This window comes from Cyprinodon tularosa, unplaced genomic scaffold, assembly GCF_016077235.1.
Source record: "Cyprinodon tularosa strain WSP-4 unplaced genomic scaffold, ASM1607723v1 ctg540, whole genome shotgun sequence".
Classification (NCBI taxonomy): domain Eukaryota; kingdom Metazoa; phylum Chordata; class Actinopteri; order Cyprinodontiformes; family Cyprinodontidae; genus Cyprinodon; species Cyprinodon tularosa.
In genome coordinates, this window is record NW_024039275.1 from 18,301 (window position 1) to 79,248 (window position 60,948).

Genomic DNA, 60,948 nt, shown 5'->3' on the forward strand with positions numbered 1-60,948 from the left:
TGGAAATGTAAATAACCAAGGTTCATTTACATTCATCTGGAATGTTCCTGCGTGTAAATTATCTTTCAGCTGGGGACTATAATTTTTTTTATCATTTGACAAATACTCTGATTTTACTTTTTAAACAAACTTTCATATACTATAAATGCTTTCATCAGCTCAAAAATTGGTTACCCTAATGTTCTTAATGCCAGGGTCTCTCAATCGTCCACTCAACATGCTTCAATTGGTCCACAATGTTTTTTTTCCTGACACCTCCATATAAGAGCAATCAAAGTATTCCTGTAACTGTCAATGAGATTTCTGCTCCTCTCAGCAGGTATTTTGGTCCACTCTTCATCAGCAAACTGCTCTAATTGTCTCGGGTTTAAAAGCAGCTTTTTCCAGTCAGCATGTTTTAGCTCCTCCCAAAGATGCTCAATAGGATTTAGGTCACGACTTACAGAAGGCCGCTTCAGGATAGTCCAATATTTTACTCTTAGCCATTCTTGGGTGTCTTTAGCTGTGTGTTTTGGGTCATTATTCTGTTGCAAGATCCATTACATGCAACTGAGATCAAGCTCTCTGATACTGGGTAGCACATATCTCCCTAGAATCCCTTGATACTCTTAAAATTTTATTGTAACCTGCATATTCAAGATACCATGTGCCAGATTAAGCAAAACAGCTTCAGAACATTACAGAGCTTCCTCCATGTTTGACAGTATAAGGACATTGTTGTTTTCTTAATATTCTTTTTTTTTTCTTTTGTCTCATCTGTCGAAAGGACATTCTCCCACATGCTTTGTGTCTTGTCAACATGTAGTTTCCAATCTAGCTTTTATTTATTTATTTTTTTTCAACATTAATTTCCTCCTTGGTCATCTCCCATTAAGTCCACTTTGGCTCAAACAGTGATGGATGCTGCGATCTGACACTGAGGTTCCTTAAGCTTGAAGTCCACTTTTTATATCTTTAGATTCTTCTTTTGTTACCATTCTTATTATCAGTCTATTTGATTTGCTATCCATTTCCAGGGAGGTTGGCTAAATTCCCATGGATCTTAAATTTATGAAAATTATGTGCAACTGTATTCCCCAAAACACTAGACGTAATTTACAATGCAATTCAATCCAGTTGACTTATATAGTGCCAATTTACAACACATGTCATCTCAAGGCACTTTACAGTTCACCTGATCATACAGTCAAATTGATTCAAAGTTTTGTATCTAAGGAAAACCATCGACTCATTGACTCCAAGGCGATCCCTCAAAGTAAGCATACTTATTTCAAGTGCATATTATCTAATTGTCTTATTTTAAGAATAAAATTACTCATTCCCTTTGCAAATCATCTTATTTACCTACTCAAATTACAGGTAAATAAACTTAATTTAAGAAATGCTTACTTATTTCTAGCTCCTTTTTGGAGTGTAGATTTTAGTTTTCAGTCTAAATCTGGTCGGTCTGTCATAGTCTCGATTTAGTCCACAAATCATTGTTGAAAACTTGGCTGTGTTTGGTCCGTCTGATTTTGTTCAACTTCAGTAAAATAACACACATAGAAAAGAAATTGCAAACCCAGCCTGTCACATTGTTTTGTCTGTAATTGTTTTTATGATCTCTGGAGACAACTCTTTCCTTAACTTCCTCTGGTCCATGTTGAGTGTGGTACACACCACAACACCAAATAGCACAGTGATTACCTGTAGCCCTATATAAAGGACAACAGACTGATTACTAGATTTTAGGGATCTGTGATGCTAATTATGTGACACATCTTCATTTAACACATCCCTTTGGTCACATTATTTTCAGCCTTTTTATAGGTATCATAATTTTGGTCATGAAGTGTTTCATGAGCTTATCTTTGAAATTCACGTGTTAAAGCATGATTGATAACCAATATCTGACTTTCATTTGTTTATTTTTATGAATGTTTTTCAGATATAAGTATTTTTCTGTGACCTTTGAGGAGTTTTCTTTCGCTAAACTAGGGCTACCAACAGCTGGCCCTATAACAATAAAAATTTAAGAGCTTCTTAAATAAGGAATACTTTTGAAATTTAGTATAGAATAACACTGTGACATCATATTCCAAATGTCTATCTTGTTCTTTTTTTTCTTATTTCATTCTAAATAATTTGACATTTTATTTATTTTTTATGGGTTTTATACAAACAGATAAATAAGTGAACAAATACTGGAGTCTGGTATATATGACTAATCATGACATATCTTTGTCTTGATGAAGGAAAATAGCATTGGACATTGTGAAAACAGCACGAGAGATGGAACCACAAGCTGGAGACATCGAACACAGTCCTCTCTGGTCAGGTTCGGATGGCTCCCAGGAACTTTGCCCTTCTGGGTCCTATAATGAAGAAGACGACAGTGAATCAGAATACCCCTCAGACACACAAAATGCTCAGATCTCCTTGTCTGGGTCTTCAGAGTGCCTTCAGATGCAAAACAGAAAACCTGCAGATGGTGAAGGACCTTTCCTGGATCATGGTGAACAGGAAGTGTCAGTATCATACCAAGTAAACAATGATTTCTACCTTTCTGAATCAAGAGAATCCATGACAGAATCTCCTAACATCCAAACTTCCCAAATCGCAGCAACCCCACCCCCAGAGCTCCCAGAATCCAAGTCATGGGAGCATTCTCCCTCTTCCTCCTCCTCTCTTGGCTGTGCTGCTGATATGACCAAGGCCCTGACCCTGAGCTCAAAACGGCCCCAGGGGGCAAGTGATAGGCATGGCCCAGGGACTGAGAACAGGAGGGTTGAATCTTCAGAGGAAGGAGGGAGTAGTGAAGCACCTCCTGCTTCTGTCTTCTTTGGAATTTCTGACGAGGGTGCTGAGCAGGCAGAGAAGAGGAACTTGGGGTCTGACAGAGATCTCTGCAGACCGAACAAGCAAAGGGCAAGGTACACACGTAAGTGTCTATTTTCTATCCTGTTCCTGTATTTCAGTGAAAGTAACCATCTAGATTGCAGAGCATGTTTCAGAAAAAAAAATATGGTCAGGAGTGTGTATAATTGATTAAAAAGTCAAAATACTGTATTTTATATTTTCTTTATGTGCAGCCAGTAATTTAAAGATGATATCTAAAGAAATTGATTGCACTGTATCTGTTTAGCTTAAATGCAGCACTAAAAACTTTTCTTTTTTGCTGAAGAATAACTTGCAAGCAGCACAATGCATGTAGTTATTTATATACTATTACATTTGATCTATCTGAGGTGGGCTTAGTGGGGGAGGATTCCCAAAGCTTTATTAGTCTGAGCAGGACAAGAATAAAATATGACCATATGATGAGACTGGCAGAAGCAAGTTTGACAGACACCAACATGTGTCTCTCTGGATGGCCACCTGATCCGTTTTCCAGTCGTAACACTTGACTGCAATGGAAAGTGAGCCTGTTACTTTCCTTGCCTTTGGATCCCTCATGGGTTGGCTGTAAGTAAATATGATGCTTTTATTAGTGTGCTTGCTTCAGCAGGGGAAGATGAAAATAATTTTATTTGTAATGTTTAATTTGAATATCTATATGAAAAAAAAAACTAAATTTTCACTAACCAGAGAATAATCAAACAACTATTAATTAATTACCATCAAATTTAAATTTTAAGATAATAATTTTTTTTTTCAAAAGTATTGTTTATATGACTACTTAAAGATAAATGGATAAATTTTATTAGCAAGAAAATTAGGAAAACTAAGGAAATGTCATGGCTAGACAACGGAGCAGAGCATTGCCAACTGCAGCTTTTTTAAGTGTCAGATTTGCAGTTGTGACTATCTTTCGAAGGTTGTGTAAAAATGAAGCACTGGTAACAATCACCATGGGAGCAAAGGTTGCCCTGTGCAGTCTGACCCAACAGTTATGTGAATGGGTCTTAGATTGCCAAATAAGTAAATGCTGTTTATCCTAGAAAGGTGTCAGAAGATAGCTTATTCCAATGAGATACATAGCCTCAAACCAGTCAGGGTGTCTATAGTGGTCTTAATGTTATACCTGACTGGTGTGTATCTTTGTAAATTTCCCCTTTTCTCAATGCTTTCCTTTTTTCCTTTTTGTCCTCTTCCTGTTCTTCAACTCAGGACTAAGTCACAAAGAGAGCCAATCAGAGAAACACGTGAAGGACACCAAGTCTAAATGTAAGCGAATTGCCCAACTGCTGGCCAATGCACCCAACCCTCAAAACAAGGGAGCTTTGCTCTTTAAAAAGCGCCGCCAGAGGGTCAAGAAGTACACTCTTGTGAGTTACGGAACTGGTTTTCCCTCCTTCGACAACTCATGTCAAACAGAGGGCAAAACTGACCAAGACAGATCCGTTGGTTATACCTTCTTGGGTTCGAGTGATTCTGACTTTGAGGAGCAGTATTTGCAGCTTTATCAGCACCATAATACACGTTTTAATTGGCTAAGTGGCCAAGACATGGATGTGCTACCAGAGACAAAGGGGAAGGGACTTTTGATGTTTGCACAGCGTCGCAAACGAATGGATGAACTTGTGTCGGAGCAAGAAGAGGAGATGAATGAAAGATTTGTCGGGGATATTTTACAAGAAACAGATCAAACAAGAGCACAGAGTATTAATGAAAGTAAAGAAATGTACATGCATGCTGAGGAGACCAATATGAGGAATGCAAGTCAGAAGAAGCATATGGATTATCATGGGGATATTCAAGAAGTGAACCACCTCTCCAGTGCACTGAAACCCATGGTGTCTAACAGAACTGCCAAACCTTTTCTAGGATTTCAGGATAACTCAACTCTTGAACCTTTCACCATGTCTGGTGGTTTCAGTCCATCAATGAAGAAGCATGAACTAACTTTCAAAGTTCCTGCACCAATTAACTCTAACCCCAAGGTTTGGTCTCCAACTGGAGACATTATAGCCTCAAGAGATGAACGAATATCTGTGCCTGCTATTAAGACAGGCATATTACCAGAGTCAAAGCGGAAAACTGCAAGTAAGCACCAATCTGCAAAAGAATCAGAACTTTATAGCCAAAGCAAAGGTGAAAGGAAGTCTTATATTGAGTCGGAGGAGGACTGTTTCAGTTTGGGTGCTGAGGCTTGTAACTTTATGCAATCCAAACCAATAAAACTCAAAAATCCCCCTCCAGTTGCCCCCAAACCCACCATCAACCCAGCATGCCCACCCTGGATAAGGAAGAGTCCTTCCAACGATCCCTATATTCCTTCAAGAAGCACTGTGCCCCAACCCTCTCACAGCCCCGTCGGACTTCGTGGTCAGCATTACTTACAGCAGCAAGACTGGGCTGGGCCTCAACAGATGGCTCAACACTGGGCACCAGATCAGACAGAGGCATCACTTCAAACACCTGCCCATGCCCGAGTTCCGGTCAACTCCTCTTCTCAGTTCAATCTTCAGCCAACTGCAAATAGCTGGAGTCAACAGCCGGCACGACCCCCTGTGAGTAAGCAGGCCCACAGTCCTATTTATAGCCCACTTTCACACTCAAAGAATAAGTCAGACAGTAATCCAAACTTAGTTGTCTCTTGCCCACCGCAGGCAAAAAAGTCATACCCTCAATTATCAAAATCATTAGAGGTTTATCCAAAACTCAGAATCCCAGAAAGAGGTGTTGTTCAGACCGACGATAGCCCAACTATGGCAGGGAAAGGTGCACAGTTGTTTGCCAAAAGACAGTCTCGTATGGAGAAGTTTGTCATTGATGATGAAACGGTGCAAGCAAACAAAACGCGATCCCCTTCCCCGACCTCATCACTCCCTAACTCTTGGAGATATTCATCCAACATCCGTGCCCCACCCCCACTGTCGTATAATCCTCTTCTGTCTCCTTTCCACCCTCCATCAGCAGCCAAGCAGGCCCCTTCCACTAGCCCAATAACTAAACCTAAGTCCCAAGAGAAAGCTAAATCCACCCCCAAGCAACTAAACGCCCTAGATATCATGAAACATCAGCCCTACCAATTGGACTCATCCTTGTTCACATATGATGCTGCCTCTGAGGCCAAAAGCCCCAGTCCTAAACCCACTCCTGTCTCTAAGTTTGAAGTTACTAAAAGCCTTAAACAAAGAGCAGACTCTTCCTATTCTCCTTATAATCCCTCTGAACCTGCCGGTCAAAGCAAGGCAGAGGCCCCTGCTAAGGCTCCTAAATTGGTAAGTACACCAAATTCCTACACTCAAAGCATACAAACAGCTGAGCCACTTTCAACAAGCAAGCATTTGGGTGAGAGGCTTGCTGTCACAAGTGCTGCCCCTCGCACAAGCAGCAAGCAAACACACAGCTTCCGACCTGCAAGCGCATCTTCTCAGAGCTCATCTTTTAGCGACAGCATTGCTTCAGCTTTCTCTCCTGCATCTCTTATTGCCAGAGGAGTGCGTCAGATGGCTCCGAGGCCAAAATTCTCTGCTAAGAAGCCAACAGTGACAGGAAAACAGTGGAAGCCTGTTGCTATGCTTTCCTCAGTATAGCACTGTACATGGTCATGCTTTGGTGTAACTTGAGACGACTGTCACATTAGTGCATGTGACTTCAAAAAAGTCTTTAAAAAAAGGAAACTAAAGTTTATCAGATGTTATGAAAAAGGATATATGTAGCAATTTATAGCTTATGAATAATGAATTCAGACTAAATGTAGCCGCATTTGGGGGATCATCTCAGGGCATTTCTCAGAGAAACACAGCTTTTCCCAAGGAAGAACAGTAACACACTACCTTCCAATAATGTGGTATGTGGCTGCAGACATGGTATAAACAGATAATTGAATGTGAACTAGTTCTCAGGACACACCTTACATGCCCCAGAATGTCTGCACAGGTTCTACTTCTGGACACTTTAGTTTAGTTTCTTTTTTAAGAGACATTGTACAATGTTTTTTGTATGTATAGCAGTTACGATTACTGAGCCTCAGATCAAAGCAATAACAATATCTTTCAATTTTGATTTCATTTGATAGCTGTCTGGATAACAGTGACTGACCTGTGCTGCACCTGTAAAAGAATATTTTTAATCCTTTATACTGTTTTGGGTAAAATATGTGACTGCGTTTTAATTCCCGCACACAATCTATTATTCTTTCAGGCTCATTCCAGACTCTGACTATATTAGATCAGATAGAAAAACATATCTGATGTTATTATTTAGCGTAAAATAAAATTTGAAAGAGAACCTATTTTCTTGCAAATATTTTAATGTTGGAATATTTATGTTAGCTGTGATTTAGAATGAAAACCCAAACAACAGCTGCCCTCTTTGTGTCTCTGTCTTTCTGACATATCACTGTTTTCTGAACTTCCTGTAGCACTGTCATGCTATTAAATTCTTTTTTTTCTTCCTCTTTGTTGTCCTCTTTGTGTGTTGGTAACTTTAAACTGCTTTGAGAGGCCAGAAACTGCTCCTGTCTCACCAATTCACACTCTTTGCAGCATCTGCAACCAGCAGAAGGTTTATCTTGCAGAGTTAAATCACCATGTGTGTTTGTTTCACTGCACATTCAGCCACCTACCTTCAGCACACGGGAAAGGTTTGGAACTATAATCTTTGCCTTTAAGCATATCTTTGGTGTTGTTTTAGCCTGCCTTTAAAACAATTTTAACTTCTTAACCTTATTGTTTAAATTTCATTTCCCTAAGTAAAATGCGTCTAGATTAAACTATAGGTACCATAAAAACCAGTCCAAAGTCCAAAGGGTTTGAAATTAAACTTCTAATGTTTTGGAACCAAACCAACTCAAAGTTTTGATTCAAGTGGGAAAAAAAACTTTAAGGATAAATTGGCTTTTAAAGAATGAAAACTGCTTTTTTCAATGTCTAAAAAGGCAGTTTAACATAACATAAATGCAGATATAAGTTTATTTTAAGTTTTATTTTAAGTTTTTTTTTGTTTTTTTTGTTATGTCATTAAACATCAAGCAGGATCTGTTTCCATTTCAAGCATTTATAACACATATATAATTGCTTGTATTACTTTTAGTGTTAGTGGTAGCAGTACTGTATCAGGAGTAGAGCTGTGTTTAGAAAAGTAATACTCATATATATTAGGGCTGAAACTATTAACCAGATAAATTCTGATTAATCCATAATTTAAATCATCGTCAACTAATTTAGGCATCCATTAATTGTTTACTGGAGTATAGAGACTCTAAAACATGCTTTTAGCTGACAGAGCATCCCACTTAGAGCAGTAATTATAGCACAATTGTTAAAAAGATACAAAACTGTTTAGTTCCACCTAGTTTAATTTCATAAAAAAAACTTCTTTAAGGAACCTTTGACTATCCGATTATTAATCGAATAATCTGAAAAACAAGCAACAGATTAATCTATTCGCAAATCAATCATAGTTGCAGCTATATTATATATGATATTATTGCTACAACTAGCATTGGTGCTTGTACTAGACTTAGACTTTATCTTAGTTTGTCCCTGAAGGGTGACTGGTTTACAGCTTGTAGTATGAACCACCATTACACAAACAGTTATGCAGATGATTTAAAAGACTGGAGGATGTAAGGTAAATTCATAATTTTAAATAGAGGTTGATTTAAAATTTATAAAAAGGTTCTATAAAATTAAAACTCAAGTTAAAATGAAGCATTTTGATAGCAGCTTTGAATTGGGACTTTTGTATTCAGAGGGACAATTAGGGATAATAATTCAGTCTGTTCATATCAAGGTATCAAAACTCCAACCTGAGTTGCATGAACGGAGTCTGTAAGGCCTAGCTGGGTCTTTATAAAGACTTATTTATACTGGGAGTAGAGGACGCTGTAGCAATAATAATAATATTAACAATAATAATAATAATATTGAAGAAGATGACAAAGACTAAAAAAAGAAATATGATAGGAGATGCTCAGAGAAAAGTATATTGCAATGGCATAAAGGTAATTAAATAGTTAATAAACATGAAAAGGTGAAGAGGATTAGAAGAAGTTAATAATAAAATAATAAAAAGTTAAGAAAATTGTAGTACAAGCACAAACTAATAATATTTATTAGATGTTTGTTTATAGGGTGAGCGTCAGCCTTGTGGGTTAGAGCAGCGTGCTTGTGCTCTGAGAAGGATGCAAGTCCCTGGTTCAATCCCAACAGCCTGTACTCTGGGTTCCTGAGCAAAACTTTTAACTCCACACTGCCCCCTGGGCGCCGCACAGTGGCAGCCCACTGCTCCCCAAGGGGATGGGTTAAATGCAGAGAGTTAATTTCCCCATTGTGGGAAATAAAGGGATTTACATTTTATACTTAATCATTTTAATGTTATAAGTGGCAGCATTAATAGTTGTATTAAATTTGTAGCAGAAGTTATATTCTTAAAATATTAGTTCCTAATTAATCAAAATTTACATTAGATTTTCAGGATTTTCAGTTTTTCATTGTGTGATGTGTAATAAACAATGTAGTTATGTGGATTTTCTAAACCCAAAGATTCCTCCTACAGACAGAAATGTAAACATAGATAATGAACAAGGAATGTCCTACTACTCTGAAAAAAGTAAAATCCAAATAAATATTTTTTTCTTGAAATAAGTGCATTTTTTTCTTGCATTGACCAGGTAAGTGAGATACTTTTCCAATAAAACAAAACAATTTACATTTAAAATAAGAAAAAAAAAATTGCAATGTCTTATTTGAAGTGCATATTATCTAATTATCTTGTTTTAACAGTAAAAATACTTGTTCTATTGGCAAATCATCTTATTTACCTGCTCAAATTAAGGGTAAATACACTTAATTTAAGACTTTTTTTACTTAATTCTAGATCGTTTTTGCAGCGTAAGTTTAGCTGTGGCTTGTAAAGAAAGAGGATGAGTCTGGTAAAGAAGTAGTTCCAAGCAAAGTCTCAGAATGTTTTACATTTTAGCTGTCTTTGAAGAAACATCAGGTAAGTTGAGAGATATTTCTGCATTTCTTCTATTTTTGTCTGTTTGTTTTATATACAGAATTAAGGCTTAAAAGTTCCTCAATGAGTTTAGGAGATAGATTTAAATGATATGACAAAGACTTTTTTTTGTATTATATTTTATAAAGGAAAATGGAAAGAAAAAAAGCTAAAGGAAAATGGTTTTTAGGGCGAGGTTTTATTAATGCATTATTGGTGCGACTAATTGGGACACATTTTCTTAATTGGCATATTAAAATATTTGTGGGAAAATATTCCTTATTCATGCTATCATCATAGTCTTTTTTTTTTTTTTTTACTATTATTAAAAAGAGTCACCTGTTCAGGCTTTAATGAAGCCCAGCATTGTCCATACAACTGCTTGTCAGCACTAAGCTCTTGATTCTGTTTTTAGGTTTTTGGCCGGAGCCGCTCACTGAGCCTGCCCCAGCGACTTAACTCCTTGCCTTCTGGACTCCTGTACCCTCTGAGAGCACCTGAATTCCAGCCGGCCTTTCCGTCGACTCAGAGGCCAGCGTCCTTTAACAGGAAACCTCCTACGCCATGGGAGGCAGCTTCAAAGAGTCCACTCGGCTCTGTGGATGAAGCCTTCGTGTTCCAGAGCCCCCTGTCCTCTGATGTTATGGCAGCAGCTCACCACAGATCTCTGCCAGAGCCTCCAGAAGAATGGAAGCGTAGGGTTTCTCTCGATTCTGCTGCTGTCAGTAAGGGTCACCATCAGCACCTGGCCCCTTCTTTTCCGACAGCGTCCATCAGCAGATCAATTTCAGCTGAGAAACCAGCCTTCTACGGGCCTCCATTCAGACCCGCTCAGCCTTTTAGACCTGGATTCAAAATGCAAAGCCCAAATACATTTTCTCATTTTTCTAACCCAAGCCAGAGAAGTTAAAAAAACACTAAGCAAGAAAATACATACAGGAAGCTCAGATTGTTGTCTTAACATTTACGGCTATTGCAAAAAGCACACTGAAAAAAATGTTTGCAGCAGAGAAACGTAATGAGCGACAGAACTTCACTGAGTCTGTCCAAATGTATCCCTACTTACTGTAGGCAGTTTATGCGATCTGCTTAACATGAATAATGGGAGAGAAGGCTTTCCTAGGGGTGTAGTGTATCTGCTGATTTGAACCACAGCGCACATTCCTGTTAGAATGTTTGACAAAAATACACATTCTTGGGATTTTATAAGCAATGATCATGTTGCTGTGTATGACAGCTGGGTCAGCCAGATTCTTTAAGGCTGATTATTTATTTTATTTTATTAGCAGAGGATCATTTATAGCATCATAAATGTGCTCTTATTCCTTAAAGTCTTATATTCAGCTAATTTAATAGTAGAATAAATCTTTATAGATTAGACCAACACAAAGAAGTAACTAAGCAGGAGAAGGAAAATAACGAGCGATTTTGCATTTTATCACACATAATGCTTAGGTCCTACTAGTCCTTAGTCGACACTTAGTGGAACCATCTTATTCTGCCATCAAAGCAGAAGGTCCTCATATGTTTGCCTCTTATACCTTAACCTACACACAGAGGTTTTGTTTTTTCTTTTTCTTATTTTTTCACAAAATAGCTCAAACTCATACAGATTGCATGGAGATAATCTGTGAGGATTCATTTTTAACCCCTTCCAGTTGCCCTGCATTTAGCTCCATCTATGCTCCCATCCCAACTTCCTTTCCTTGCTTTAGAACAGCATTCTATCCCATTCCAGTATTATTGTGCCTCCAGTTCAAAGCATTTATCTGATTCTTCCACCTGAGCTGTCGATCACTACAGCTCTACCATGGATTGATTTTTTTTTCTTCATTTTTTTTATTACATGTAAATTTATCCTCCTTCATCATCACAATAGAATTACATTGTGCTGTTTAATGGCCAGAACTTCCGACTAAATTCATCCAGGTCTGTGGCTTTAATACTTTAATAATATTAAAAAAGAGGTATGATCATTCAATTGGTCAATCTAGTTTTCCTCCATAAAAGTTTTTTCCTTTGATCAGATTTGTTTGATATCACTATACGTCAGTAAAACACCCCAGTAAAAACAAAACGAAACCTGTTGTGTGACCATAATCTAGGCTCTCACTCTTAAAAAAAATCATTCTGAAAGTTATAAGCAAGTGTTTGATTCTCCAACAAGCTGAAGACATCTAACGACATAAAATCTAGTACCGTATACTGATGGTGAAGTCAAAAATTCTGCTGAAGTCATTTAAACATCTTTGTTTTGTTTGTTTGTTTTTTTCTATGATGGTGTGGGAATTTTGTACTTTAAGTACAAATATACAAAGAAGAAAAGTGAAAGTTTATATTTAGGGGTTGGTAACTTAAACTGCAATGCCGGCTTAAATGATATGTTTGGTTCATTTTAAATATGTTTTGATTTTGACTTATAAGATCTGTTGGCTCTCCGTTTCAGTGTAGATAGCATTAGAATTTCTTTTAATTAGTTTTGCGCCAATGCCATTTTTTGGCCTCGATACCTGGCTGTGCAGTATTGGCTGATACCGATACCAAACCGATACCATCTGTTTGAAATTGTGTATGTATTTATGAAGAACTACATGCTACTTGGATGTAAAATAATTGCCATCATGGCTTTGTCAAGCTGCTGCCTACCTTTGTGAAGCAGGAAGAAAGACTAATACAAAGTGAATCCAGTAGAACTTTTATTGCCTACCTGGAATTGGTGACAATAGTTGGATAAACTTTTGACTCTCAAAATGGTATCGGTGCCCTATTTGTTGGTGCTCGCTGATACCGATACCACTGATACTGGTATCAGTATCGGTGCAACACTATTTTTGATTCTTTGAAGCACATCTGTTGTGGACATTGCTGGGATTTTCCAAAAAAATCTTTTCTCAGCTGATATTGGTGAAAGTGTGATATTGTAGACACTGAATTTCTCTATGAATCTGTCTGTAGCTCACCTCTTTTGTTAACACATCTACCAAACATGACACATTGATCCTCTTTTTGTTTCTGCTCACCGATTGCAGTTAAGCTGTTGATAAAGAGCCGTATCATGTACACACTGCTTTTCACATTTGAAAACAACAAAAATTATTTATGCAAGGAAAGCTTTTTTGTTTTAACTAGTGAATAATTTCAGACAGAAATGTATGGATTATCAAATTAATCAAAACCCATGCCGTGTCGTGTTTAATAAACAGAATTATGTCTGCAGGTGTTTCCTTCATGCAGCATGTTGATTTTTGTGTGCACTTTTCTTGGTGAAGTTGTTTTGCTTTGTTTTCCCACTTTAAAGACCATTAAAAATAATAAAACCAGTCAATTCTTTTAACTTTTTTATTGTTGTTGCTTTGAATAAAATGCATTGTTTTTTCCAACATAGAGTATAGAGTAGGATCTTGCAAATTCTTTATATAGGCCGTTCATCTTTTTGTCTGTCAGTCATATAAATTTTTTATATATCTTAGTTAGCAACAGTCTAAAACAAACGCACACGTTTTTTAACCAGCCAGGGAACAACAAATATTCATGATTTCAGAAATTTCAGAGTTAAAACCAATTTATCCTTCATGTTACTTAATTTTTAATCTCAGCTAATTTGTTTAGCCTAAAGAAACAGATTATTTGGTTTTCACAGGATTCAGCTATTAGTTTTTTTAAAGCCTCCTTTTTCCAGGCACTTAGTCTTTATCTCTTTAGAAATGTATCTGGTTGGAGCTCAACCATACTTAAAAATAGATTTGAGGTGCTTTATTTTCATGTATTTGTCTCATAAAATAACCTGGAGTGTTTGTTACTGAAAACAAAGCTCAATTTAAGTCTTATCTAACCAATTATAACTATTACAGACTCCCAGGAACACATTTAAGCCAACTCTATTAAATGCCTCTATTAAAAGTGGATTTTTTCCCCCCAAGAATTCCTCTCAAGGATTTGACAACTCTGATTCAACCTAAACATTTTATTATGTTATTTTTTACATAATCTTTACCTAAAAGTGTTATAAACTGTAAAGGGACTTTTTTTCCCCCTTTAACCTTTCTTCATTCCTCCAGAGTCAGTGGTTAGACAGAATAACATGAATTAAACTTACGGAGAGAATTAGGAGCAGCAGCTGTGCACTGTGTTAACATCTGTCCCTACTTGAGACATGGCGCATTAAAAGGCTTAATCAACTCTCAAAGATGCGTGTCCCTAAAGAGTCAGAAACAGAGAAGCACAGAGTGGTGATCCAGAGTCCATCATCTCCTCTCCTCTCCTCGCTATCCTTTCCCCATGGTGTCTGAAAGTGGCTCTGAGTGTTTGACAGGTTAAATTTAGCTTATTGATGTAAGCTGCATTCCATTCAGATGGTTCCACAGAGACAACAGAGACAGAGACACCCTCAGAGTTTGGCTTTAGTGTCCGTGAGCGTGAAGATCTGCAAAGATCACACTGCTGACCCCTTCGTCTCTGTGTCTCCCCTTCAAGGATACGGGCTGCAACAGGTATGGATACCTCTTAAAATGAAGCTCTTAAATAATCAAACACTAAAACTAGGCTACAATAACGGGCCGTGGTCGTATAAATCCAGCTGCATGTTACATTTATACATGAACACCTGAAAAGATTGCTGATTTTTTTTTATCTGTCCGTGTCATGCATTTTACATTTGAAAGGCTGATTTACTAACTAATCTGCACGTAAAATATATCTTCAGATGAAATTCCTTTAACCAACACACAAAATCAATGATTGAGTAATCCAGCGTTAAGATATTTGTACAAACTAATTAATAGTCTTCTTTGTTTGCAAAATGAACAGTCTGAACTTCACCCACAGCTGACAGTGATTATTCACATTTAGGTTTCAGCACTTCTGTTGGCATTCTGTTGGGGGCCGCCTTTTACAGCTGCTTTTTGTATCTCTGCTTCTGTCTCCTTGAACCCCAGTCGGCCTCGGCAGATGGCCGCTCACACTGAGCCTGGTTCTGCTGGAGGTTTCTTCCTGTTAAAAGGGAGTTTTTCCTCTCCACTGTCGCTACAAGCATGCTTAGTGTGGGGGATTGTATTTGAGTCAATGAGTCAATGCAATCAACTGGTTTTCCTTAGATAGAAAACTTTGTATCAATTTGACTGTATGATCTGGTTGAACTGTAAAGTGCCTTGAGATGACATGTGTTGTGAATTTGGCGCTATATAAATAAACTGAATTGAATTGAATTGAATTCCTGGACATGTTTCATGCATAGCAACTTATACAAACCTAGGAAACAATTCATCCTTGACCTTTCAGACAGGTAATTTAACCTCTAACAAATTTAAAAGACCATGTCACTAATTTTAGATTGCAATGCAACAAAAAAAGAGTGCAGCAGAGATGTGATTAAGAAAGAGATAGCTAGGCAAGCCATAATTGAGGCTATAAAATGGCAAACACTGACAGAAAAAAAAGTTTTTTCTTTTTAAGTTTTAAAAATATATATATTTTAAAAAACAATGCATTGTAAAAATAAACAGATCAGACAGGAACAAAGAGAGTCTAAGGTTAAATAGAGCCCTGATCAGAAAACGCTTTGGCGGAGCCACTGCTTCACTTTTTCGCAGAGTGAATACTCAACATGGTTTAGAGGATATTCCTCCATTTTTCTTTGAAGTTAAGATATTTATTTTCAGCAATTTATGTTTTTTGTGATAGTTCTTGTTTTTAGCTTTTGATTGTTTCAAAGTACTTTTCTTTATCTCCATATGTTCAAAAAGTTAATTGAAACATAATATTTTATTTTGATAGTTTCATTAAAATAATAAAAAAGAAAATAAGAATTATGCTAAGTATTAATAAGTTATATATTTTTGGATGGGGAGAATCCAACATTATACCTGTATTCATTAACAACAATAAAAAAAGATCTATTTAGACAATTTTATTTTTTGACAGGACTATTTTTACTGCACAGGCATAGGAAGCAGAGATGTTTGATCAGCATTTAAAATAAAACTTTATAAAAATGACTGTGAATTTGTTTTATATGACTATAGAAGCAAGTGTATTCAACAAACTTCTAAATTCTCTAAAGGAGCCTGGGTAAGGTGGGGAACCTACACGGAAACCTTCAGGCAACCCTGTGCAGGAGTGCGTCCCTCCAAGCGCTCAGCATCTGTATTCGTCTCAGTATCACTGCAGCATTGCAGAATCTTTTACTTGAAATTGAAAAACTATTTTTTAAAAAATCTAATTCTTTGATCTTCCTGTTAAGCTTGTGACCAAGCACCAAATAATGTTCTTTCTGTAGCCACAGTTTATGGCTACAGAAAGAGAAAGAAAGTGGAACGTTTTGCATACAGCTCCACGCTGCTGCATGGCGTGAAAAAGTGGCTTGTCAAACCAGAAAGTACAAAATGTCAGAGTGGCTGACCAGTGTGAGCCATAAATAAATTGGGATAATTTACTGGGAAGGCTGTCTAATCCTTTGCTGTTGTTCTTTCACTATAAGGCTATTTCTAGTTGAGTGGGAGTGTTGGTGGGAGAGGGGAGGTAGGCTGTACAAACCAACGGTGAAGTTGACTGAGTAGCATGAAGGTCTGCAACAGCTGGGGTACATTCTGTCTGTGCACATGAATGAGGTAACATCTTGTACCCAACACTAATCTCAAATATGATGATGGCTCAATCTGGGAACAGCAGTTGGGATAAAAAAAATGAGACTGGGAGATTTGTGATAACATTTCATTTGAATTTTGTTAAAATTCTTAAAACCTGTTTATTTTCTTTCCATCATCCAAAATTAAGCTAGAGTATACTGAGAAAGATTTAAGCACAATGTAGCCCAAACACGTTTGAAAAAATATAACCCAAAATAAAGAATCAATAAAGGAAAGATTGCCTTCAAAAACATTTCTTTATTAAACATTTATAGAAAATGTATGAATAAATTATGTAAATATAGACAAAAAAATACAATCAAGTTGTTATTGTTTATAGCTGCAATCCAATTGTTTTCCAGAATTTCTGCACCTTCTGAACTTTCAACCTAATGAATTTGGGTACATTTTGCCATATTATGCTCACAGATTTGAACATATTGTTTGGGGGTTGGGTTATGTGCGTAAACAACACCCAGTAGTTCACAATGTAAAGTGGGAGGAAAAAGAAAGCAAGGCTTTGAAAAACTTTTCATGTAAAACCTTAAAAATGTGGCAGGTATATGTATTTATCCCCCCTTATTCAATGCTTTTTAGGGTCAGCTTTTGTAGCGTATGTTGGTTGTGAGCAGAGGTGGGTAGAGTACACAAAAATTGTACTCAAGTAAAAGTAAAAAGTAGCCATCCTAAAAATTACTCTGGAGTAAAGGAGTATTCATTAAATCGCTATTCAAGTACAAAGTTACTGATATACTTAGAACACATGAACATAACTGATTTAAATGTATTACACAATGATGCATTGTTAAAGGAAATTTAGAGTTATTTCACAAATTGTGGTGTTTTAAAGGAAGACATTAAAATATAAACATAACACTATAACAAATTTAGGTGACATGAAAACTCATCAACATACATTCATTAAGTTATTAAACTTTCTAAATCAATTGAAGTAGGTAAGAATAGGGTAATTTACAATTTACTACATTTTCAGACACAGCAAATGGGGGAGAAGCAGTAAACCAATGAGTAAAATGAAGCCTTGAGCAAAAAAATAAGAAAGTCTGTTTTTCCTTGGTGCATATTTGTTTAAAGTTACTTAGAATTGGTAGAGTATCCAGAAAGTTACTCAAGTAAGAGCAACAATATTTATACTTACTAGAGAAATAGAAAGTATAATGCAATAAAATTACCCCTAACTGTACATTTTTTTCCAAAGGTTTCTCAAGTCAATGTAGCAGAGTAAAAGGGATTAGTTACTACCTGTCCTGCTTGGGAGCCAATGGGTTTTTTTCCTACTAGCTTTAAACATATAAAGACTGGGCCCTTTTTTCTTGCTCGGTAAAATTAAATGGAGATGGTATGTGAAAATTACTTTTTAATTTGTAGTTTTAAATGTATAATTAATCCTCAGAAATGTTTGATTTGGACTTTAGCAAAGCTGTTACGGTACTTCTAAACTCATACCCATATGTATGGGGGAGTTGACAGCAAGGAGCTAAACAAATCATATGTTTCTTCACATATTTATCGACTTACATTTACAAATATATGTACAATACATGTGAATATGTATTGACACTTATCTTACCACAAATAACAGTTTTGGCTTTAGCTGTATATGTAGATTTAGTGCCTGGAGGTGTGGAAGCTCTTTTCCTTAAAGGAAAAGTCCGATCATATTCAGAATTCAAACTTCTGAAAGTACTTTAAATATACAATTATTACATACTGTTGAATAAATGACTAGTCTTTAATTAAGATTAATTTTCATTTGAGCGTGCTTTATTGGAGGCATCCATGTTTGTCAAAGAACACTACTATCACCTACCAGTTTGTGAAGTCACAGTGCGGTACCAGCTGAAATGTTGGCTACATATTACAGGTTTTTTCTCTGGCCAGAAGTTCGATGGCAAATCATCCCTCTTCAAATTGGCAATCCAACGACAAACCCCCATCTGTGGAGGATCATGAATTGGAAAGATGAAATATATTTTTTCCACTTTTACCCGATGTTTTGCAACATCAAACTGCCATGCATGAGGGCATTGTAACTTTAACTATAGCTCTCATGAATTTCAATGGTGAAGTCCTCTCAAAATCTAAAATAACTATTGCTGATTGCAGGTGTGTATAATAGTTTGTATTGATTTTGCTTGTAAAGCACGGAGAATGGAGCTAGCCTTACCACACTGTGACGTCACTACAGGAAGATGTCAGACATGAGGTGTTACTATATTTGGGCAAAAATGGCCGCTCCCAGACTCACTGATTACGATGAAAATTATTATTTCTATATTTTTTACTGAAAAACGCTAAATCTATTAAATCACTGTTAACGTGTTATTTTTAGGTATAGATAATGATCCATTGATTATTCCTTGCTGACCAAACTTTTCCTTTAATATGTTTCTTCCTGCATTGCCCTTCATATAACTCCACCCACTTCCACGTCAACTCAGACCAGCTTTCCTAACCCTGTTAAAAAGATAAGTACTTCCTTAATCTTACGCTGCCATTTTTCATGTCCCAGTATAGGGACATTTCTCGTGGATGTTAAGTCAAGTCCTTTGCACCATAATCTTAATCACATAAATATAAGAAAATAATTAAACTTTATTGATCTCACATTGCACACATTTATCTCTGCATTTAACCCATCCCCTTCAGTAGCAGTGGGCTGCCATTGTGTGGCAATCAGGAGTTAACAGTCTTGCTCAGAGGCCGAGAGTGGCAGTGGATTTCGAACTCACAACCTCAGGATTCCAAGCTCTATGCCATAAAGATGTTAGTTATTATTATTTTATTATTTAGACAGCATTTTATAGGTTTATATTAGTGATCAGAAGTATATCAGACATTATGATCAAACTGTTGCTCAGTACTTCAGTACCGCTTTTACTATGTTGTACCTTATCTAAGTAATTTTTCTAATGAGTTCCTCTACATTCTATTCAAGCAATTTTCTAATAAAAAAAACTATTATTTTATTGATTGAAAAGGTCCAACCTTATTAATATTTTTATTAACCAATCAATCTAGCTAACTTTTTTTTTGCCACTCACATTTTACATGTATAACATTTTGTTCCTTAAGTCTTTGCTGAGCTGGTATCTGGAACCCCTGGAGATATTTTTAACTGACAATTATTTCCTTTCCTTTTTGCTTTGGGTAACTTCCAGTGTTAGACCTTAATAATCTGTTTCTCTTTATTTTGTTTAAATAAGAATATCAAACACATCATTAAATAAATACTTCTGGGTGTCAGGAGACGCTGTCATGGACCTGGGAAAAAAACTCAGCACTCCCAAAGACATCATGCTGGAGGAGCTGTCGCTCCTCTCCAACAGAGGGTCCCGGCTTTTCAAAATGCGCCAGAGGAGGTCTGAGAAGTATACATTTGAAAGCATTCAAAACGAGGCAAACGCACTGCTGAATGTAAGTCACCCTCTCTGTGTTGTGAGTTCCTTTATTTACTTAAATGGCTGGAATAGATCCGTAAAACTGAATTATGCTCCTTGAGATAAAAACGGTGGAAAATGTAAACAATTGCTGCAACATCCTGCAGGAGGATCATCTTTGAGGCTGTTCAGGTTTTTCTTTGCAGATCTGCTCCCATTTCTATCAGTGCATGCTGTGAAACTGTAACTGGAAATTTAATTTAATTTAATCTAAATGAAGCGTATTAATAGCAATGTACTTTTTTAATGTATGGTCCAACACCCTATCAATGCTCCCCTTATTTTATTTAGCAGAATGATATTCTGAACCAGAACACACACTCTGTGGAGATTAAAGTGGATCCGCCAGCACATGATGGCTCTGCAAATTCAACCTCAGGTAACTCTGCTTTTTATTAAGCCTGTTATATTTAATAAGGCTATTTCAGATTTATGTTTGCATTTAGATCTACGTTGGTTGTATATAATCAAGATTTATCATTTGAACAGAGAAGGCTAACTATGCCCTACAGTCATTTTTTGATGCTTCACTAAGGCCCAAACTCATTATACAATGAGCACACACTTGAAATGTGCTATTTTAAGTACTAACTGTAGCTATTTTAATCTCATCCACTTTGAAATTTCCAGGCTGCAGAAAACAGCTTTAAAAAAAACAAGACAAAAGGCCCTGATAGCCAAGCGAACAGATCAGCCTGTGGCAATATCAAAGCATTTGTCATGGTAGGATCTCTTGCTTTGCAGACATGGTCACAGAAAAGCTGGACACCACGCCTGGGCACAAAACGTACCACTCACCATGGGAGCAGGTCATCTTGAGCGACCCTAACCTCGCCGATACGCTCCAGCTCAGAATGCCAGAGCCAGAGCCGAAGCAGGATCTTCCTGAATACAAATGCTTCAACCGGTGAGACAACCGTATCCTGCATAAACCTAAGTGATTGAAAGAAATGTAATGGAAAATGGGGCAATCTCTATGTTGATCTGAAATGCAGGGTTGCCACTCCTTATGGTGGTTTTGAAAAGGCTCCAAGAGGAATCACATTTAAGCTCCCTGAGGTGGACCTGAACCCACCACAGTACCAGGAGCTCTGCGATCCGAGAGCAAAGCGGCCTACGTTCAACAGGACGGCCCAGGGTTGGATATCAGAAGGCACTCATCTCATCCTACCCACTATAACCCTGGAGCCTTTCAGTGTGCCTGAGTCTGATGACCTGTAGGTGATTTCACTGAAAGATGGAACATCATGCAAAGGGACGTGGGGATGCATTCACAGTAGATAATATTTTGTCCAATGGAGCTGCCTGGAAATGTGATTTTCCCGTTTTCTGATGATAGGCTGGGTTTTAATGACACATGGCGTAATATGTCCAAACTTTTTCTTATGAATAGGGAAAGTAATTTACATTCAACATCAGAAGAAAAGCTGTAGAATTTAATTACCTTTAATCATAATGTGTACATTATATACAAAATATTTGCAAATATAGTCATGAAGTGTATTCAATAAACTCAGCATCCTGATATATCATTTATTGAAGGTTTTCAGCTTCAAATCACTTTTATTGATCTTACCATTCTGAAATTAATTAACAGATAACCTTTTTTTTCATGCATCAGCAGGCAACTGTTCTTGTATGTTGTCGGTTACGAAGTCTAAAATGATTTCTGCTTTATTTTTAGGAAGCAGCTATTCAACCTCAAAAATTTGAGAAAGCCCAGGTTTTGATGCCCATGGCATTGTAGGCTTCTAACAGGTTTTTTTCAAAATTTCTGAGTGAAAAAAAACTATATGTAGAGTTTCATTAGATTCATCTTTGAATTAAATGAACAGATGTCTGATGGTGCCATATTTGCTATATGCAACTATAAACAGCATGGGATTATAAAGACCCCTATTTATGAAGAAAATAGCTTTAATTCCCAAGAAATAACATCTTTCAGTGCTAGATTTCAGCATCACCTTCAGAAGAGTAGCAAAGAAACCTGGGAATATACTGACTAAAGCTTGAAATACAGTCATCCTCCACAATGAAACTAGTCATGTAGAGACATGGACTGAAAGGCCAATCAGAAAGGAAGAAGCCATCACTCCAAAAGCTACAGAAAAAGCCACATTATCCGTACAAAAGCAAAGATCTTAATTTTAGGAGAAATATCCTGTGGTTATGACAGTAAAACTGAAAGATTTTACTATGGTAATGTACTGGTGCCCTTCACAATGCAAACTATAACTATTGAGACATATTCTGAGTTAAAGAAAAATATTTCCTTTTTATCCCACTTAACAAGGTACTAAAAGGGCAATGCCAGTTAAAGTCTGAACATTTTTTTCAATCAAGGGCATTATTCACTAAAAAATTAAGCATTATAATTGTGTGCAGTGATCAATAAATATGATCACTGCAGTAACAAAGAAACAAGATTATAGATGACACCCTGGCACTGCAATCAAATGGGCTTCACCATCTCTTAATCAATACGTGTCTATAAAAGGACAACCTTTGGAAGCTTAGTCATCTGGAACACTCAGGCCTGTGTTACCACACCATGAGGTTGGAGTGAGGCGAAGATATTGATGCCCACAATCAGGAGAACATGTTGTACAGTGTTCACAGGAATGGACACCGGGCATTCCTTTGTTAGATTAACAATTGAGCACAAAGAAAGGGGGAAAATCCGAAGATCATCACTGTTTAACATGTCAGGTGTTGAGGTTTTTACAAAATTAGTAGGAAACCACAAAATCTTACCTGATCTCACATGATAAATTCTACCAAAGAAACTTTTCAGGCTACACAACCAAGTAGTTTACAAAGATTATTGCCAAGTATTCCTGCAAATCAGATCCAACATTATGTTCACTAAATTTAAAGACCTGGGGTCCATTTCAGAAAGCAGATTTAGTAAAAACTCTGTTTCAGTCACCGTAGTAACATTCTCCCCAGAGCTAACCTGGTCGGTAGTAGGTTTTCATCAGTGAACTGATTCCACTCTTCTTAGAGCCTATCATGCTGTTTTATTTCCTGATTTAGTCAGATTTTGTCATAGTGTTCTGCATAAAAACAAACATTGCATGTCCGTTTGATGAGGATCTTATTAAAGAATGATTAGCACCTTTTCACAGAGAATGTGACAGAATAGGAGATTTATGTATCTTTGGTTTGTTTAATATGAGTGACAGGTGGATAATTTTTATTTATTTATTTTTACCATACATGAAGAACTAATTAAATAATTTTCAGATTACATATAAATAGATTAGTTAATTTTGCGGAGGAAAAGGAATTACTTTAGGGTAAGGATTAGGATTCAATCAATGATAATAACCTAATCAGCCTATTGGCACAATCTGCTGGCATTCTATGGGATTGATAACCACTAATAATGACCATTTATTGGTATGATAACATCCAAAGTGGCTGCAAAAAGTCACTTAGTATTTACTGTGTAAAAGAAGACCGAATCAACATATGGAGGAACCAATGAGATGATCCATAGGTTCTATATATATATAGACTTAATTTTTACCTGCTACCAGAAGATTTCACCTAAATAGATGCATTAATCCACTAACATTCGAGAAATAATCCCTATAATCCCTATTATAAATCAGTCTGGACAGACGTTTCTCCATGGCTCTACCTTTCTCATACCTCATCCAAAATAGGCAGTTATCCTGAGCTAGTTACATGTATGTTTAAGCTGCTGGACGACATAGGGAACACTTTCATCATTCTGCTTCATTTTTATTATTCTCATTCAATCTGCAATTTTTGTTAGGTCCACCCTTAACTTTATGTTTCCTCAGCTTTTTCTCATCATGTAGCATGGTCTGATGCTGTTTGGCTGTGACACCGCCCTGGATTAAAATGTCAGCTGTGTTGCTGCAGCCAACATCACTCTTTAAGATATTGGAGCTTGGCCTGTTTTTCTTATTGGAGCTAACTGTATGTACTATCTTTCATCCTCTGAGAGCAGGCTTGGAGCTCATCTGCCTGGCTGTGTCTTTCCTGGACGTGGCCACTGGTGGAGCCTGTTAGCAGTTATCTTTTGTATCTTTATTTCTTTCTGTATCGCTGCTTCTGTCTTCTTGAACCCTTAGTCGGCCTCTGCAGATGGCCACTCACACTGAGCCTGGTTCTGCTGGAGGTTTCTTCCTGCAAAAGGGGAGTTTTTCCTCTCCACTGTCGCTACAACCATGCTTGCTGTGAGGGATGTCTGAATGATCAACGACAAACTACAAGCAAAAATCATCACCACATTGTCATCCAAGAGGAGAATGTCTTGCAAGTCAATTAGTCAATGCAATCAAATGGATTTTCTTGAAATAAACATTTGAATTGAACAAATTGTAGAACCACCTTTTTCGTAAGTCCAGTGACTAGACTTAGGTATGTCTCTACATGCTTTTCACAGCTTCTGCGTCCTAGAGTTATTAATAACAACAAATAAATATGAAGGGCTTTTTGACTATATTAGTATTTTTGATTAAAAAAAAACAACAACTATGAACCTAGCCAACAGCACAAAGGATGAGTCTGTTATTACAGCGCAGCTCCATTAAGGCTTACATCTGTACCAACTCCAAGAAAACTGCAAGAAAAAACCCAGACATATCCATCGCCAAAAATAGCCTTTGGAACATCAATATTGACACTGACATCTTATCTGAAAAGAGCTCTGGTTTTCCATATTCGGTAAAACAGCAAACAGACTCAGTTACTCCTTTTTTTTTTACCCTTTAGAGATGTACTTTATAAATAATACCTACAATCTTTTCATGTGCCCCAAGGGAGGTTTCAATGTTTATAGCACATCTGACTGTAAAAATATGCAGTGTCACTAAAATAAGCCACCCAACCCATTGCATTCACACTCTCATACCTCAGTGCAGATTGCCACCTTCTCTCTTTGACATGCATGTTTTAGAGAAGAAAAAAAAACTAAACAGCTTTAAATCATCAAACAAAAATAATTTATGATATAGTGTTGGCTACTTTTATCTCAGCCTTTACAAAACTGCTTTGATTCAAATTTTTTTGCATTCTATTTTGCACCCTATATACAGAAATAATAGTGACCCAAAGGTAATGCAGACACTTGCAAAAGTATTCATACCTCCTTCAAGATTTATTACATTTTACTATCTTTTTAACTATAACTTTAATTGGAGAATTGTGAGAATCGGTTTGAAGGACAATTATTATTCGTATACTCCACCAATATGAATGATATGAAAAATACTGTCACAAGAGTTTTGCAATACTAATAAACACAGTGGCACAGTAAACTATTGACATGGTGGTGGCATCATTATGCTCAGGATGCTGATTGGCGTTAATATGTAGATGGTTGGACCTAAATGAAGCCTAAATAAAACATGATCAGAGTTGCAAAAGACTAAAGTGGAGTAGTTCAGACCAAAAAACATTGGAACAGTCCACTCAAAGCACAGGCTTAAATTTAATTCAAAGGAAAGGGCAACATGTTGTTGTTCACTCTCCATACAATCTGTCTAATCTGCAAAGAGAAACTGCCTAAAGAGTTCATCTTTAGATGTGGACACATAAACTAAAAAAAAATTAGATTCACCTATTTGGAAATAACAAGTTGTTTTAGAAAGTACATTATGTAAAAAATAAGATAAATTAAACAAACCAAAGACATATCTGCTTTTGCTACTGCTTCAAAATTAGACATATTTTCACATAAATTCCCAATAAAATATGCAGATGGACACAGGATATGGATCCTTTCCCTGTATTTGTCAAAGCTACCATCAGCTTTTAAAATGTGATTGTCTTTTACACCACATAGCGGCCTTTTATTTTAGGGTGAGGCACCAAAATCTGTTCGAATAAGACACAGTTCAGTGGGACTGACTGCAGCTTGCATCAGCTTCTTTTAGTCCTCCTGCCTCCACTTATAACCTGCGAAGCTCTGCAGCCTTTCCCCTGCCAGGCTCTCCATCTGCCCCATTTTTTTCTTTTTTTTTTTCTGCAATAAGCTGTCTTACTGCAGCATTAGAGTCCCACAGATATAGACAACACAGATTTACTCATTTTCAAATGTTCAATATTAAATATTGATGATCAGTGTTATTTGCACCTTCTGTAACTTATGATTTATATAAGAAAAGAAAAAAAATGAATACTGCTTTTACATATTTTTTCTTTATACTTTATTTTTTTATATATTGAAGTCTGCATGTGGATTTTTATATTTTACAGAGAGGATCTCCACCACACAGGAGGGGTTAGTCCCCACAGTGCGGCATGATTATGAAACCAGTGCGGTCATGTGATGTCTCCTCTCATCACCATCATGACAAGTTGGAAGTCTGACCTTCCTCCTGCACACAGTTTACCATGCAGCCACTGAGCATTGCAATGGAGCGGCAGTGCGCTTGAGGATACACTAGGGGCGGAGTTTGACCTCTCAAAAATTTTAAAACATCACTAATCCGCGTCGGACATTCTGGCACAGGCCAAGCATTGGATCAGCTTTTGCAGGAGGGGGGGAAAAATCACTTCCTTCACGATCTGTACCCCAGCGACGCTCTGGAAGGAAGGAGGAGCTGGGAATGCTGCACGGATAACGCTGTTCCATATCGCACATCTGCAGCGGTTTCTACCCGGGTTTGTTGTCAATATTCCAGGAAAATTCGCGGGATTTGGCGCGTTGACAGCTGGAGCCTGGAGCGCCCTGCAGCCGTCAGTGTTGGAGGTGAGCGCAGCAGCGTTTGGCTGCTTTTCTGGACACAGGAATGCAAGTTGCGGTATATTTTTGTTTCTGATGCTGGAGCTGGAGCTGCAGAGCATCTATGGATGTTAGTACAGCAGCGAGGCTCCTGCAACGACAGCACTAAGCTTTTATCAGCTTAAAAATAGGAGAATCAGAGGATCTGATCATGAAATCCCGTTCAATATAAACCGCAAGATGCTCACTTATCTAAGGGCCTTTAAAAGCATCACATGGTGCTGAAAACTGAAAGTGATGCTGAACCATTTGACTTAAAAGCTTTGCTCGAATAGATTTAACACACAGTGTTCCTGATTTGCACTGCGTTTTAATTAAAAGTTGGAGGATTGCAGGATTTTAAAGTTTGTCAAACAACTTTTAATTTTTAACCACAATGCACTGTTCAAATTATTGGGTTAGTCCAATCAATTTGCTTTTATTTAGTTAAACTCAATGGTAATATAGGCTACTGATCCATCACAACAGTTTTGGAATAAGGTAATTGCAATGAAATAAAGGGCAGTAACAATTTTTTATATTTTATAAATGGTAAAAAGCATACTCTCCAAAACCTACTATAAAGAGATAATTATTTTTTTTCTCCATCCCTATATTTATGTAGCCAGGATTGAGAACTATGGTGGTAAAATTATCATTGCTGAATACTTGCTTACAATTTTCTATGTTAAAGCATGTACAAAATGAATAAATAATAAAAACAAACAATCAATTTAATATCAATTTTTATGTGCAAGTACAGGAAAATGTGCTATAATAAGAGCTGAAAGGTCATCAATTAAAAAGTGTACATCAGTTGGACTCTCCCATGCCCTAAATATATGTTATGTACTGTTGTAAAAAATAGAAAATGATGAAAATTGTAAATAACCACTATAACTACTTTTTGAAGGAAAACAAACAAACAATAAAAGATTAGATTTTACGGCTTTTTCAGTATTATTTAGTTTGAGTTTAACAAATATGACCACGTTTCGACTTGGTCATATTTGTCAATCCTTCTTTCATGCAGTTTATTGGACATTTTGTGTCCACAAACAACTTTTGATGCCAAATTGCTGCCAGATTCCCATCTAAACCCTTGCCAAGCCATTTTGTAAGTTTTAGATTTTATTTTTTTGCTGTTCTTGGTCTCACTGTGTTGCTAAGAAATGCGCTCCAGCTTTAGCTTCAGCTTAGTTGCAGATTACCAATGTTATTCCATTTAAAACTGTCTAGAATGTCCTAGTTCTTTATCATTTCATCCACCCTGAATACAGCCTCAGATACTTCTTCAAAATAGTTACCCCACAGCACAGCCAATAATGGGCATGCATAACTCTTTCTCTGCCAAATATACTTTAAGTAATTGTGACCAAAAAGTCCCAATTTGGATTCCATAACATGTTACTTCACACATTTCCTCCAGTGATGCCGATCCTTGCTGACCCAATGTAAATATATAACTTAGTTTCTTTCCTCTGTGTTCTTCTCCTAACGGATATCTTTGCACACTTCGTTCTTCAAAATCTGACTAACCTCTATTCTTTAGTGAAAGGATGAAATGAACAACTCAAGAAATTCATTTTTTAATTGGATTCACTTTAATTGATTGCACTAACTCTAAACAGTATGAAGCTCTTCAAAAACAAATACCGTAAGTTTAAGGATATGCACACTTGTGTAAATTACTGGGCCTTTTCTGTATTTCATGCTTTCCCCCTTAAAATGGTAGTTTATTTATTATTTGAATTGTGCAGGAAAAATGTTGTTAGAGTCTGAAAAGATTATGAGAGGATTTATGATGATTGGGCCATATTTACATCACAGAAAACAGATATTGTTGAAAGTAAAAGGGATGTCAGTTTATGTGAACATTTTCATTAATGTGAACTAAAGTCAGTAAAACTACTGACTAACTTCGTTTTTATGCAACATAATTTTGTCATCTTTGTATTTGTTTATTTGAAGTGGAAGAGTGAACTCTGATCTAGTTGCTGCATAGTTTAAATTGCAGGTCTGTGATTAACCATGAGCCTCCATATCTCTAATCCACCAGAGAGAGTCCCACAGCATAAAACACAAGTTTGGCTTAAAGAAATGACCCAGCTGTTTTTGTGTGTTGTAAAGGTAGAACTAGAAGCTTCCTTAACTGGTCCTCTGGCAACAAATAACTTGTAACAATAAATGAATAAACAAATTAATTAATGAATTAAACAGATAATTTTTTTTTCAAACATATTGATTTTTACTTTTTCAGCAAAAAAAAAACAGTAAAGAGAATAACAAAAATTAACATAAAGTGAGGCACATGCCAATAAAACAAAAACTTGTTCTTTTGTCCACCTAAACCGTGTTTTAGTTTGTTCCTTAAATCAGAGCTTTGACCACAAACCCACCCACAGGTAAAGTGGAGGATGTTCTTTTACCAGGTGGATCATCTAAGTAAGTGGTCCCCCTAACTGTCAATCATTCTGGTGATATGTTTATGTAAGATGTCCTACCAATGGCGTAACGACACAACAATAGGCCCGTAAGCAGCATTATCTGGGTGGGCCACATATGAAGTACAGTCAGTCTACCTGGTATCAGGAGGGTTTAAGAGGACATATTTGCATCATTACATCTGCAAAGAGACATCCTAGTCCTTAATTGCGAAGGGGGGCTACTAGATGTTATTGACAGGGCCCCTAAGCAACTGCAGTCTCTGCTTACCGATACTTATGCCATTGTGTCCTACGTCCTTGTCCCCAATTTCACTTTTCGGTGGTGAGTATGACAAATTGCAAATCTTCATTCGGAAAGTAAGTGTGTATGAGCGATGCAAACAGCTACTTTTTTCACAAGCCCATTTCTCCTCGGGCACACTCTCGTATGTGTTTAATCTGCATTCCCTCTGTGGAATGGGTACAGGGTTGTGCATGTGCATTGTTTTTTTCTAAAGTGCAGAGTGTGGGTCTTTTAAAAAATTCACAAAAATCCTGCACTAAACGTTTAACTCTCTTCTTGTTCCAACTTCTGAACACATTGGAACACATGGATTTGCTCATTTGTATGCTGAATGACCAAGCAAGCCACTGTGAGCATTGCAGGTTAACAATCAGAGAAACAAAAATATGTCTTATCATGTAAGTGTCATCTCTGGGATCGGACCCTCTCAAGTTAAATAGACGAGTTTTTAGGAACGACAGGGGGCCTTAATATGCACCAAGTGCTGTAGATCCCATGACCTGAGAAATCCCATGATGCATTGTTTGTTTGTTTTTTCTTTTTACACTGGAAATGAAGGTGAGAGGTGGTGTGCCAGCAATAAGCTTCCTGCGTAAACTTTCCCCAGGCTTCATCTGATAAAAAAATGTATTCAAAGAAAAGAAAAGTAAAATGCAGAAGTTATATTTTATGTTATTTCACAAAATTGTGTTATGTAGGGGAAATTAGGGGACATTTTTTGTAGGTATTGTTATAATTTGTACGTGTTTTGCACAGGAACCTAATGGTAGGCTGGTTCTGATTCACAGAGGCAGTAATCATTTAATGTGAATCACAATTCAATACATATACAACAAAGGTTTAAAAGTTTATGAAAATCTTTTTCCATTTTAAGGGAGTCTCCTATACATTTGGCCCACCCCAGGCTATAGCTTCAATTATTAACTAGTGGAAAGATTTTACCTCTGGAAAACAGTTTTTACATGTTTTGACACCAGCTCTAAAATAATCTCTCTTAAAAAACAATGCATTTACATAATTTTCTTATTCCACAAATAGAAACCAAGCATACATTTCCATTTCAGAGCAAAGTCCCTTATTTTCACTCTCGGATGAAAGGTTTTAAAACTTTACTAGCTTCTGCTCATTCCTCTTCAGTTATGTTTCTGCAGTAAGATTTAATGGCTGTTGCTGAAATATCTTCTGAACCTGTTAGAATCCTGCTTGGCTAATTTAAAACTTCCTGAACACTGTGCTTGCTGCTTACAGATGTCTCTGGGACGAACTCCATGAGTAACAGAATCAAAAGAAGTCTGCGATTTGATTCTGTTTGCAGAAACTCTTTCCAAACTTTAATTTCTTTCAAGCGAGATTAACGTGCAAACAGAGACTCTGGATTTAAGAAAGCATTTCTTTACATCTTAGACACGAATTGTAGGACTTAAACAGCAGTAAAGGAATTTTGAACAAGAAGAACTCAATTTGAGCTCAGAAAGCCACTGCTTGGGAGGGAGATGTTTATTTATTAGCAGGCGAGATTTCAGTTTTTTGTCTATGAATCAAAGGATTTATGTTCTTAAACAGAAAATACATGATGTAATGTTTAAAAAAAAATAAAACAAATTTGTAAAACTTAGTATGGTATCTTAAGTTTTAAAATCAGTAATGCAGTCCAGCTCTTCCTGTCTGCCCATTAGCTGCTGTTCAATGCCCAGTAGGAAATGTCTGAGGCTACCCTGTGGATGATCCCGAACATGCTTTCCACGAACCGTTGTGGAGGAGCGTGGGGGTGAAAATGGATGCAATCAGTTCCCACACCCGAGGAACAGCTCCCATGTTCCAGCATGTCTGGCTGCAGCAAGTCTCCCGCAAACTCCGGAGAAGGTTGGTGGCGGGGATTCATCAGAGATTACTTAGGTCACTGATATAAAAACAGTGTTGAAGATGACCCGGATTAATCATCCAAGAGCCCTTATCGTGTCATGAATTAATTCTTTTTTTCATTTCATGTCATAAAAATGAATACTCTTATATTTCCGGAATGCTTTGCGTGATCAGAGTCTCGTTTCTTCAGAGATGAAACACTAATACGATGTCGGGGATTGAGCCTGTATCTCCTCCAAAGATTTCAGGTTGTTGTTTTTTTTCTTTAGCTGCAGGTTCTAACTCTATGGCATGGGTGAAGAAATTCAAAAAAACTGGAGGAGGTCTAAAAAAGTCCTACCAACCTGGGAGCATGGTGTCCCTTGCACTAACTAAAGGTCTGCTAAATGAGCCCGGCCAGAACAGCTGCTTTCTCAACAGCGCTGTTCAGGTGAGAGTCAGGATTCATTACTTATTTTTTTTATGCCTGCATGGAAAAAGTTTCGTTTTCGTTCCTTTTTTAATCACAGTTGTAGAATTGAGTCTGACTTTTTGTGGTCCTCAAACAGCAGCAGTAAAAAGATAATTTGCATAAAAAGTTCGCTAACAAGGTGGTGTTTTTTTTTGTTTTTTTTTTGTTGGCTTTTGCTGAACTTGCAGGCTTTGTACATTAAACAAAAGCTGAGACCCACCAATCGATTGAGCAGTGTCTAGAATCAGCTGAGCTTCAGCTTGATCAGCTGGGTTTGCCAAGCACTCAGCCAGAGAAAAATATAGCCGACTCTGTCAACTGAACTTATAGCGGTTCAGGTATCTCCAAAGTTAGAGTCTGTAACGTGGGAAAGAGTTTGGGTTTAAATATAATAAAAAGTAAAGCAGCTAGTTTGAAGAACGACTCCAATGAAAATTTAAAGCTTGGAGCTTTTGATTTTCAGGGATTGAAGTAAGTTTTGTACAGTGACACTGGAAAACTAGAAGCAGTTTTCTGGAAGATAGATTCTTTGAAAGATTTTTTAAAAATGAGTAAATATTCAAATAATTAATACACCTACAATAAATTCAAGTTTTTTAGCAGCATCACAATCTAAACCAGATAATTTAAGAAAATTAATTTGAGCACGTCTTTCATGTGGAAAAAAATACAGCTTGTTTTGGCATCATATTACTCTATCAGCCAGCATGGTTGTGTTGGTCAGTCTGGAATGAGCTGAAAGCCAAAGCCGATCCAATAAGTGCTCAGAGGAGTTGCACATTCTGAAGGCAATCACCCAGATTGCCTTAATCAGTGGAATTTTACAACAAGATGCAATATTCTTGTGAAGATTCTCTGAGGACAACCTTGGAGTAATGTCTGAGTAGGAGGAAATGCTTAGAAAATTTGCAGATTACAGGAACTATCTATGTTTTCTAAGACATAACAAGGCTTTTGTTGGGTATTTATATAAAGCCTAGAGCTCCACGCTACTCCAGACATATTGATTTGAGAAAGCTGTCCGGATGGGAAGCGAAATGTCTTCAACTTGGGGAGGGGAAAAAAAAGTCGAGGGGTTTTGTTTTTACATTTTTTTTGGAAAACAATATGCATTATAGTCGGACGAGTTTGATTTGTCATTAATCATAGCGGTGTTTGAGAGTTTTTTAATTTTCCGTCACCAATCTTCTGTTGAACAGGTACTTTGGCAGCTGGACATTTTCAGGAGGAGTCTGAGGCAGCTCTCTGGTCACTTCTGTCTTGGCGATGCCTGTATTTTCTGTGCATTAAAGGTAATTTGTTTTTTCAATTAAATGAAGATACCAAAACATGTTACATATATATTTTATACTATGATCATTAATTTAATCAGACATAAATGGCTGCCTTTTTCTCTTTCAGAGTATATTTAACCAGTTCCAGCAGAGCAGAGAGCGGGTCCTGCACTCTGACAGCCTGAGAAACGCTCTCGCTGAAACCTTCAAAAATGAGCAGCGTTTCCAACTCGGCCTGATGGACGACGCCGCTGAGTGCTTTGTCAGTGTCTATTTGGCTTTTGTTCAGTACCATATTTCAAGGCCCTTTCTCCTTATCTCTCTAATATGAGATACTAAAATTCACTTTGTCATTTTGCTTTACGTTTCAATGGTTTTCTAGAGAAGAAAAGCCTTTAAATTTGCTTACCTTATGTGTTGTATTTATGCTTATTTTGTACAAACAGGAGAACATTCTGGAGCGAATTCATTTGCACATAGTCTCTGACACAGCAACTGATTCTTGCTCATCCAAATCCTGCATCACTCATCAGAAGTTTGCTATGATGCTTTATGAGCAGGTAACCAAAGTCATCTGTACATCCTGTGCTCCTAAACTCTAGAAGTAATTTTAAGTTAGAAGTAAAAGTACTGTGTAGAACAACAATGTAGATATTATAACTAAGTAAAAACAGTTGTTTTTGTTTTGCAGTTTGTGTGCCGTTGTTGTGGTGCTTCTTCAGACCCACACCCCTTCACAGAGTTTGTTCATTATGTGTCGACTACGGCTTTATGGTGAGTGTTTGGACGTCATGTTTACTGTTATTCAGAACTGATTGAAAGCTCAGTTGCTGATAAATAGATCAAGTTATCATTTTTAATGAGCATAACTATTACGTTAATGCCTAGCATTTGCATCCTGGCCTTCACTATCTTAATAACATCCAATGATTTCTTACGTGTTCAGTCACTTGAAGTGTTTTTAATGAAACAGGTCTAAATAAACCTGAACTAATTGACTGAGTTTTATGTCTTCATAGTCATCAACTTTCAAAGGTGATCTTCCTTGATACTTTGTGTTAGTTTTGTATTATGTTTAAAAAACCTCAGTTAAAGAAAAATCCTTCTCCCTGGTGTATTTTAAAGACAAAATAAGTTCAGTCACCTTTGGCTGTACTTAACTTACAGTGGTTAAAGCATAAAGTTGGACCTGAAAGGTTGAAACTTAGACATGACTTGATTGACATGCAGGGAGGTGTTGACAGCAGACTTCTTCCTAGTAACAACACCAAAAACTAGTTGCAACTTCAGTATTTGGGGTATGAGCCTTCAGTTTGCAGTACTAAATTTAAACCAAAGAGAAAAGATTAATAGTTAAGTTTAAAGTAAAAAGAAAGTCTTTTAAAAGGTCTCAGCTGTGATAAATGTGCTCCTGGACCCTATAAATGCAAGTAAACTAAAATAACAGCAGTCACTTAAAGGAATAGTACACCCAAAACATAATTAGCCTTCATTTTCTACTCACCCCCATGCTGAACAACACTCTGGAGTACTTTTTTGATATCTCAAATGCATCTGGAGATCTGAGAGGCTTCTTGCTGTCTGCTGAAATTCAAATAATGGAGGTCTATGGCGCCCGAGACAGAAAGGTCCAAAAAAGTCCACAAAAACGTGTCAATATTCCTCCATACTGCTCGTCCAATGTAATCCAAGTGTCCTGAGTGGGTAGCATCCAGAATTTACTCGAAACGAAGTCATTTAGAACGTTTTAGAGCCTAAACAGTAGTGTATAGGATTTCCTAATAGCGCCCCCATGCGCGCTCACGATTCTACGGAAGCCGGCAGACCAAACCGGAAGAAAGAGCGCATTCAGCGTCTGCTCTGCCGATAATGCAAGCGTAGAAGAAGAAATGTGCTGTTTACCTGTGCAAAGAAAGAAACAACGAAAGAAAAATGCCTGAGGACTTCAGTGTTGAGGAAAAGCAGGAGTTCTTTGCCGAGCCTTTTCTCTATGAACCAGAATACACAGATGACGAACTTAGAGACATGGATGAGGCAGCCGCAGCTCAAGCTGAGCCGCAAACACCGTTGTGCTACAGACGTAGAGCGTCAGAAACGTGGTGTAAATGTGGAAATTGTCAAGCAATGCCAACAGAAGAGGAGAGCATTTGCTGTGTGGACTGGGACTTGTTGATGCCACCACTGGAGGATCTAAATATCTCCACTGATGAGACCGAGAGCACTAGCCAAAGACTTTGTGTCACCCAAAACACGGATTATCCACCATTACTGACCCGTGGCGTTCTGGAGATGTTTTTCCATGTGCCCAAAATCAATTGGAAAAAGAGGCCAAGACCCGCAGGACCAAACAACACGCTCTCTGCAGAGTAAGTTTTGTGCAACAGGCCTATGCCTTGCTAATAATATTATTATATATATCATATATATATATGATATATATATGATATATATATATATATGATATATATATATATCATATATATATATATATGATATATATATAGATATATATATCATATATATATATATGATATATATATATATCATATATATATATATCATATATATATATATGATATATATATATATATGATATATATATATATCATATATATATATATAGATATATATATATATATATATATATATCATATATATATAGATACATAATGTTAATGGTACTCACTGTGCAGTTTTTTGTATGTGATGCTAGTACTAAAGTCTGTTTACTCAGCATCTTACCCAGCTTGTGTCCTGGATGAGATGCTTTCTTTTTCACTTGTATTGCTAAAATAATGGCTCCATTTTACCCCCCCCCTCCCCCCTCCCCCAGTCAGTACAGGTTGGTGGCCTACCGTGTGGTACTCGAGTGGATTCTGAAAGGCGAGAGACTTGGCAAGGACAGCAGAAGAGTTTTACCAGCCTGTATTGTTACAAGCATCCATCCCAGCTACCCTTCACCAGATGGAGTGTATACTGGTTTCAAGGAGGCAGAGGCAGCTTTTGAACAGTTGTAAAGACTATAAACAAATCCTAAGAGACTCTTCCATATTAATTTGTACTACTTCATTATATTTCATATTTTTTCCCAAATCACAAACCTATACTGCCTCATTATAGATAACATTTCAGAATTTATGTAGCCGATAACTGTAACCTTTCCTGTACTATTGTGTTGTTTTGGAAATAAACAAAATGACTTTGGATGGTAAGAAAGATGTAACTCTGTTCCTTTGATTAAATATTTATTCTAGACCTAAGTGTGAAATGCAGACAAACCAACCACAGACACATGCCATTTTATTTAAAAATGTCATGTCATAACTATATTAAGTAAACCCCTTATCAGACTCTGTATCCCAGAATTTTGAAAAAAAAAAAGGTTAAAATTACATGCCACCAGCTAGACTTTTTATTTGCATAAGTACAAATATAAAAAGGCAAGAGTAAAAATACTGCACCACTCAGACTAACTGCTGTATCGGGAAGTATGTTTTTGTATGGCTTCCTCTTTGGCAGGTTTTGGTTTCTGAGCAATGTTTTCTGGTATGGGAGGGATAGAAACATATGACTGGGGGTCTTTGATCTTGATGTTGGGCTCCAGGCGTCTCCGCACAACTTGCACCACCAGATTTTGCCGGAATGTTTGTGTTGTTGGAACATAGATCTTTTTGGCGACCCATTCTTTTGTTTGTTTTGGGCAAACCACATTGAACCGTGCTTGTCCTAAAAAACAAAGAAGAAAATGTAAGACAGAGGAAACATTAATGAAATAACATAGCTATTATAAAGCATTCAAAAAGTTTCGGTTTTAGGTTTCAAAAAAGGAACCAAGAAATTGTATCCAAATAATTAGGAATCTGGTACTTGTAATTTTGTGGTGGTGAGAATTAGGACCATAAAGTACCATATTTGTTATGCAGATCTTAGTGCAGCAGCTCACTAAACAGGTGCGGTTCCCATTGAAGGTTAAATGTAATGTTTGCTGTTTTTTCAATACAGCTCATTTTGAGGACATAAATGAGTATATGACACTGAGCACAGCGCACAAGGTTAGGTTTTTTTGTTTTGAAGATACTTTCTTGTTACCTGTGTTGGTGTAGGCCTGTTCACGCTGAACATTTTCATTGTGGTCCATAACGGCAAGCTGGGTGCGAGCTTTCATTGTTGAGTAGTGGAAGTGCAGTCTCTTCTCTGTGTATTTCAGCATAGATGCATGGAATACTTCAAGCTTCCCTGAGAAAACATAATATCAATCAATCAATCAATCTTTATTTCAGACACAAAAGAGGTCCATAGTAAAAACAAAAGAAAACAAAAGAAAAAGAAAACAAAAAGAAGCATGACATGATGCATGATCAGTTATTATCATAACTTTATGTTGCCTAAATGTGAAGAATGTGATGTTACTCACATCAGGGTCACCTCCACAAGTGGAACAGGCGTACCACAAGTGATTGCAGATGGATTTTATCCATGGTTGCAGGTTGTCCTTTTTGTTGGATGCTGACAGCAATTTTTTCATTAGCCCTACCAAAAACAGAACAATCGTCAATGAGTCTCAAGCAAGCATAAAATATGGCAACTGGAGTAAACGTGTGAGTAGAAGATGTTTTGTCTCTCATCCAAGAAACTTATTCCTTTATAAAATAGTCTGGTTGGGGAGTACAAGAAATGTATCCACCAGGTGTATGGTGGCAACGTCACTGAGGTGGCACTAAACGTTAGACAGGACATGTTGTTCATACAGGTGGATCAAAGAGTTTGGGAAGGATCAAGGGAACCAGGTGTTAGAGACAATATTGCTTTGTTGTTTCGAAAAAAAGAAAGGAGTGTTAGCTTTTTAAAATATTTAATTTACCTTCTGGGATAAATAAAGTATTTTTCATTTAATTTAATTTTAACGACAATGGGGAGCTCAGGGCTCAGAGAGTGTAGGTGATTGGAGATGTACAGTCCCAACAGACTGCACTTCTGCACATGGGTGACGTCAACATAGTCTTGGTGGGTATGAAGTACAAGGTGGGAGCAGGTAATAGAGGAGTGTGGGATCACAATGGGGCTGTGTATAACCTAGGCAGGTGCCAGCGCTTTGGCAAGGGAGGGGTAAATTATGTAAAAGTTTATGTGGCTGTACAAGGGCTATCCAAAGTATATTGTAAAAACATTTTCCTCATTATAGTAATTCCTTTACCATTGTACATTTACAAATTACAATTTGTCAGCTTACCCTTGACAACATGCCAGATGTCAAACTCATGGTGGATTTCCGGATACTCTTCGCGCATAATTTTTCGTATAGATGGTGATCGGTCAGTGGTTACCACCTCCACTTCAAGACCTTGCTCAAGGAGATAATCAAGTCCTCTCCTGAACCCCACTGGCTCCATGGCAGCAGAGCTGGATGCCTCTGTCACCTGTACCACAAAACAAAAATTTAATGTTTAAAATCATTTTCATACATCTTTGATGGGACAGTGCTTGTCATAATCCGATAGCAACATTAATTTTGTAATATGTTCCACATATTACACATACATTTATTTACTTCTTTAATTTCATTCCGCACATGATGAAAATGAGAAACATTACCCCAAAAAAAAGGAAGAAAAACAATATAATAAATGCACCAAAATTGATAATAAATACAATAGATAATAATAATATAAAAAAAAAGATACAATAAAAAAAGAAAACTGAAAATAGATAAATATAGAAATTTAAAAAATAATGTAGGCTACATTTATCAAATTGAAGAACGAAAACGAGTGGGATTAAGTACAAAACCAAATTCAATCCCACCCTCTAAAAAAAAAAACATATACATAGATCACAGTCTTCCGCTTCACAATTATTATTTGCCAATTAGAATGACCAAAATCCAAATAAAACTACAAAATATATGCATATGTATCTTTGTGCAGTCAATTTGTAAACACACAATTGACAAGTGTTCTCATATTATGTTGTAATATGAAATATGAAATAATAATTTCCCTTACCTGCACTAACTGAAAAAGGATTATTTCATTTGTTGTGTCCTCCATGAAGCTGTAGGTGTTGTATTTTGCGGAGAAGCCTGGGCTGTAAAGACAAAAAGATAAATATTATTTATTTATTTATGTATTTTAAATCATGGATCACATTAGTATTTCTCTGGGTGCTAAAAGTTGAGTTATTATCATCCAGATTTTTATTTTTTATTAACTCCTAAACACTAACAACTTGCAGGCCATCAATGATCACATTGATTGATCACAAAATTAATATAATGTCACACTGAGCTGTGGAGCGGGTGTTTGTCAATAGGTGGGTTGTACATACATACAGTGTAAAAAAAATCCGTATGATAACAAAGCAACTAAAATAACATGACTTGTAAAAAATTCCATGATTGTCCAAATTGATGTGGAAGTTAACATTTTTACTCAAGTAATATTAGCGTGTTTTAACATTTTAACGTTTTTTAAAAAAGTACCGGTAAAAATACAGATCATATACAAACGTGTAAGTTACATAAATGGTTTATAAAGTACATACCTCTGTCCTTAGTTGTGACACCATCGACACAGCTGTACTCTTTAATAAAGCTCTTCCTTTACAGGTTCGGAAATCATCCGCTGAAAAGTGTTCACTACAGACACGGAGAGAATCCACGTTAGCTGTCCTTAGATCTTTTCGTAGAGCTATTAGCCACAGTTTTAGCCTTTCAGGGTCCCGAAGAGGTAATTTGTGGAAAGTTACGGAATGGGTTATTCCACACTGCCGCTTCATCTGATTGAAGCATCCAGGATAGGAACGCACTCGAACCATCTTCTTAATTTCACGACTAAAATCACTAATCAACAACTTTTTCAAACTCTGAGAGAGACTGACCTCGTGCTCACCTGGCTCAGGGCAGAAAATAAACAGGTGAAAAGCGGAACTTCTTCTTCTACGCTTGCATTATCGTCAGAGCAGACGCTGAATGCGCACTTTCTTCCGGTTTGGTCTGCCGCGGTTTCCGTAGAATCGTGAGCGCGCATGGGGGCGCTATTAGGAAATCCTATACACTACTGTTTAGGCTCTAAAACGTTCTAAATGACTTAGTTTCGAGTAAATTCTGGACGCTACCCACTCAGGGCACTTGGATTACATTGGACGAGCATTATGGAGGAATATTGACACGTTTTTGTGGACTTTTATGGACCTCTCTGTCTCGGGCGCCATAGACCTCCATTATTTGAATGTCAGCAGACAGCAAGAAGCCTCCCAGATCTCCAGATGCATTTGAGATATCAAAAAAGTACTCCAGAGTGTTGTTCAGCATGGGGGTGAGTAGAAAATGAAGGCTAATCATGTTTTGGGTGTACTATTCCTTTAAATCTCACCTTGAAGGATGGCAAATCCTTGTTATGAAAGCTTGGTGTGAAAATAGCATAGGAAAACTGAAGACAAAGGTGTAACACTTTCTAATTTATTTTATTTAAAACATGTCTTTGGTTACAATCTCCTTCACCATCTGTATTTTTGGAAGCAGAAGATATCCATCTTTTCTATCAGTTTGCAAAACCTATTTATGAATTGCAACAAACCTAAAAAAAGACAGACATTAACAGAGCTAAATGCAGTAGTACAGTTTTAATAAATGTTTTAGTAAATTACTTTTCAGCCTGTATACCACATTTTCCAGACTATAAAGCGCACCTCACTATAAGCCGCAACAACTAAGAAAAAAAAACGAAAAAACTGCAAACTTACACATATGAAACGCACCAGCCTATAAACCATTGATATCCAACGAACTGTCTGCCACCAAACCTGAAGGGGGACCTTGATATATATAGCCCCTGGAGTAGGGACAAATAAAAATGCTAGCTCCTGTTAGCTTGTTGGCTCGTGGCAGTAAGGGCTTGTCATGAAAGATGGGGCTTGTACCTACCCAATCCGTCCCAGTTGCACGATCCGTTCTGCGCATCCGCTATCGGCTCATATGCACATGAGCATCCAGATATACATCTGGGTCACCCTCAATTTTATTTTGTTAAAAAGAACTTAATGACATTTCCCCCTCCCCAAAAAATAGTAAATGTGCTAAAATATGTGTTAAAGGTTAATAATGTATTTCCTGAGAAAAGAAATGCCTTAAAATCCTTTGTTTTAACACTCGGCTATGCCCGATCTGCATCGGAAATTAAATCATACGCTACTTCCGGTGGCTAACGTTTTTGGCTTTGGATTTATACATAAATCTATTTTATTTTATTTTATTATCTTTTCTTTTCGTGTTAACATTATGGTATATAGTGCATAATCCAAAGAAAGAAACAACTTAAAAGCGTATGAACATGGTTTAATAATATTTTGCCGGACTGCTCTGAGCATCTCCCATGATGACATCAGAGAAGCAGTTTAACGAAGGAAAAGCATCAGAAATGTCTCACAAAAGTCAAGAAACAGTTTTTGAAGATGTGTATTACTTAGTATTACTTAGTATTCTTTAGTGAATTAAGGATAGAAATAAGTAATTTTAGTACCATAATTACATTATTTATGTACACCTGGATGTATATCTGTTCACGCATGCGCAGGACGGATCGTGCTTCCGGGACGGATCGGGTCGCGACAGGGCTTCATCAGTTCTTTATTTCAGCTCTGCCGGAGTTGCACACATTGTTCAACAGCTTTAATGCAGCAAATAAATATAAAAATGTGTGAATTGGGGACATTTGTTCTCCATTGTGCCTCCTGCTGACATGTGCTTGTACTAAATGAAAATTAGCCCCTTCTTTGGTTTCTAGCTTCTACCCCTGGCAGTTTGGAAAAATCCACAGACAAGCCGCATTTTGAAATAAGCTACATGATTCAAAGCATGGGGGAAAGTAGCGGTTTATATTTAGTAAAGTATGGTAATCTATGGGTCTACTTTCTGTCTCCCTAATCAGCCAACAAGTTGATCGGACACTGGGGAAGAACGAGCGGCTCAGGTCGGACATGTTTGGTGAACTGCTGCAGGCGGCAAACAGCACTGGTGACTTCCGAAGCTGCCCTGTATGTTTATGCTTTTATTGACTTTTTGAAAAGATAAATAAATATAGTCATAGTAAATTAATTAGAATGTGTGTTGTGATGAAGAATTTTTGAACGACTAATAATTACATTTTTAAAAGTAGTAGGAGTATTACATGTCCTTTTTGTTAAACCCACATTTATGGATTCACTAAATGATGGAAAACATTACATTGATTAATTAGACGCAAACTGATCATTTCAAGACTTTATGGTAATTGTTTTTTTTGTTGTCTTTTTTTTGCTTATGATTAATAGTTGCATCAGACCAATACAAAGATTTGAATGCACAAATGTTACGGAAAACTAAGTTTATTAGCTGCTTAAAGATTATTTTCAAACGTTAGTTTTTATCTAAGTGTCTCATAACACAGATTTTAGTTCATAAACTGTGAGGTTATATTCTAATTGGGGTGTCTTCAGTATGTTTTCCTGTTGAACTTTTGTCTCAGACATCCATCTGAATTAGCTTGTTATTGAGAATGTTTTATATTAAAGGTGGCTTTGAATGAACCCTTTGGATGATTGGGTTGTTGTTGACATAAGAAGGAGGCAGAATTTATTTCTGTGTGGTTCACAGTGGAGCCTGTGATTTTCCCTTTTTTGCAACTCAAGGGCTGGGATGCAAAACAAGAGTGAGGATAGGGATAGTCGTAAAGGTTTTATCCTCGTTTTTTTCTCTTTTAAATTTGCTCCCTTTGCCTTCCCTTTCAGTTTCCATTAGTTTAGTGGAGCTTACTGCTCTGTTCCCTGGAACCCATGAATCTTCTCCAATCTCCTTCAGCTGCAGTCTGCTCTTGATGAAATAGGTTTGCCTTCTTCTTTTCTGCCTTTACTATCCTCTTGGTAGTTTTTTGATTTCATTTGAGACCAACATTATCTTCTAAGGTATTAAATAATACACCGCTACTTTAATTTGAGTAAAATCTTAATTGAAAAGCCTAAACTGTATCTTCCATCATCACATTTATTGGACCAAGTGAAAGTGAAATATGTAGTGTTTTTTCTTTTTTTCTGCAGAAAAACCCCCCAGTTTGGATAAAAAATGAAAAATGTTTGGATATTTTCTTTGTATCATGATCGTTTTTATTGTTGTCCATTTAATGTTTGCATAGTTTACCGGTAAAAGTTTGCAGCATTCCAGTAATAGTGAATTTGGTGGATAAAGATGATTTCAAAATCTTTAAGTAACATTCCTCCTCTAAAAATAATTGAGCTTTGTTTATGTCTGGGAAACCCAGATCTCACACTCGTTCATGATGCTCTCCAGCTTTTTCTGGAATTCCCATGTTGTTCACAGATGAGAAATATAGCTTGTTTACAACAACTGAGATTAGGGGCTGTTCACACTGTAGTTACTGTATGTATTAACTATATATACGGTATATAGGGCTAGTAAATATATTTAAAGACCAAGAATGAGCTAAAAGTTCTTTTTGTTACCAGCTTTTTAACTTTTTAGCATGTTGATGAACTTTTTAGCTCATTTTTGTTTGCAGCAACTTTCTTCCACACCTATGCTGCAGAATGATAGTGGCCAATATAGTCCTAATTGATATCAAGGTGTGAAAACTTGCGCCATCGTACCATACCAGAACTGCCCTTCTTTTGTACGTTTCCCAGCCCTTCCTCATAGCAGGAGGATGGGTGATGGTAGGGACATTGTTAGGTCTCAGTTACAGATGGTGAAAGTTTCACACAGTTATACGTCACAAAAACATGACCTATTCCATTCAATGACCGAGCAGTAAATTGACAGCTTCCCTTTTACCTCGTCTCCTTCATTATAACCACGCCATTACCTTTATTATTAAAGAAATCTGTCTTAAAAACCATTATCAACCATATATCTATCACTGGAGCAATAAAGTAGGTTGAACTCCTTGGATAACAAGCTAACAACCAAACATCTACTTCTCAATAGGTTATTGTCATGCTACCAAAACAGCTCTGGCCTCCAAGGTCATAGATCAGGAACGTCTGACAGGATTAAAGGATGTCTGGGCAGCAATTAGAGATCGTTAAGCCTTGTTTACTACAGCTTAATCCTCAGTAAACCTTTTCTCAGAGGTCTCAGGTAACACTCAGACGGATGCAAGGAGGTCATTTTTCCCAGCAGTTGACTTTTTACGCTCCATGTCTAGAAAAAGGGCTACAGATGTAGTATTTATTCTGCAGATGTTGATAGAGACGTTTAGGTGGAGCACGTCTGTGTTTCTGTGGATCTAGAGAGGGAAAAATGACAGGATGCAGGGTGAGGAAATATGGCATTGTATTTAGGAAGTCTGCATCTAGGTTCAGTCATTAACAGTTTGCAATTTCACTAGAAACTGTTTGTATGTCTTGTTCTCAATTTATTTTATTATTTTGGCAAAATAATCATGTTTCCATGTGGAGTTCTGGTTGTTGGGCCTATAGGCTGTAACAGTCGGGCTCATCGGATGATTTTAAGTCTATTTGGATATTTTACAAACAGACCCGGAAACCAAAGCAAGATACCATCTTTGATGCCATTCTGACTGAAAATCCCCAAATCAACAGCATTCAGGGGATCTTGTCGCAGCTAATCTTTGTAAATGTTGGACTGGACTCTGCTTCTTCGCACATGTACATAACTGAACCTTTTACTGCCATTTTGTGCCATTATTTTTCTCTGTAATCATTGATGATTTATTTATTTATTTTTTTTTAAACAGTTTCTTCTTGCAATGCATTTATTTCCTACCGTTGCAGCATTAAACATTGTCCTTAGGTATTATTTCATTGTAATTTCTTTACATTGCCATGAGCTGAATGCACCAAAGTTTCTAATATATCTTCTTTCATTTGTGAATGCAATAACTGATCACTGTAAACTGATTTTTTTTTATTTGTTTCTATACTTTTTTTTTCTTACTTATATTTTTTGTCTGTTTTTGCAGAGTGACTGTGGTCAGAGCATTAAGATCCGTCGTGTTCTCATGAACTGCCCAGAGATCGTCACCATCGGCTTTGTGTGGGACGCGGAGCAGTCTGACCTCACGGACGATGTGATCAGGTTTCTTGGTCCGCGTTTAAACTTGTGTGGGGTGAGAGCTGCATTTAAAAAAAAAGTAAAAGAATAATGGAAGAGTAATGTGTGTTTTTTTTTTTAAGATGAGGGATCCATATCTGTGCTGTGATACGTCATACTTTTGCTTAATTACAAACGTTGTATCTTTCAGCTTTTCAACCGAGTCACGGATGAAAATGCCAAATGCAGCGAGCTACATCTGGTGGGGATGATCTGTTTCTCCAGCAAGCATTACTCAGCCTTTGCTTATCACACCAAATCTTCTAAATGGATGTTTTTTGATGATGCTACTGTAAAGGAGGTTAGGATCTTTGCTGTAAAAAACCCCACTATTTGCTCCTTTTCTATCACTTTTTTATGTAGCACATGTGCCTTGTTAATGCTTAGGCTTCTGTTTATTAGATTGGATCCAAATGGAAGGATGTCGCTTCAAAATGCATCAGGGGACATTTCCAGCCACTTCTTTTGTTTTACACCAATCCTGAGGGGAGTCCAGTTTCTAATGAAGATGCACCGAGACAAACCACCATGTGCCCTCACTACAAAGCCCAGATAAATGGAGACGTGACCAGTAAGGACACCCTTCACTTATTAGCATGAGTACTTCACTATAACCCTTCAAAGACACACAACACAAGAGCTTTTTGTGCTTCTCTTCTAGCTAGTGAACTAATTGCAGCTCTGATTTTTACCAGCAGTAGCTAAGTGGCTGTCAAATTTAGTGGAAAGGTTCTCAGGCTTCGTGCATGTACTTATGCGTTTAATTTCTGTCCATTCTAGGTCAAAACCAGCTTAAAGATGCTAAAAGTTTAGTAGGACTGATCATTATGAGCATCACATATTAGTTTTGGAGTAAATTCAACCAGCATTCTCAAAACCTATTAATTTGAAATTACATTCTGAAGGTATAACCTCAATTACCTCGGTTTATTAGTAGTATAAAGGCGAGGACACACTGAATAGCGCTCTTTGAAAGTCAGTGGTAATGACCACACCTGACACGATTTTACGCAAGGAGGCTTGATTAGGACTGAGCTAGACCCAAGGTCTATTTTAGTTGGACTATGCAGCAATTCAGCAGCAACTTCATGTGTTTGACAGGAAGAGAGACACAATTACAAAGCCGGGGAAAATACAAAATAAAATCTCTTAATTGCACAGGGAAAGAGTCGGTTCTGGAGTCGCACATTGCGTAAATAGTAAGTGGGACCGATTCATGCAAAAATAATTGTTATATTAAAAAATAGAATACTTTACCTCCAATGGGAATTCAGGAGGACAGAAAATGGATAAAGTAGTGATCCTCTTTGAGTCTCGCAAAAACAACGAGGGACAGAAACCGTAGTTTATCAATTTCCCTAGAAAAAAAGAGTAACTTAGGGAGGAGAAAAAAATGGGTAAAACAGTGATCCTCTTTGAGTGTCACAAAAACCAAAATAACGAGGAGCAGAAAGAGCAGGTAAGTTACAGTAGGCATTTTTCTCTCAATTCTATGAAACTAAAGAAAGAAAAAATTCCAAGATTTCTCTCTGAGAATCACCTCTCTCTGTGTCAGTGAGTATATAAACCGACCTATGGAGCTTATTGCTGTGTTTTCCTTTTCTTAGATCTCATGATGTTTTGAATATTCATATGAACATTCTCTATCTGATTTGGTTTGATATGCAGCACAGACTCTGCTTTGCTTTATTGAATGCAGCATTATAACTTTTTGTATTCTGTTCCATTCAAATGTGGGAAATTATTGTAATTTTTGGATAGAACAGAGACAGAAGTGAAAACAATCTGTGCAGATCTGCCCACCCTGCCACTCTACGCAGTCAGTGTGACATGGAAATAAAATCGGACCGGGGATTAAAAGGTCATACGCAACTGGTGTTTTCAGGCCTTAACAGTAAGAAGTACTTCAGCAAATAAACATCAAAATGGGTTTGCTTGATGTAAAATCATAAGCTTGATTATTAAAAGTGATGCAATGCTTTTAAAAATGGATTCAATACTGTTTTCATGTCACAATCATCTCTTTGTATTGTTTTTTAATCACATTATGGTATTAAATTATCTCTTTCTTCTGAGCACACACACAAAAAAAAAAGAAAAGGCGCAGGTGCTGAGAGAAAAATGTATAGATGTAAAATAAAAAATGAGTAGAAGACCTGACACATTTATTAAACCAGGAGGCTCCATTTTAAATTTAAGATCTCATTTTACAAGGGACTCCTGGCTATCTTACAGATTATGCATAAAAGATGAAGCAGATTATCAAACATTTAATAGTGAGACACAGGCTAAAACAAATAGAAAACTTAAGACTCTCTCACAATTATTAGTAAAACAAAACTGGATGATTCCGAAAACCTGTGGCAAACTGTTCTGTAACATGTTTGGACAAAAGTAGAACCATGTGTCTCTTTGCTTTTTACTGGCAAAAGGCTCACACTGTAAAGGTTTGTTTTATTGATGCTATAAATAGATGTATAGACCATCGTGTACAGAGTGTAAATAACATTCTTAGAGTGTGTTGGTATTTGAATAGCTCTAACCAGCTGGTAACCAGTTAAACAGAAACCAGACCCATTTGGAAGAGCATCCAGCTAAATCTTTACTTCATGCACTGGTGTAAACAGCTAGTTGTAAAGTTCAGAGTTCAGCTCGACGTGTCATAAAATGTGGTTTAAGTATACCTGCTTTACTTTCACTGCTTTCGGCTTGTTTCTTTAGTAACACATTGCTGATGTTTTTAATGACTGCTAGTTTTCATGCTATTTAATTTTCTAAGTATGCTCATACTACAAGTTTAATGTAGTCATTAAACCAGCAACACTCTCTAGCCCCATTTCATAAACGGAAAGAAAACCTAAAAGTGTGAATTTTACCCACTGGATTGCGGAGAATTTCTTTGAAAGAAGCAATGGCCGACTGTAGGATTCTGCCATTAAAAATCCCAGAGAAATGCTTCCCTAGACCTAACATGAGGATGATGTCTCTGTTGCACGCAGATTACCACCCACGCCTAGCTGCCTAATCCCCATTCCTGTGGCCAAAGCGCCAAGTGCTCTCACTCCTCCCCTTGATGTTTCAAACATTTTTCCTCCATTATTTATCAGCCTGCATATCTTTTGGGAGGCAGCGGAGGGGGATTTATAGTCCAATTTAGTTGGATTTGCTTTGCTTTTAATGTGTTGCTTTGGCAGGGAGCAGAATTCTTACTTTTATGATGGTCAAGGTGAGTACGTAAATCTGGGCTTTTCACAGGAAACAGAGGCATTGTTTGCTTTTTTGTATTTTGCTCATTGCAATTCTTTTCTTTACTTGATCAAACTCTAATCAGGTTTACATATTAAAGTTTCTTTATTTTGCTATTCAGCCCAGCTGGCTCCTGCTGGAGTTTTTGCATAACTGAGTCTCTGCAGTGAGAAAGGCGCCATGATGCATGTACATTAGTTAATTACTTGGCAGATGTTAGGCACATAAAGGTGGAATTGAGTCCAAGATCGCTTTTAAAGGGAACTTCCTAAATGTCAGCATCACATGTGGATATCCATCAGTGCTGCTTTAACAGTAACACAAATGTATTTTCCTTATTCCACCTTTTGATTTAAGCTTCAGATATAGTTTCTGTTCTCAAACTATCATCCTGTTTTGTTTTTTTTTGACACCCTGATAAAGAGGCTTTTTAAAGTTACAATACCAGCTGAGTAAAAATAGATGCAGCTGTAAATGGAGTCGGAGAAAATGATTTAATTAGGAGGAGTTGAGATGTGAAAGTGAATGACGGCAGCTGTTAGATGTAACGCGCTCGTCTGAAGGCAGATGCCCGCAGTTCATGCCGCGGCTGCTCCTCGCTGTGACCTGCTTGCCAGGCAGAGGAAACTCACCGCAGGCTTGGCAGGAGAGGCAGCGGAGGTGTGTTTTTATCTGTTAGTGATGCAGCATCTGTTCTTTTCTAAGACTTTGTTTTGTTTCCTGCTTTTATTTGGAGACAGAGAGGGGAGGGTGGGGATGGGGATCTGTGAATCTGGAAATCTATTTGAGCTACTTCTATATTTGTCCTGTCTGACAAATTCACTTACAGGAAAGGCTCCTTTTTATAGGACCCAACCTTCATAAAACAAATGGAGCCAATGAATGACTGCGTTTTTAGGTTAAACTGTAATTAATCATCCTTTGATTTACAGAGTCCAGTTTTGCCCAAACTTGGTTCATATCTGTCTATATTCTATTTTCATACATTTATTGGGGGTTACAGGTAAAAGCACTGCCTTGTGAGACTGCTCCCATATTAAGCCACATTACAACCACAGACCTTCATGTTGAACATGGTTCAACAATCTGTGTTTTTAAATCTCTTCTGAAAACGCATATATACTGTCTGGCATTAAATGCAGTATTATCTTACGCTGCATATATACATGTATATGTGTGTATGTATGTATATGTATATATATGTGTTAGTGTATATATAATATATAAATATATATATATATATATATATATATATATATATATATATATATATATATATATATATATATATATATATATATATATATATATATATATATATGTTTCATCAATAGGATCTTTAAGATTTAGACTATTTAGCACAACATGGGGCAATAACCCAATCTTCCTCAGAGAGGTTGAGGCTTTGACAAAAATTTTGTTTCATTCCGTTTTGATGCTTTAGTGCCTGAACTAATATTTCGAAGAGCATAGTTTGCACCTGTGTATGATCTAAAACTTTCTTCTTCTCTTTGCTATTTTGCAAATAATTTTCAGAGATTATTGCTGGCATGAGTTTCTCTTTGTTAAATGTTCTCAAGAATTTGATTGTGGTCGATTTGAGAAGTGATGTAGTCCAGACATTTTCAGCTCAGCTGTTCAAATTCAACAATAAAATAACAAAAAATACATTTATCACAGCTGATATTTAAAAGTCTTTTCAATATTTTCAGCATTGCAAGATTTTCTAATACTGACCATTCCTCTGTTAAATGCAGTATGTAGTTTGTAAACCTGCTATTCATCTGCTCTTTGTTATTTTCTGTCCATAGTCAAACATCCCTTTGGGAGTCCTCGCAAATTTCAGAATCCTTTTATGGAGAATTTACAAAGACCAAGTGAAATGTCAAAAAAGGACAGAGGACATCGACGATCTGAGGCTTCACAACACAAAGGTAGGTGCAGGAGGGACAACATTAAAAAAGGCAGTGAGCACAGAACAAATCTGAATGGCAGAGAAACTGTTGGTTTCTTAAGGACATTTGTCGACTTTCTTCAGAGACGACTCATACGAGATCTTCATCTCCTCCAGAGAACGGGCCCAGGCCTCCTGTGGAGAAAATAAAGAATTACCTACGCTCGGAGAAGTCATCAAATCACTCCAGCAGAGCATCTCAGGATCCCCATGGACAGTCCTGCAGCACACAGAGTGGGGGACACATCAGAAAGGCCAACATTTCTCCAGGACGTAATGAGCAGGAGGGTAGCAACAAACACTGGGAGAAAGGAGGCAGCGGGAGCCAAAACAGGTCAAAGTCAACTTGGAGACCCATCAGGGAGGTGTTGAATGTAGACACAGTACTGAATGAACTGGAGCAGCGGCGGCAGCAGCAGGACAGCAAGCCTTCTTCCCAGGAGAGAAGTCGCACAGAACCAGGCAGGGAGCGTGAGCGCGAACATGCAAAAGCTAGAGAAGACCGTAAACAGAAGTGCTTAATGACCATTTATGAGGACGAGCAGCGTCATGAGACGGAGAGCCACAGCTCAGTGGAGTCCGAGAGCAGAGCCAGCCAGCAGCGGGGAAGCAAGCTCAAAGGTGTCCCAAAAACTCTGCTGCGCAGCGACACCTGGACCATTCAGAGGACAGAGTCCGGTTACGAGAGCAGCGATCGGCTCAGCAGCGGCTCCACCAACCCTGACTCGCCTGGGGTTGATGGCTCCGGCCTCAAACCAGATCAGAGGTTAACACCTGAGGTCCTTTTACCAAGGTGAGAGAAGTCTAATTCCTAAGTGCATTTCATTTGATAGAACAACACAGAGATCATTGAAGCTGAAACTTGACCAGATCGGCCAGCTGGAAACTTTGTCCAATCATTGAAAGCACCATACTTGAACAGGTTGTGGTAAAACACCACTCGTCCTAGTGAATAATGTTGCAATCTTGTCGGGAAATACACCCACATACATCTGTTTAATTAATCCTAACTATGATAATCATTTATATTAAACAAAGATAAAATCTCCCTTTTGTTATCTCCCTAATTTGAATTATTATTGACCACCCATCAAGAAAATAAGAGTGGAGAAAATGAGAAAATGCTGTTGTGTCATTTTACGTTTCAGTCAGCTGCATCAAAGGGAAGGCGTTGCAAAGTCAAGTATAACATCATCTCTTTCCCACAACAGTAAGTCCAAATGTTTTCTGTACTTAAAGTTAAAGTTTCTAGCTGATCATTGTTATTGCAATCATTATCCTGATAAATCGGCTGTGGATCTACTCCTTTCATTTCTTTAACTACGGGGGAGCACACCTCACTGTATTGTAGATTGATGTTGACTAAAACTTATTTAACTTTTCACTGATTGAAAGGAAGCCGATCCTTTTTGATTCATATTTTTTATATTTATGTAATTTCATGTATGTCATATTTCTATTTGTATTTAAACAACAAAAAACTAAACAAAGACAAAGCAAAGACGGCTCATACTGAAATCTGATTAACTGTTGTATGGAAACCTGTTAGGGTCAAACCTCATAGGTTCAGAGCAACACGTAAACTTTCAACGGTTAAGGTAAACCAGAAACAATGCTTGCTGGGCTAAAGCTGAATAGGTAATAAGGAAATTGGCTGCATAAATGACACATACACAACTGGGAATAATCTATATTAATAATTTGGATTTCTTATTCTAATACTAGTTTATAATCATTTCAGATACATCAATAGAACAGTTTAAATAAATAAAAATCAGGGAAGTTTTTATCTATTCACTGAACCCTGAGAGACATAACTTGCAGCTGGTACTGAAGTGCTGCTGTCTAGTCTGCTTTAGGAAACATCAGTTTGAGCTAAAAATAATTTGTTGAAAGAGGAAGCCAAATAATATGAGCCACCAACTTCAGATGTAAAACAGGACCCATGATTTAAAACAGAGCACAGCAGCAAACGCTTGACAGTAAAGGTGGATTCTTTTTCTCTCCTGTAACTTGTCTGCAGAACCTTTTGGAGAGGCAAAAAAATATATATATTTTTTACCTACCTCTGTCTGGTAAGGACAAGTAGGACTTCTGGGATGCTTGGATGGCAACTTCCGTACTGTTATTTTTAACCCCTAGAAATTATGTGTAACGTCATCTGATGCTGTCAGAGTATAAAAGATTGCAAAACCTCTGGGTTGATTGCTGCTCCTAAACTTGTTATTTACCCCTATGCCCCCATCTACCCGGCACAGACATTAATCTGATGATAATCCCACAAAGCTCAGATAGCGCAGCTGGACACAGCCTCTGACATTGTCACAAATAGCATTCTGTTGCCAAACTGTCTTGCATTATCCAAAGCAAGACTGTTCTTTAAGAACAACACAAAAAGTCTTAGTATTGGAATAAATCTCTTCAGGGTTTTATTTATATATATATATTATTTATTTTATTTTTTTAAGCCTTATGTCTTTGCTGTTGAGTGGTTTTAGCATTCTAAATTAACTGCTGCCACCTAGTGTTCAAACAGAGCTCAGCATTTAAATCAGGTACATGTAAAGTTTTGTGCTTTCCTGCCTTACAGTAGTTGGGTAAGAGGATTAGGCTCAAATGTTTCAACTGCAATATATCTGATACTTTTGATTAAAGAGTTACATTTATATTTTAGGCAGGCTTGGAATTATTTTTAACAAAATTTTACATAAGTTTATCTCCAAATTTAGAGAAAGAAATTGGATTTCTTTCAGTCACTAATCTGCTTTTTCATTCATGTTTGTGTGATTATTGACATAATGTTCATCTGATGCAAATATGTCTTTTGTAAGCATGCTTAGTGTGAGGGATTGCCTTTGAGTCAATGAGTCGATGCAATCAACTGGTTTTCCTTAGATAGAAAACTTTGAATCCATTTGATTGTATGATCTGGTGAACTGGAAAGAGCCTTGAGATGACATGTGTTGTGAATTGGCGCTATATAAATAAACTGAATTGAATTGTAACTTTTCATCTCTTTGCTTTTTTTTCACCTGCCTCTTAGGTAAACATCAAACTAAACCTCAGGGGAACTCTGATCAAGCTTCACACTCTCAACTAAAGTGCAGTCCGGGTTCAAGGTACTGTTCCTATCTGTTAATTATTGGGGTTTATTATAGGCACTTTGTTGGTAGTTAGGCTTTATTTCTAAGTAAAGATTGACTTTAACTCCTGCAGGTACAGCTAAATCCAATAAATTGAAATCTAAGTGAGTCAATTTTTCTTTACAGTAAATGCATTTTTTTGATTGAGCAATAATCTGTCGATTATTTTTTCGATTAATTGATTAACAATTGTATAGCCAAACATTCCTTAAAGAAGTTTTTTTTTTATTAAATTTATTAAATAAAATAGATATTTTTCTACTTGAGGAGCAGATTGACAGATTGGATGGATGGATGGATGCTAAAGTTCACTTTTTTTTTTTACAATTTTGTATTATTATTGCTCGGCTAAAGGCATGTTTTACAGTCTCTATACTCCAGTTAACGATTAATAGATTACTAAATTAGTTGATGATTATTTCAATGATCAATTAATCACAATTAATCTGACTAATTGTTTAAGCCCTAATTATCTTACTGTAAGTGTAAAAATGCTCATTCCATTGGAAGATCATCCTATTTACCTACTTAAATTAAGGGTAAATTTAATTATTTGAAGAAGTTTTACTCATTTTTCTTAAGATCATTTTTGCCGTGTGGAATCAGCTTTTTTTATAGATTTTTTTTTTGTTGTCATTACACTGTAAGAAATACAGTGCAACAAAATGAACTCTCTGCATTTAACCCATCCCCTTGGGGATGCAATGGGCTGCCATTGTGCAATGCCTGAGCAGTGTGGGGTTAAGGGTCTTTGCTCAGGGACCCAAAGTGGTAGTCTGTGGGAGTGGGACTCAAACTCAGAACCTCTGGATTCCAAGCACAATGCCTTAACCACTAGGCCACCACTTCATTAGATATCTATAAGTGCTTTATTCACAGCGCTGTCTCACATATTGTCAGCACCTGTAATGATGTTTAAAAAGCCTTGGGAATAAAAGGTCAACCTTTGAATTGTAGTGTAGCTATGTAGTGTGCAATTAATTCAATGCGTTTATTAAATTGCTAACCTCAATGTTTCACATAGAATATTATGATTTAAAAAAAAAAGTAATCAGAATGGGGCCTGATTCTCTTCCAGACTCTTTAAAATGTGAAGGACAAAAGAAGAGGTTCCTAAAAGACAGATGTGTGTTTTTTTTTTTTATCAGGAAGTGGCTACATGAAAAAAAAAAACACTTCCCTAAACTTGCTATTGTCAGCCATAAGAGCAATCAGTTAAAAAGAACAATGTTGGAGAGCAGCCAAACATTAGACGTAAAGGGGACCCAAGTTTACCATACAGTAGGGATGATACAGAGGGAGTTAACATAACCTTTGGAAAGATGTTAAAGATGTACCAATAAATGTAGCTAGTGCTGCTTATAAAAGGGATGCAAAATGTAGCGGGATTAATATCGTTATCAGCCAGTGTTAGACATGTTTATACATATCGGTGAGTAACTTCTAGTTATGTGGTTGTTGTTTGGTCGTGTGAAAGTGATTATATGATGTACAAAAAGACTGTGAAAATGTATGATATTGGTAAATATCGGTCATTGACCATAACAGCAATATTATTCCAGTATATTTTAGTATTTATAGTATTTTTACATTGATAAATCCCTTGTATACCCCTGTCTATGGTCAAATCTAATCCTCGTACTAATTAAAAACACTTCAGATTTGAAGTTCCAACCACTGAAAAGAAGTGTTGAATTAAAGGATAATTGTATGCTGAGGAGATATTTTCTTTCCCTCAGTTGAAGGATCAAAGGAAGCTCCTCTAAGCAATCCTAGGAGTGTATCCCCTTGACCAGGTGTCTGCACCCTAAAATGAAATTAAGAGGCAACTAATGTGTTTTAATAACAAATACCAGTTATAGAAGCTCTGTGAGTTTTTTTTCCTAAGAATATTTGATTGAATTCCCCCAACAGAATCACATTTAAAAAACCATAAATATGTTTTTAGATGAACTTTTGTTGGCATAAGCTTGGAAAGTATGTGGGTTTTCATCTTGTTCTCTTTTTCCATCAAATAATGTCCAGTGAAAAAACAAAAAAAAACATGCTGCATCTTTATCAAATGTTTTTCTTTATATTAAAAGCTAAAAATACAAAACAACTGTTCGTTGTTTGAAATTGCAATATATTAAAGAGATATAATGAGCTTTGTTTTATTTAAACCCTTCATAATATGCTCTAAATTACTTTTACTCAGTCCGACTTGGTACAAAAGATTAGTTTTGATGGTATTATTTTTCTATTCCAAAAAAAAAAAACTGAAAAACTTGAGCATGTATTGTTTTTTTTCCATCCTTTATTTAGATATCTAAATAAATTCAATATAACTATGTTGCTTATGGTCTGTGAAGGCCTCTGAGTTTTGTTGATTCTCAGTAAAGAAAATCATGAGAACCAAGGAATACTACAGAGAGTTCAAGTACTGTGGAGAAGTTTAATTAATTTTTAGATCATAAAAAAAGAAATGCTGAGGTTATTTCCAAACTGGCAAAAGACACAAGGAAGGGGTTGACCCTTTAAACATACAACATGGTGTTAAATGGAACCATAGAATGGCTCAAAGTACAGACCTAAATAAAATAGAATTGGTGTAAAGATTTTTAAAAAATCTATGAAAAATATGTTTGTTATCCAATCAGTCCAAGTTTCAGAAATTTTTAGGAGATAATTATTTATCTTTGGGACAGAAAGCAACAAACGTAAACTGCATCGAAGGTAAAGACTAAAAAGTGGCTGAATGCATGCCATGCTTTTAGATTTCATTTGGTTAAAAAAAAGTGAACATTTACAAACTGGACTTTTCCTTTTTGCTAATAAAACATGGATGTCTTTTGATTGTTAAAAAGACAAAGAATGAAAAAGCTTTTGAGAAATGAAACATTTGCATGGCGCTGTAAAGAACTGCACACGATAACTTCTGAGATTTCCTTACCTGCTTTTTCTCCCTTGTAGACAGAGATCAAAATACACGTCTAACACATCTAGAAAAGCTAAGAGTTCAGCCGGATCGGAGAGCAGGCAGAGCGAGCACCAGGATCCCACTAACTGTAGAGGACACGGCAGGGAGAACAGCACCCCAAGGCACATCACAAAGACCAGCAGCTCAGAGTGGAACAGCTCAGATGATCTTGTTCTCTCGGAGTCGGAGGACAGGGAAAGCACCTACCTGTCCAGTAACAGCGAGGCTGTCACCTCCGATTCCCCAAGTCCCCACGTAGACCTGCCATACCACCCGCCCTGCAGCGTGACAGCAGAAACTCAGCTCGGTGCAGCAGGGTCACCTTACCTTAGACCCAACCAGCAGGCCTCTCCGCTCCACGGCGAAACAAGCCACGCAGCGTTTCGCCCCAGAATGCTTCAGGAACCCTTTCCACCGAGCCCTCACACGCCCCATTCATCATACGTCAGCCCCAAAAGGAGGCCTGACATTTCCAGCCTCCGAACCTTCTCAGATGCGAGCTCAAAGTCCGGGTCCGACCCAGAAAGGAGCACTCAGGCATCATGTGAGAGCGAGGAGAGAGTGCCGGGGAGCCGAGCTGACGAGGCAGCGCAGGCTCCAGAGGTTTCTCTGACCACATACTTTAACGTGGACAACTGTATGACGGAAACGTACCGCCTCAAGTACCACAACCAGAGGCCTCTGGTCCTCTCCGCCACAGTGCCAAGGACAGCTGCTGAGAGTGACCGCAGAGATAACAGCCACACACTTTCCAGTGATGCACACTCACATGATGTGCTGAAAGGCCGACCAGAAAAAAGTAAGACTTAGAAAGATAAACATTCAAACAGAACGAAATACCTATATAAATTAGTACTCTGTAATTCTGATCAGCTATTGCCCTGAGAACCTCCATAAAATACATTTTAACAACAGAGTTCTCATCTTTTTTTCTGCACAGGCCATAATAGCAATAAACCCACTGCAAAATGGAAGCCAGTGACAGCCAAAGGACTGGATGAGCGAGGTTTTTTATGAGTGTTGACTTGGTAAGTTTTGTTTACATGAATGGACAGCACGACTGGATGCCAAAGAGTTTACAGAATGGAAATATATTCAGAAGCCCCGCCCCCCCCCCCCCCCCCCCCCCCCCCCCCCCCACCCGATGTCTCCAGACTGGGTGGAACCTGTTTATGCAAGCTTGTCACATAAATACAACCTTCTTCTAAATGCTGTTGAGTGTTTTTTTAACAGATGATCAACTTTCACATATATCTCCCACTGTCCTGTTGTGTTGAAATGAAATTGGTTTGTTCTATACTTTTTTTGGGGACTTATTTTTTTTGACACATCATGTCAGGTTTGTCTTGCTTTGTTTTATTTATGGATGAGTTCTGCAGAAAGGTTAAAGAACAGGCAAAGCTCTAATACAGTTAGATATAGCCATGGCAGATTTAGATTTAAATGTTTTTTTATTTTATATATATATATATATTTTTTTTTACTTTTTGGTAAGGAACAAAAAATCATTTAAACCTGTCTAAAAAGGTAAAGGAAAGTTGAAAACGGTTTGAAAACATCAAATCTTTCGTATAATAGCTGACCCACTTTCTTCATGTATCATCTGGTGTTTCGATTCGGTTTCATGTTCAGTACAGGACTCTACATAAATTATTCAAAACTTAAAAATTACTTATTTAGAAATATTTTGTTGTTGAAATGAAAAGGTTTCTTTAAATCTGTTAAATATGATGGATTTCACTGTACAGGGGGAATGCATGTCTGATATCTGTTGATTTTGTCTGTGTTGCTCACTTGGTAATAAATGAACAGCCTCTAAATTATATGGTAATCTGAATTCAGCGAAGAAGAACTGAATGTCAAACCAAAATAAACAAATTTATAAACTGGTTTCTAAGCTGTTGAGGGAACTGAACGATTGATCCTGTGATAAATCATAATAAATAATAGGAAAAAAAACAAACTTCACATCTGTATGTAAGTAGTTTGGTCACAATGTTCGCCCAGGAAGTTTGGTCCTTCAGTCTTTTAAATAAATAAGAAAACTTAATTTTCAAGATATCTTTGCTTTTATCTGACAAGTCAGAGATTCAGTTCCCTTCAGAAAGCTTTGGCAGGATTTAGGTCTAGAGAAAACTGAGGCCACTTTCTACCTCTGTTTGATTCATCTTCAGCCACTTCCTTCTTACCATTGACGGGTGTTTCTGGAGCAGCCATGTACTGAAGTAAAATGGATGGTTATCCTGTTTGTCTTTTCTGGTGATGAACTGGTGACTTATCCAGCGTATAACGTCTCACAAACACAGACCACTGGAGAAAGTCACCAGCTGCCACTGCACACTATCTAGGGCTTAGTGGTTAAAAATAAAAGCTCTGGGTAGACTTCTTTGAGAGAACACCTTTCATCTTCTCTAAGTCTGCTAATCTAATGATTCCCATTGATGGTCTCATTCCGGCCTCTTGTAGATCCTCTGCCTCGTCCCTTTAGTTATTTGTTCTGTTCCTGGTGGAGAGGTTGGTTTGGATTGACCTAATTCAGGACTCACGTGTTTTTGCCATACACGAATGGCTGAGATTAATATATTCTATAACCGATCCTGTTAGGTGGATCTATAACAGATATGCCTAACAGATCAGGCGGATCTGTTATAGAATAGAATAGAATTCAACTTTATTGTCATTACACTGTCACAAGTACAAAGCAATGAAATCAACTCTCTGCATTTAACCCATTCTTTTGGGGAGCAGTGGGCTGCCATTGTGTGGTGCCCGGAACTGCAAAAATATATCTAAATAAGTAATTTTTCCTTAAAGTAAGAGCATTTTATCTTGAATTGAGGAGGAAGGTGAGACATTTTGCCAATAGAACAAGACCAATTACATTTAAATTAAGAAAGAACAATTATTTCAAGTGCGTATTATCTAATTATCTTGTTCTAAGAGTTAAAAATCTTATTCCATTGGCAAATCGTCTTATTTACCTACTCAAATTAAGGATAAATACACTTCATTTGAGAAATTTTGACTTATTTCTAGATCGTTTTTGCAGTGTGGGAGCAGTGTGGGATTAAGGGTTTTGCTCAGGGACTCAGAGTGGCAGTCTGTGGGAGTGGAGCTTTAACTCGGAACCTCTGGATTCCAAGCGCAATACCCTAACCACTAGGCCGCCGCTCCCCGGATAAGATAACTTTTCCATTAAGTGAGTGAAATTTGTCACATGATCTCCAAACCAGTCAATGGGAGGATAAATTCGGGCTTCATTGGGACCAAATACTTAACCCACTGACATACCAGTTAATTATTTTATTTAATGTTTTTTTTTTCTTTAGATATTCTCTCATAAAACTAAAAGAACCATAAGATTTAGAGGCTGTTTCTTTATGAGTCAGCAAGCTAACAAATCACGAGTGGACATTGTAAACAAAGGGAGCTGAAATCTGTGAAAAAGTTTCATCAACAGAGAGGAATTTGAAATTAAAAAAAGAAGTGTACTTAACATATTTTGTGTGATGGTTGTGTAAGCAGAGCAAAAAGTCCCAGTTTAACTTCACAGCATTACAGCAGTCATTATTAGAATGGATCAGGCATATATATATTTTTTTTTGTCAAAACCTTGGCAGCTCACTAACTTTATGTATACTTAAATTTTTTTTACTGTCACTAGATATGTCTCAGCAGCCATAGTTAGTTACTGATGCATTAGCGTTTACCAGCTGTTTAATAAACTTTTAAAAAGTTAACGTCTGACTGTTGGCTGCCCCAAAGCAGACAACCCAGTATTGCTGTGAAAATCTTCTCTGGTATCTGGTTTATATAAATGACTAGTAAACATAAAGCTGACGATTGAATTTGTTTTTATTTTTGGTTCATTGAAATGTAACTTTGCATGACAGAATTCAGTTTGTGGTGATCAATAAATTGAGAACAGCTAAATAATCTGGGGATCATTAGCTGGGGCAGCCTTCAGGTCGGTCACTAAAAGTCCAAATCACACATCCTGGTATTTTCTTTTACCCGGCTGGTTCTTGTAAACTGTTTTCTGTACTTAATCCTGTCTTCCTCTGTAAAGAAATCCAAACAGATCTATATTTGCAGGTATTTTCATAACGTAACGGACCCATCTGATTATATTACTAACTATATAACTCAACACACTTTGTTGTTCTGTTCAGAACAGTGATGTTGTGAAACCTGCATGTGGCCTTTATAAATCATACTAGCTGTATGTGCAGCATTAGCATGAAAATGCTGGACTCTCGAGTCCTCTTAGCGTCATAAGAGATTCTATCTAATTGTAATAAAATTTATTAATTAAATAGCAGTTTGTAACCCCGGTTGATCTGGAAGGTGGAATGTTGGTATTTTTTCTTCTCCTGCTTGCACACGTATACAGTCGTTTATGCATTTGAAAACAGTTTGCTGGAAGCCTACTGACTGTCCAGGACACTATGCATTCACCAAAAATCTTTTAAAGATGATTTCCAGTGCACATATTGGTGGAATAAGTCTTTGTAATGAATATGTTCTCCTCA

The 60,948-nt window shown here is 37.1% G+C and overlaps 3 protein-coding genes and 3 long non-coding RNA genes across 10 annotated transcripts; 3 read left to right on the forward strand and 3 right to left on the reverse strand.

Annotated features, from left to right (window-relative positions):
• Window positions 1–1,890: 1,890 nt before the first annotated feature.
• Window positions 1,891–2,858, reverse strand: LOC119796278. The gene is made up of 2 exons (XR_005282444.1): window positions 2,462–2,858; window positions 1,891–2,354 (listed from the first exon to the last, which is right to left on the reverse strand). It is a non-coding gene; the product is annotated as an uncharacterized LOC119796278 (long non-coding RNA).
• Window positions 2,229–6,517, forward strand: synpo2b (synaptopodin 2b). Its single transcript, XM_038304769.1, is given in 3 exon segments — window positions 2,229–2,255; window positions 2,257–2,920; window positions 4,090–6,517. Coding segments are annotated over 3 exon segments (3,063 nt in total). The 3' UTR covers window positions 6,462–6,517.
• Window positions 6,518–14,202: 7,685 nt separating this feature from the next.
• myoz2b (myozenin 2b) lies at window positions 14,203–21,481 on the forward strand. 3 transcript variants are annotated; one of them, XM_038304717.1, is made up of 5 exons: window positions 14,203–14,360; window positions 19,762–19,931; window positions 20,246–20,333; window positions 20,699–20,861; window positions 20,950–21,481. In XM_038304717.1, the coding sequence occupies exons 2-5, from the start codon at window positions 19,773–19,775 to the stop codon at window positions 21,173–21,175; spliced, it is 636 nt and encodes a 211-aa protein (XP_038160645.1). In that variant the 5' UTR covers window positions 14,203–14,360; window positions 19,762–19,772; the 3' UTR covers window positions 21,176–21,481. The 3 variants fall into 3 exon arrangements, with proteins under 3 accessions (XP_038160645.1, XP_038160647.1, XP_038160646.1); XM_038304719.1 differs by having other exon boundaries at window positions 20,249–20,333; XM_038304718.1 differs by lacking the exon at window positions 14,203–14,360 and adding an exon at window positions 16,376–16,475.
• A 4,809-nt stretch (window positions 21,482–26,290) lies between these two features.
• usp53b (ubiquitin specific peptidase 53b) lies at window positions 26,291–57,516 on the forward strand. 3 transcript variants are annotated; one of them, XM_038304714.1, is made up of 16 exons: window positions 26,291–26,684; window positions 31,103–31,289; window positions 31,559–31,719; window positions 32,940–33,032; window positions 33,142–33,276; window positions 33,461–33,574; window positions 33,706–33,788; window positions 41,939–42,044; window positions 44,984–45,130; window positions 45,266–45,415; window positions 45,517–45,685; window positions 50,172–50,294; window positions 50,432–51,107; window positions 51,463–51,524; window positions 53,358–53,433; window positions 56,410–57,516. In XM_038304714.1, exons 2-16 carry the CDS (start codon window positions 31,205–31,207, stop codon window positions 57,224–57,226), a joined length of 2,997 nt encoding a protein of 998 aa, XP_038160642.1. In that variant the 5' UTR covers window positions 26,291–26,684; window positions 31,103–31,204; the 3' UTR covers window positions 57,227–57,516. The 3 variants fall into 3 exon arrangements, with proteins under 3 accessions (XP_038160642.1, XP_038160641.1, XP_038160640.1); XM_038304713.1 differs by having other exon boundaries at window positions 26,292–26,684; window positions 31,082–31,289; window positions 50,399–51,107; XM_038304712.1 differs by having other exon boundaries at window positions 26,292–26,684; window positions 50,399–51,107.
• On the reverse strand, window positions 36,717–37,500 carry LOC119796245. The gene is made up of 3 exons (XR_005282440.1): window positions 37,429–37,500; window positions 37,104–37,250; window positions 36,717–36,740 (listed from the first exon to the last, which is right to left on the reverse strand). It is a non-coding gene; the product is annotated as an uncharacterized LOC119796245 (long non-coding RNA).
• Window positions 38,151–39,580, reverse strand: LOC119796246. Its single transcript, XR_005282441.1, has 3 exons — window positions 39,555–39,580; window positions 39,017–39,098; window positions 38,151–38,431 (listed from the first exon to the last, which is right to left on the reverse strand). It is a non-coding gene; the product is annotated as an uncharacterized LOC119796246 (long non-coding RNA).
• Window positions 57,517–60,948: the final 3,432 nt, after the last annotated feature.

Excerpts from the sequence above, each read along its gene's own strand:
- myoz2b (XM_038304717.1), top strand. The coding sequence starts at position 19,773 with ATGGACCTGGGAAAAAAACTCAGCACTCCCAAAGACATCATGCTGGAG. Across the intron at positions 20,334-20,698 it reads CTCTGCAAATTCAACCTCAG|ACATGGTCACAGAAAAGCTG; the intron begins GTAACTCTGCTT and ends CTTGCTTTGCAG. Across the intron at positions 20,862-20,949 it reads GAATACAAATGCTTCAACCG|GGTTGCCACTCCTTATGGTG; the intron begins GTGAGACAACCG and ends TCTGAAATGCAG.
- usp53b (XM_038304713.1), top strand. The coding sequence starts at position 31,205 with ATGCAATCAGTTCCCACACCCGAGGAACAGCTCCCATGTTCCAGCATG. Across the intron at positions 31,720-32,939 it reads TTCTCAACAGCGCTGTTCAG|GTACTTTGGCAGCTGGACAT; the intron begins GTGAGAGTCAGG and ends TCTGTTGAACAG. Across the intron at positions 51,525-53,357 it reads ATCATCTCTTTCCCACAACA|GTAAACATCAAACTAAACCT; the intron begins GTAAGTCCAAAT and ends CCTGCCTCTTAG.